This window comes from Rutidosis leptorrhynchoides, chromosome 3, assembly GCF_046630445.1.
Source record: "Rutidosis leptorrhynchoides isolate AG116_Rl617_1_P2 chromosome 3, CSIRO_AGI_Rlap_v1, whole genome shotgun sequence".
NCBI lineage: Eukaryota > Viridiplantae > Streptophyta > Magnoliopsida > Asterales > Asteraceae > Rutidosis > Rutidosis leptorrhynchoides.
This window is the reverse complement of record NC_092335.1, coordinates 633,088,861-633,160,949: the sequence shown is the minus strand read 5'-3', so window position 1 is coordinate 633,160,949 and position 72,089 is coordinate 633,088,861. Positions and strand designations below refer to the sequence as shown.

The following is a 72,089-nucleotide window of genomic DNA, read 5'->3' as shown; positions in this document are numbered from 1 at the left end:
GTTATAGGTTCGTGAATCCAAGGACGACGGCCATATTTTTAATAAGTTAAAAACTTATTATTTTTCTATTTTACTACCGTGAGTTTCATTTGCTCCCTTTTTAATTGCTTTTGCAATATATATTTTTGGGCTGAGAATACATGCGCTGCTTTTATAAATGTTTACGAAATAGACACAAGTACTTAAAAATATATTCTACGTTGAGTTGTACCACTGGCATACTTCCCTGTAGCTTGGTAACTACTATTTACATGTGGTATTGTAAACGCGAATCCTGTTGATAGATCTATCGGGCCTGACAACCCCAACCGGACTGGACGACCAGTATTCAACGGTTGCACAGTACTTCGTTTTGGTGACTACACTTGGTACAGTGTAGTGAGATTTCATAATAAAGGGAATATGCGACGTTGATTAAATGTTAAGTATGGTTACCAAGTACTCAACCACTTAGAATATTTTTATTAAAACGTTTGTATACATGAAATCTTGTGGTCTATTAACATATGGAAATGATTGTTATGATAAACCTATGAACTCACCAACCTTTTGGTTGACACTTTTAAGCATGTTTATTCTCAGGTATTAAAGAAATCTTCCGCTGTGCATTTGCTCATTTTAAAAATAGTACTTGGAGTCGTACATGGCATATTTCAAAAAGACATTGCATTCGAGTCATCTGAGTTCAGAAAGACTGTTATTAAATAAATGGCAGGTTTAGTCATTTATGTTTGGGAAGAACATGTTTATAGCACTGCTATAGTGTGGATGTAATTTGAGATGGTATGCATACCTGTCAACTTTCGTTGAAATAAAAGTTTGTCTTTTAAAAATGAATGCAATGTTTACAAAAACGTATCATATAGAGGTCAAATACCTCGTAATGAAATCAACTATTGTGAATCGTTTATAATCGGTATGAACGGGTCCTTTCAGTTGGTATCAGAGCGTTGGTCTTAGCGAACCAGATTTTGCATTAGTGTGTCTAACCGGTTTTTTTTAGGATGCATTAGTGAGTCTGGACTTTGACCGTATCTGCATATTATAAGTTTTGCTTATCATTCCTTGTCGGAAATTACCTGCTTATCATTTTTAATCTAGACACGTTTTACTGCAATTATTGCATAGATAGTGTATAGACATATTCATATCTTATCATATCTATCACAGTAGACTTTGTCTGACATCTTCCGTAAATTCTTTCATAACTTATGGGATTTTGGTATTAAATATACATATGTAAATTATGTATTAAGAATATCAATCTAAGTCCTAAATCTTTTTCATATCAACAATCATTTCTCTGATCATGTAAGGCGGATCCTTTACAAAGCTCGAGTTCATCGGATTCTAAAAGCTATTCCGATATGGAATTTCATTTAAGCTCCGAGAGCAGTTTAACCGGAATGAACCAACCAATTAGTCATCACCTTTTCTGGATGAATTGAGGGTGGGTTCGTGGACGAATCAATCAATTTAGACAAGAAGAAGGCGATCCCTTTCATGAAGCTAATTCGCCTCTCGGTGGAGAACATGAGGCACTTACCGACGAACCCGTTCGTAACACCATTTTCTCTCTCCTTTCCAGGATATGCCGCCACGAGTATAATATTACTAATATTATTGAGGCTATCCAACTTTTACTCCGTATCTTGCATGATGAATTATTTAGTAAAAAAAAAAAAGTTTTTACTGTCATGGAAAGCAAAACTTCATTAGCAAGTGCATCCTACATCATTTCATTCCCTTTATAAAGCTCTTGACCTCTCTTTTTTATTCAAGAAACTTTAAACATCTTCTTTCACAATACAAAACAAAACAAATTCTCATCATCTATACTCACATCAAATCACCACCAGAACCAGCAGCAGCAGTACCAGCAACATCACAAGCCTCAACATCGCAAGCCGCATTACGAGCATCAACATCATACGCACTATAGACACCAAGGAATACCAATAACAATGAATGATGAAGTATTAATTCATAACTTCATTGGAGAAATATTCTGCGGAGAATATGTAATTTCTAAAGTTTTAGAGATTATTTATTCTAGGTCTAACCATAAATCAGATGAGATTAATATTATATTAATTCATTAAATCCATTATTACATCTGAAGAAGATATATATGTACGTATATCTTCATAATGATTGTAATAAAAATTCTTTTGTACAAACTGTTAATTATGAAAATATTTTAACGGGTAGGTAATACCCGAGAAATATTTAGATTTCACATTAATATGTTACACTGTACATTCTTCAATTCTGATTCAACAGTCATTAACTATACTACTTACATCCACAGATATATGTATCTGTTCACCAAAGAACAACCATTTTCATACAAATTCAATTACATATTCTGATTTTGATAGATCAGAATCCAAGTCAAGATTTAACATGTGACATCACTCTTAGATTCATACACCTTTCAAAATCATACTTTGAATTCAAACTGTACTAGAACATCTCTTTTATTCATAAAACCCAGAAAAATATCCGTATCATTCAAGATTCACGATGATTTCATCTTAAACATCATATGTATATTGACGATTACAATCTGCGTTCAAACCCTTCAAAATTCTTGAAAACACCTCGGATTGATAACCAGTGATTCAGATATGTTAAACGTTGAGAACGCTAATGAAGCAGCAAAAGCTGTAGATGGTCTTAATGGCCAAAAGCTTGATAATAAAGAATGGTGTGTTGGAAAAGCTCAGAAAAAGACAAAATTTGGAACTGAAAAACGGATTGAGCAAACCATGAAGGGGGCTGTGGACAAATCACAAGGACTAAACCTGTACTTAAAGAATCCAGATGATTCAGTATCTGATGAAATCTTTAGCGAATACCTTGCTCCTTACTTATTTTAAATCCTTGCGGAAAAATTTTCTTCATCATCCATTGATTTTAGGTATTTTAAAAAAACAAATTCTAAGATATCATCGTATCTTTCAGTATAAATATCCTCAATATTTCTGAAGATATCTTCATAACTATTCTTGTCCGAAATTATTTATCTCTTCGTGCTATCTGTGTTACATCATAAAGGAAACTATTTTAGTTTCTAAATTTCTATAACCTTCGAGTTTAAATTATGAATGTTTTTGAAGTAGTGTTGGGAATGGAAAGCATGAGTTAGTTTAATATAATGACGCCTGGCCAACGCGGTTATATTACAGTGAGTCATGCTGAATTTCTAATGGAACGTGATGATGGTAATGATTGACAGACCTTATTCTCATCATGTGCCGTGACTCTTTCATTCTACTTAACCTCTGAACATATCAAGAAAATATTTTCTTGATAGTTCTATCTTTTTCATGATTTTCGGTAATTTACAATTTCTTTCTTGCTTAGAACATTAGTTATGTTCATTCAAAACTTCATACCTACAAATTCGAGACATTTTACTTGCTTTACTAAAGGTCGAGAAGAGAAAACAAAAGGATGGAGCTCCGAAATATAAGGGAAAATATAAGCACGACAACAACATAGATATTACAAACCGTGTATATCAATGCGTATAGCAATATAAAGACACATGAGAATTAAAAACACTATAATCCCTAGAGCATAGTAGAAGTAAACAGATTCCTCTGGTGGTAGTTGAAAAAGAAGGATAATTGTGGCAATAGTCAGGATAATGTCAAGAACCAGAGCTGGATTGAGCATCTTCACAATCTTTAGAATAAGAATCGAGGAAGAGAAGAAAGGAGTTGAGAAAAATAAGGAAACAGATGAGGTAAATTTATAGTGAAATATCAAACATAGCAAATCGAGGCAGATTACCGCATTTAATTAAAGAGGATCATAATTTCCTTAATTACCGAAGAATCAAATCTTATACAGATTACGAAGATTTACTTTAAATTCCTTGAATTCCAGAAATCAGCCGTGATTACGTCAAAAGATAAGACGAATCTTTATTTTCCGCATTTCACTATTTTGCGATAGCTTCACTCATACTCTTCAGGTAATCGAACCGTCTTATTCAAATTACTCAATGGTAATAAACTCTATTCCACTCGTATTCTTCATGAGAATATTCTTGTTGTCAACAATGACGACCTCAGCCAAATTTCGGGACGAAATTTCTTTTAACGGGTAGGTACTGTCACGACCCGGAAATTTTTGACCAAATTTAAACTTAATCTTTACATGATAACACTATTCCGACATGATAAGCAATGAATTTTTACAAGTTTTAAAACTTTTGAAAAGGGTTTTTACATAAACATTTGACCACCCAGTTTGTCCGACGATTCACGAACGTCATAACTTGTTTTAATTGATTAATTGTGTATATATATATATATAACTTGAAAATATGATAATTAAGTATCTCATTAACTATATTAACAATAGGTGGGATACATAAATTGAGACTACTGACTTAAGGATTTCGAAACGATATATATATGTAACGTTTAACGACGTAATAACTCCTAAGTTAAAATGAATATATATGTATTGTATTAAGAAGTATTAATACATACTTAAAAGACTAGAATACTTAAGTTAACATACTTATAGTTATTAAAGATAGCAACATTCGTATTCCAATTCGTTTTTATCAAATATTCTACTCGTATTTATGCGGTATTTATACGTGTATTATACGCAGCTTCTAGAAGTATTTACTATTGGTATATACCAATAGAAATATGCATTAATGGAATAATATGTCATCCATGACCTAATCAATTTAATATGTCATGCATGACTTAATACATTTTAACTTATCTTAGATATTTTTCACTAAAAACCAAATTTACAAGCCTATAAATAAGCACCATTTCTAACTCATTTTTACACATTCATTTTCCAAATTTTACTTACAATTTTCACACACACTTGCAAGAACTCTCTCATTCTTTGTTCTACTACTTTATTCCAGCAACTTTACATTCTAAACTTGAGGTAAAAACTCTACTTCAACTCTTGTTCAATACATATGTTTATAGCTATCTATATAAGAGTTTATAAACTAGAACATAGTTTAGTTGATTCTAAACTTGTTTGAAAAACTAATCTAATCTTTCTAACTTAACTCCAATAACACTTATTTACATGTATTATGATGTTATATTAAGTTAATATAAGAACTTATAACTTGTACATATGAAGAACACCTTGAAACTTAACATATATCGTTTAATCACCATTCGGTAAAAAGCGGGCTGTTTTGGGTTGGGAATTAAAAACCTATCTTAGACTTTGAGTTCGAGGCTAAGACTTTGGAAATATGTTAATATATGTAAATAAGACTTCCAGTAATTTTTTCATGATTTTAGACAAAGTGGAAGTATTTTATCAAAAATCATATATCGGGTGGATGCCGAGATTCTTCCAAATCTGACCACCGGCACAAAAAGAGGGTAAAACTCTAAAAATTACTACTTGGGCTGAACTTTTCGAATTGGTTTTGAAAAATTAACTTCTTAAGGAATCCGTAGCAATTTGAATCACTTTAAACGGAGTTGTAATGAATATTTGGCGAGCAAAACAAAATCTGCTAAAATTAACTTTATATGGAAGAAATTTATATTAACCATATCCTTGCTAACTTTTCCTATATCCTATATATATTTGGACATTTTATCATTAGTATAACAAAATATTATAATCTTGGTTAATTCCGAGATTGTATATATATAATAATCTTAGTACGTTCCATGACAATACGTATACAATACGTTCGGATAAATCGAAAGACACCATGTACACAATACGTCTGGGTTAATTCTAAGACAATACGCGTACCATGGGTCATGATTGAGTCTATAACAATACGTATACAATACGCCGTGGGGTAATTCTAAGATTATATATACATACCGATTATTGGACTGTTGGACTATTGGACTATATTTGGACAACTAACAAAGGACTACTAACACGAAAATGTTAAAAATTAATATATAAGTATTCTATGAACTTGCTTTATTTTATTCATATGTCGTATTATTATCTGAATCATTATTATTGTTATAGGTTCGTGAATCCAAGGACGACGGCCATATTTTTAATAAGTTAAAAACTTATTATTTTTCTATTTTACTACCGTGAGTTTCATTTGCTCCCTTTTTAATTGCTTTTGCAATATATATTTTTGGGCTGAGAATACATGCGCTGCTTTTATAAATGTTTACGAAATAGACACAAGTACTTAAAAATATATTCTACGTTGAGTTGTACCACTGGCATACTTCCCTGTAGCTTGGTAACTACTATTTACATGTGGTATTGTAAACGCGAATCCTGTTGATAGATCTATCGGGCCTGACAACCCCAACCGGACTGGACGACCAGTATTCAACGGTTGCACAGTACTTCGTTTTGGTGACTACACTTGGTACAGTGTAGTGAGATTTCATAATAAAGGGAATATGCGACGTTGATTAAATGTTAAGTATGGTTACCAAGTACTCAACCACTTAGAATATTTTTATTAAAACGTTTGTATACATGAAATCTTGTGGTCTATTAACATATGGAAATGATTGTTATGATAAACCTATGAACTCACCAACCTTTTGGTTGACACTTTTAAGCATGTTTATTCTCAGGTATTAAAGAAATCTTCCGCTGTGCATTTGCTCATTTTAAAAATAGTACTTGGAGTCGTACATGGCATATTTCAAAAAGACATTGCATTCGAGTCATTTGAGTTCAGAAAGACTGTTATTAAATAAATGGCAGGTTTAGTCATTTATGTTTGGGAAGAACATGTTTATAGCACTGCTATAGTGTGGATGTAATTTGAGATGGTATGCATACCTGTCAACTTTCGTTGAAATAAAAGTTTGTCTTTTAAAAATGAATGCAATGTTTACAAAAACGTATCATATAGAGGTCAAATACCTCGTAATGAAATCAACTATTGTGAATCGTTTATAATCGGTATGAACGGGTCCTTTCACCTACTATCCAAATTTATAGATATATGATTACATACATATTTCACTGCATTAAACAAACCCACCATCTACATATATAATATACATATGCATATAACCCACCAATACTTAAACTATCTAGACATCTATTTCTATTTCGTTTCAACGGCAACCAAAACCTACCATCTTCATCATATCATTACCATCAACACTAAATTACATGAATACCACCAACTGTTTCGACACAAGAAAAGAATGATCACCACCACCATTAAACACCATCATGATCAACTTTACACCTATACATACATATGCCGAACCAATCCATCTATCTATCCACTAAGCCTATTATATATCATATTCATCTAGCCTATTAGATATTAGATATATTATATATACCATACTTTAAATGAAAGGAACCCACTTATGCCTAAAATGATTCGGTTTCATGTCATGTACCACCTAGCCACTATTTCAAACATCATAACAACTCAACACATCATGATTTTTCTGCTGCAAGATGATCGACCACCATCACCTTCATCTAGACCACACCCACTTACTGTTCCGTTCCTTGATTCAACCAACATCATCTTTGTTTTAATTACTACTCATCATCAAATCATCACCTTGTTATCTCAGGCTGCTGCTACACCTTTTGTTTCAGCTGTGAAGACCACCCTCACCCGTCATTCCATCACCACCTTCCTCCTCCTTCACTTTCCCTCTCTTCTAATTTTTCTGGAATTCACCATGATTATCACCACTTGCGTTTTTCTGTTTAACCGCCATCAACCCTAATCAAGCCATTTGTGATCACCACCGGATGAACCGCCATCACCACCAAGAATCACTATCTCTCTCTCTCATCTATATTCTCTCTCTCTCTAATACGGTGACCACCGTTACTATTATTATTTTATGCTGCTGCAACCACCGTAAAGTTTTACCTAGATTATACTTGACTCGTTTGCTTTATGTATGATCCAAGATGTAAAAGGCTGTGGTGATGAGTTTTAGCATCTTGATAGTTTCAATTAATAATGAAATTATCTGCATATTGGTTGGAGCAGTTTACACGCCTGAGAGTGTAAAGCGTTTTTTTTTTTTTATTTAACGATTCTTGGAAGGAATTGCGTCTGTATCTTGATTGGGCAACTCAACTTATGTTGTGTGCAGCCATGGTATTTCCTGCAACTTAAATGATGATAATACAGTGGTTATTTATTATTAACAATGACCAACCCAAACATCAAACTTTGACAGTTCTATTTTCAAAAACCACTTGTTAAGTGACGATTAACAGTGTAGTTTAAGATGATGGTGACCATGTTAGTTTAAGTTAAGGATGGTGAGGTGAAAACTAACGAATGATGATGATGTGGTGATGTGATAATCAATAACGATGAGGAAAGGAAAACATGTTGATGATAATCATAATACGGAGATAACGTTGTGATCATGATGATGAGGATGGCCATGATTCACGACGAGATGATGTTAGTATTTATGATGGTGATTGTGTGATATTTATGAAGATTAGAATGATGATAGCAAGTAAATGATAACAATGCTGTGATGAAGAACACGAAGATGATATAATGATTTTATTAATTTTAAGGAAAGACGTTAATGATGATGGTTAGATAACGATGGTAAGGGTTAGATGATTAAGTTATGATTATGATTTTATGATGTAAATGTAATGATAATGATTAGGATGATGATGAAATGATCTCTGGACATTTTGATTTTTAAAGAAGAAGAACATGTAAATAAAACGGGTTAAAAGGTTTAGGCTTGGATTCAAAACAGAAAAGCAAAAGGCAGCTAGATGGTTAGGAGGGTTGTTAAGGAACGAGAGGTCGCGGGTTCGAGCCTGGACATGGGCATTATTTTTAGGCCAATTCTTTGAAGTAGTTATTCTATTATTATTATTATTATTATTATTATTATTATTATTATTATTATTATTATTATTATTATTATTATTATTATTATTATTATTATTATTACAAATGATATAACTTTTTATTCATTATTATTATTATTAATATTATTTTACCAAATAAATATTAGTTATATAAAAATATATTTAAATACATATAACGTAACTATATTAATATTTTTATAATACTAATTATGTATCTATAGTATATAGAATAAAAATAGTTAATTAAATTATTAATGAAACATATAACTTACTAAAATAACAATAATATATAGATTTGTTCGATTACAATTATATGTGTTAATATATATACAAATGATATAGGTTCGTGAATCCGAGGTCAACCCTGCATTATTCAGTATCGCCGTATGCATATTTTTACTACAAAATATTGTATTGTGAGTTTCATTTGCTCCCTTTTACTCTTTACATTTTTGGGACTGAGAATACATGCGCTACTTTTACAACTGCTTTATTAAATGCTTTCGAAATACATTTTGAACTGCGAATATATGAAATGCTTTTATAAATGTTTGACGAGATAGACACAAGCAAAACATTCCTCGAATGAATTATGTGGACGTGATAATTGCCACCATTGAATTATGTGGACGTGATAATTGCCACAATTGATATGAATATTTTTCCCCTGATTATTATTGCTTGGTAACCTAAGAATTAGAATCGGGTATGACCCTAATTCACGCGAATCCTAAAGGTAGCTACCGGGTTTGACACCCCCACCCAGAATGTTCACTAGACGGAAGAGCTAGTGGGCGTGGTGTTTAGTACTTCGAGGTTTATATTATACAGACGAGAGGATTCTGTTTTGGGGATATTCTTTATGCGCATTATATGTTAAGGTCGGTTACCATGTTGAGAAATAAAATCGTTATGAATGTTATATATATAGAGAGAATGATTTTTATACACAGGTTATGTGTATGTTTTTGTACTCAAGATATGTGTAAGTTTATTAAAATTCGCGAGGCAACCTACAGGGGAGAAAAGGGTACGTCCCTCCTCTGCCAAGCATTTATGAAAAAATGATTTCGTACACGAAATAGGTGTACTGTATTTAAAAATCTCGTGGTCTATCAAAATCACTGAATTTTATTGTTTACAATAAACCTATGAACTCACCAACCTTTTGGTTGACACTTTTAAGCATGTTTATTCTCAGGTATTAAAGAAATCTTCCGCTGTGCATTTGCTCATTTTAAAGACTTTACTTGGAGTCGTTCGTCAGTACCTCGCACTGGGACCAGATGTTGATGTGTTCGTCCAGGTGGATTTGGACGGGCCACGACACACCGCGGGTTAACAAAGCACAATACTTGAAAATTTCCAAAAGTCTCGACCTGAAAATTGTGCTTTAAGTCGCGCCGCGGGCTAAGCTTGTCCAGCACTTCAATTTTCGATCTCAAGTTTTTTCACACGTATGGCCTTTTCAAGTCTCGTTTCGCATTTCTTAAGTTCCAAATATCATTTCCAAGTCTAAAAGAAACCTCAAACCACCTCACGTTTTACGAACGTGTACTCCACACTCTCCGAATTCGTGTAACGTATCAATGATTCGAAAACACTTTCAACATAGCAATCCAATCCCTAAAATGTATGTTAGATCATGCTAAAATCACCAACAAATCCCCCCCCCCCCCCCAATTTTAGTATGATCCTTGATTACTAAAATACCAACAACCAGAAACTAATGCATAAGTGTAAATGTCACATGGATTGAATTTACACATAGTATATTACACGTGCAAGAATTCGAAAATCAGGGTGCTCTAATAGTTTGAACCCATCAATTCATTTGAAAACCTGTCGATAATATACACACTAGTTTCATAATCTCTAACAATACAAACTTGACACTATTAGGAGCCATGTGTCCCAATCCAATCATGAACATATAGAAAACTAAGTCCAAAGCTTTCTTGAAGCGGCTCAACTTCATGTCCACTTAGGTATCTCTCTTCAATCTTGCTCCTACAATGCAATTTTTCAAGAGAACTATTAAGAAGTTATAAACTTCAACCTCACTTTATCTTGTAGGTCCGAACACATACCTTTGGGATTATATGAAAACATGTGTTCCAATCTTCTCAAAATAGGCTTTCCTCATTGAATTCAGCTCCTAGCGTTGTACTAGAAGGGAATTGGGTATCCCACTTTGAAAGAGTTAGATGGACTTCAATCCTACACCAATAGCCGACTTGTGCACCGAGTCGCTGGCTAGTCCCTTGGTCAAGTGATCCGCTAGATTTTGTTCCGATCTAACAAAATCAATGGAGATCACTCCATTTGTGATTAATTCATGAACCATGGAATGTCTAACACCCAAGTGTCTAGACTTACCATTATACATGTGACTATAAGCCTTAGCCACCGTTGAAGCGCTATCTGAAGCGACCCGTCCAAATCCATATGAACGAATACATCAACATCTGGTCCCAGTGCGAGGTACTGACGAACGACTCCAAGTAAAGTCTCTAAAATGAGCAAATGCACAGCGGAATATTTCTTTAATACCTGAGAATAAACATGCTTTAAAGTGTCAACCAAAAGGTTGGTGAGTTCATAGGTTTGTCATAAATATCATTTCAATCATTTTAATAGGCCACAAGATTTCATTTAATTAAATGCGCAGGATAATCATCTGCAAAATAAAAATCATTCATACGCTGGAGCGACTGGAATTCAATAATAATGATATACATGCAACATAATTTAAGATCTCTTCAGATATCCGGTATACACAATAACACATCAGTCCTAAATACATCAGTCGTAGAATGTCATTTTATGAAATTGTGCCTATTTTGTAAAACAGTTATAAAACAGCGCATGTATTCTCAGTCCCAAAAATATATTGCAAAAACAATTAAAAAGGGAGTAATGAAACTCACAATACAATATTTTGTAGTAAAAATATTCATACGACGATACTGAACAATGCAGGGTTGGCCTCGGATTCACGAACCTATATCATTTGTATATATATTAAAACAAATAATCGTAATCAAACAAGTGTATACATATTATTTTATGTATTAAGATTAATATTCTTATATATAAAATTTTATTAATACTTACTTTACATTATGTTACTTATTTGATATTTAATTAATGTTATTGGTTAAGACGAAATTTTATGTAGTATTAGTATATAATATATATATATCTTTTGTTTTGTAAAATTATCAATTGTAGTAATACTAGTTTAAGGATAATAATACTAATAATAGTAATTTTAAAAAAAAAAAAATTTTACTAATAATGATAAAGTAAAAATAATAGTTTTAGCAAAAATAGTATTTTTAATAGTAATGGTAAGTTTAATAATAATTATCGTTTTAATAGAAATTTTAATGATCATATAATTAATAATACTAAAATTAATGTTTTAAGGGTACTCCTATTATGCTAGTTTAATGATAATGATACTTAATGACATTAGTAACAATAATAACTATACATATGATAATGACGCTAATATTAATGATAATAATAACAATTTTCATAAAAATACTATTAATACATAATGATCATACTTAGTAATAATTATAATGATAATAATAATAATAATGATAATAATGATAATACTGATAATAATAATAATACTTGTAGTAATAATAACAATTATAAATAATACTAGTAACATAACAATAATATTAATCATAATCATAAATAAATAAAAAATGATAATAATAATAATAATAATAATAATAATAGTAATATTAATGGAATTTATACCTCAAACCATAGGTTTTTTTAAAAAAAACAGCCTCCAACGGGGCTCGAACCCGTGACCTCTCGTTAACCAATCTAACACCCAAACCATTCAAGCGTTTCTATTTTTCTGGAATAAATCGATGCCCATTTTCTTTTATTCTATTTTGTTTACGTGTGTATCTTCTTCAAGATCGAATCAACCCAAATCCAAATCCAATCCATCAACGAGTTAACCAATTTGTTTTAGGACTTTCTAAAGAAACAGAATCAATCTATATTGGGTGTTTAAAAATAATTAGCAAACGAAAATAAGAAAAATAAAATAAAAACTGCTGCTGCAGTTCGCTGAGAAAAAAAAAATAAATAAATAAAATATCGTGATTTTGATTTCGAGCTTGTTTTGGACAAAAGTTATAACACGAAATAAGTTTAAAATTACTCCTAGAATCTATACGTATCCTCAATTGAAGCCAAAACATCAACTGGAGATCGAATTTTAACGAAGAACAAACAGTTGACTTTTATTTCAAGAACTTTGACTCTCGAATTCGGATTCGATAGATAAAATTGAAGTTTAAAACTTTACAGATAGTTTATATGAACGATTCCTAGCAACTCTACACTATTACTTTTTGAGAAATAGTTTGAATTCGAGTTTTGCTAAAAAAAAAAAAAAAAAAAAAGACGAACAGGGAGATAACAGCTTTTTTTTTTTTTTATTTCCTAATACTAATTCAATTTGCAGTGGACTATATATGTAATACGTGTTTGAGGGAGTGATGTAGTATCATATATGATCTCAATTATTTGTTGTTGACAATTGAAATTGACCTTCTAACTAATTGCAGACAGGAAATATTCATGAAGACAAAATAAGAATAAATTGATATCACTTCTAACAAACTACAGCAATTGATATCGACTCCTACAGACATAAACAAAAAATAAAGCTGGAGAGGGATTTTAACACGATTTTGATCCCTTTCACTGATTTTTTTTATTGATATATAATATTAATATTAATAAATAAAAGTACCTTAATAATAATAATACTGAATAATAATAATAATAAAAACATTAATGATAATTAGAAGTAATAATAATATTAATGATAGGAATAGTCAAAATCTCAATAAATACTGATATTAGTACTAGTAATAATAATAATAAAGATAAAAGTAAAAATAATAATAATAATAATAATAATAATAATAATAATAATAATAATAATAATAATAATAATAATAATAATAATAATGTTGATTTTTAATAATAACTAATAACCTTTAAGTCATAACTAGATTATAATTTCAATCATTCTTATAAATACATTTATATAAAAAAAATCTTTTATTTTGATAACCCTAAAGTTTTAGAATTTCATCAAGTACCATTATAACAGTAATAATAGTAGTAATAATAATACAGTTATTACTAACATTGACATTAGTATTAATAGATATAATGACAGTAGTATATATACTATTATAACAACTATACATTAACTTGTACTTAAATTTAATACATTGATATTACATATTATTAATCATGTAATTCTTAATGATTATACATTATATATTATATAGTAACATTTATTGAGTATTAATCTTTATACATTTTAATATATATTTTAATGTGCATATAATAATAATTATACATATAAACCATATATATATATATATATATATATATATATATATATATATATATATATATATATATATATATATATATATATATATATATATATATATATATAGATTCATTTTAATAACAATGTTATTATATCGTTTATTATTTTAAAATTTTTTTTAGTTTAAGCAATTTAAAGTGTATATTATTATTTCACATTATTATATATACATGTATTTATATCCATATATTTATTTGTATCTAATTGTTCGTGAATCGTCGGGAATAGTCAAAGGTTATCTGAATGTATAACAACAGTTCAAAATTTTTGTGACTCAACATTACAGACTTTGCTTATCGTGTCGAAATCATATAACGATTAAATTTAAATTTGGTCGGAAATTTCCGGGTCGTGACAGTACCTACCCGTTAAAGAAATTTCGTCCCGAAATTTGAGTGTGGTCGTCATGGCCATCAATAAAATTGTTTTCATGACGAATACGAGTTGATAATTAGAGTTTTATCACCATCGGGTGATGTGGGTAAGACAATTCGATTTCGAAAAGAGTACGAGTGAAGCTATCACAAAAGAGTGAAATGAAGAAGTTAAAGATTTGACTTAACTTTTGACGTAGATGTTGTTGTCGTTTTTATATTTTCCCTTTTATTTTGAAGCTTCATGCTTTTATTTTCTTCCCGACTTAAAGTAAAGTGATCAAAACGTCTCGGTTTGTAGGTATGAAGTTCGAATGAACATAACTAAGATTATAAGCAAAAAGGAAAAGTAACAGCACGATTAAATTTTTAAATCATCAGAATCACGGAAGATAGAACTATCGGAAATATACTTTCTTGATATGTTCGGAGGTTAAGTAGAATGAAAGAGTCGTGTAACATGACACATGATGGGGGTAAGGTCTGTAATCCATCATCATGTTCCATTAGAAATTCAGCATGACTTACTGTAATATAATCACGTTGGCCAGGCATCATTATATTATACTAACTTATGCTTCAATTCCCAACACTTCTCCAGAAACCATTCATAAATTAAACTCGAATTTTATAGAATTTAGAAACTAAAACAGTTTCCTTGATGATGTAATACAGATAGCGCGGAAAGATAAAATAATTTCGGACAAGAATATTTATGAAGATATTCTCAGAAATATCGAGGATATTTATAACGAAAGATATAATGATATCTTGGAATTTCTAACATCGAAGGCTGATGAAGAAAATTCTTCCGCAGGAGTTTAGAATGAGTAAAGAGCAAGGTATTCACTGAAGATTTCAGCAGATACTGAATCATCTGGATTCTGTAAGTTCATATTTAGTCTTTGTGGTTTGTCCACAGTCTCCTTCATGGTTTGCTCAATTTGTTCTTCAATACCAAAATTGAGCTTTTCCAATACGTCATTCCTTATTATCAAGCTTTTGACCATTAAGACCATCTATAGCTTTTGCTGCTTCGTCAGCATTCTAAGGGTTAACGAATCTGAATTATTGGTTATCAATCCGAGGTGTTTCAAGAATTTGAAGGTTTTGAACGAAGATTGTAATCGTCAAGATACAAATGAGGGTTAAGATGAAATCAAGTGGCAAACTTGAAGAATTGTTTGGTTTCATATGTTATAATCAATATTTTAATTCATTTTAATTGTCCAATGTTGATAGTCCACAGTTAGTAGTCCACAGTTAGTAATTCAATAATTCATGTATAATATTCGAATTAATTAATACGTATCATGACCCGTATACATGTCTCAGACTCGATCACAACTCAAAGTATATATATTATTGTAGAATCAACCTCAACCCTGTATAGCTAACTCCAGCATTACTGCATATAGAGTGTCTATGGTTATTCCAAATAATATATATAGATGCGTCAATATGATATGTCAAAACCTTGTATACGTGTCCCGATATTCAAAGTGCGTAAAATAAATAACAGAAATTAAATAACGATAAATAAAATTGCGAGAATATAAATTATGATAAATAAATTGCGATATATAAAATGTAATGAGTTAGCTAGGAACAGTTAGCTAGGAACAGTTAGCGTGGATTCTTAACAAAATTCTTTTCATAGCTAAATTGTTTGTTTCTAACAAATTTTATTTTGTCCAATGTTTTCTTCATTATGCCACTTGTTGAATGCTGATAAATCAAAATCCAATTATGAAATTGAATGAAAATGGTTACTCTGTGGTGAACGGATTCGTATAGCTGTGGGTGTAAGTGGAATAGTAAATGACTGTTGAATCAGATTCGGAGAATGTACAGTGTAACTTACTAATGTGAAAACTAAATATTCCTCGGGTATTACCTACCCGTTAAAATATTTTCACCATTAACAGTTCGTACAAAAGAATTTTTAATCACAATCTTTATGAAAATATACATACATATATATTTTCTTCAGATGTAATCATGGATTTAATGAGTTAGTATGATATTAAACTCATTTGGTTTACCGTTAGAACAAGAATACATAATCTCTAAAACACTAGAGATTACATAATCGCCATGAAGAACGAAGATAAAGATGTAGAACGATACGTAGAACGAAGGTAATCGATGTAAAATGATATGTAGAACGAAGATAAATGATGTAGAACAATATGTAAAACGATGATTATGCTCGAGGAATAGATTGTGAAGTTGAGGCGTGTAATGTTGAGGCTACTGGTGCTGTTGATGCTGGTGGTACGTTTAATGTCGGTGAGGCTGCTGGAGCTTGTAAGTTTTGCACCATATTCTCCAAAGTCACAACTCGAGCGCGAAGCTCGTTGACTTCTTCTATGACTCCAGGATGATTGGCTGTTGGAACGAGTAGATGAATCAGGTTTAGAATTGTGGATAATTCGTAATCGTTACGAGCTATTCTGGAGATGAGAGTGAAAATGGTGTTTCGCACTGGTTCGCCGGTAAGTGCTTCAGGTTCTTCGCCAAGAGGTGAATTTGGTTGGTGGAAGGGATCGCCTTCTTCTCGTCTCCATAGATTAAGTCGACTACGAACCCATCCCCAATTCATCCAGAATTGATGATGGCTAATTGGTTGATCCATTCCGGTTACACTGCTTTCGGAGCTCAGGTGAATATCCATATCGGAATAGCTGTCGGAATCCGATGAACTTGAACTAGCGGCGAGTTCCATTTTGTACGATTGATTAAAGGAATTTTCGATATGAAATGATTTTGGGATATCGGATGATATTCTAATTACATAGAATACCTATATATATAGTACAAAAGATCCCGTAGATTACGGAGACATTTACGGAATATGTCAGGCAAAGTGTTCAGTAATAGATATGCTAAGATATAAATTTGTCTATACACTATCTATGCAATTAAGGCAGTAAGACGTGTCTAGACTTAGGAATAATGAGCATGAAATTTTCCACAAGAAATGATAAGCAAAACTTATAATATGCAACTAAGGTCAAAGTCCAGACTTGCTAATGCATCCTAACGACTATCAGTTAGACATACTAAGGCAAGACCTAGTTCGCTAAGACCACCGCTCTGATACCAACTGAAGCGACCCGTCCAAATCCATATGAACGAATACATCAACATCTGGTCCCAGTGCGAGGTACTGACGAACGACTCCAAGTAAAGTCTCTAAAATGAGCAAATGCACAGCAGAAGATTTCTTTAATACCTGAGAATAAACATGCTTTAAAGTGTCAACCAAAAGGTTGGTGAGTTCATAGGTTTGTCATAAATATCATTTCAATCATTTTAATATGCCACAAGATTTCATTTAATTAAATGCGCAGGATAATCATCTGCAAAATAAAAATCATTCATACGCTGGAGCGACTGGAATTCAATAATAATGATATACATGCAACATAATTTAAGATCTCTTCAGATATCCGGTATACACAATAACACATCAGTCCTAAATACATCAGTCGTAGAATGTCATTTTATGAAATTGTGCCTATTTTGTAAAACAGTTATAAAACAGCGCATGTATTCTCAGTCCCAAAAATATATTGCAAAAACAATTAAAAAGGGAGTAATGAAACTCACAATACAATATTTTGTAGTAAAAATATTCATACGACGATACTGAACAATGCAGGGTTGGCCTCGGATTCACGAACCTATATCATTTGTATATATATTAAAACAAATAATCGTAATCAAACAAGTGTATACATATTATTTTATGTATTAAGATTAATATTCTTATATATAAAATTTTATTAATACTTACTTTACATTATGATACTTATTTGATATTTAATTAATGTTATTGGTTAAGACGAAATTTTATGTAGTATTAGTATATAATATATATATCTTTTGTTTTGTAAAATTATCAATTGTAGTAATACTAGTTTAAGGATAATAATACTGATAATAGTAATTTAAAAAAAAAATAATTTTACTAATAATGATAAAGTAAAAATAATAGTTTTAGCAAAAATAGTATTTTTAATAGTAATGGTAAGTTTAATAATAATTATCGTTTTAATAGAAATTTTAATGATCATATAATTAATAATACTAAAATTAATGTTTTAAGGGTACTCCTATTATGCTAGTTTAATGATAATGATACTTAATGACATTAGTAACAATAATAACTATACATATGATAATAACGCTAATATTAATGATAATAATAACAATTTTCATAATAATACTATTAATACATAATGATCATACTTAGTAATAATTATAATGATAATAATAATAATAATGATAATAATGATAATACTGATAATAATAATAATAATACTTGTAGTAATAATAACAATTATAAATAATACTAGTAACATAACAATAATATTAATCATAATCATAAATAAAAAAAATGATAATAATAATAATAATAATAGTAATATTAATGGAATTTATACCTCAAACCATAGGTTTTTTTAAAAAAAACAGCCTCCAACGGGGCTCGAACCCGTGACCTCTCGTTAACCAATCTAACACCCAAACCATTCAAGCGTTTCTATTTTTCTGGAATAAATCGATGCCCATTTTCTTTTATTCTATTTTGTTTACGTGTGTATCTTCTTCAAGATCGAATCAACCCAAATCCAATCCATCAACGAGTTAACCAATTTGTTTTAGGACTTTCTAAAGAAACAGAATCAATCTATATTGGGTGTTTAAAAATAATTAGCAAACGAAAATAAGAAAAATAAAATAAAAACTGCTGCTGCAGTTCGCTGAGAAAAAAAATAAATAAATAAATAAAATATCGTGATTTTGATTTCGAGCTTGTTTTGGACCAAAGTTATAACACGAAATAAGTTTAAAATTACTCCTAGAATCTATACGTATCCTCAATTGAAGCCAAAACATCAACTGGAGATCGAATTTTAACGAAGAACAAACAGTTGACTTTTATTTCAAGAACTTTGACTCTCGAATTCGGATTCGATAGATAAAATTGAAGTTTAAAACTTTACAGATAGTTTATATGAACGATTCCTAGCAACTCTACACTATTACTTTTTGAGAAATAGTTTGAATTCGAGTTTTGCTAAAAATAAAAAAATAAAAAGACGAACAGGGAGATAACAGCTTTTTTTTTTTTTTTATTTCCTAATACTAATTCAATTTGCAGTGGACTATATATGTAATACGTGTTTGAGGGAGTGATGTAGTATCATATATGATCTCAATTATTTGTTGTTGACAATTGAAATTGACCTTCTAACTAATTGCAGACAGGAAATATTCATGAAGACAAAATAATAATAAATTGATATCACTTCTAACAAACTACAGCAATTGATATCGACTCCTACAGACATAAACAAAAAATAAAGCTGGAGAGGGATTTTAACACGATTTTGATCCCTTTCACTGATTTTTTTTTTATTGATATATAATATTAATAAATAATAAATAAAAGTACCTTAATAATAATAATACTGAATAATAATAATAATAAAAACATTAATGATAATTAGAAGTAATAATAATATTAATGATAGGAATAGTCAAAATCTCAATAAATACTGATATTAGTACTAGTAATAATAATAATAAAGATAAAAGTAAAAATAATAATAATAATAATAATAATAATAATAATAATAATAATAATAATAATAATAAAAATGTTGATTTTTAATAATAACTAATTACCTTTAAGTCATAACTAGATTATAATTTCAATCATTCTTATAAATACATTTATATAAAAAAAATCTTTTATTTTGATAACCCTAAAGTTTTAGAATTTCATCAAGTACCATTATAACAGTAATAATAGTAGTAATAATAATACAGTTATTACTAACATTGACATTAGTATTAATAGATATAATGACAGTAGTATATATACTATTATAACAACTATACATTAACTTGTACTTAAATTTAATACATTGATATTACATATTATTAATCATGTAATTCTTAATGATTATACATTATATATTATATAGTAACATTTATTGAGTATTAATCTTTATACATTTTAATATATATTTTAATGTGCATATAATAATAATTATACATATATATATATATATATATATATATATATATATATATATATATATATATATATATATATATATATATATATATATATATATATATATATATATATATATAGATTCATTTTAATAACAATGTTATTATATCGTTTATTATTTTAAAATTTTTTTTAGTTTAAGCAATTTAAAGTGTATATTATTATTTCACATTATTATATATACATGTATTTATATCCATATATTTATTTGTATCTAATTGTTCGTGAATCGTCGGGAATAGTCAAAGGTTATCTGAATGTATAACAACAGTTCAAAATTTTTGTGACTCAACATTACAGACTTTGCTTATCGTGTCGAAATCATATAACGATTAAATTTAAATTTGGTCGGAAATTTCCGGGTCGTGACACTATCACAATGCATACCAATAGGAGGAATGGGCTTTGGCCACAAATGAATTTCATACACCAAATTCCTTAACCATTCCTCTTCATTACCCGCCGCAGCCAATGCAACAAATTCCGACTCCATTGTCGAATTTGTAATACATGTTTGCTTCTTGGAAGCCCATGAAATTGCCCCTCCACAAAGTAGGAATATCCAACCAATAGTAGAAGAATGATCTTCCATATTGGTTATCCAACTTGCATCCGAATAACCTTCTAGAATAGAAGGAAAGCCGGTATATGTGATACCAAAATCCTTGGTTCGCTTCAAATACTTAAATACTCTATTCACAGCTTGCCAATGGTGAGAACCCGGGTTACTAGTAAATCTACTCAATTTACCCACCGCATAGGCAATATCCGGTCTAGTGCAAGTCATTGCATACATTAGACACCCTATAGCACTCGAGTATTTAAGTTGATACACAGCCGAACCCGTATTGGGTAAGAGTTTAAGAGTAGGATCAATGGGAGTACTTACCGGGGAGGTATCCTCAAGATTGAACTTCTTGAGGATCTTCTCAATATAATGAGATTGAGTTATCGTGATACCATTATCACCACGGATGATCCTTATCCCAAGAATCACATCCGCAACCCCCATATCCTTCATCGAAAACTTAGATGACAAAAATTGTTTGGTCTTATCAACTTGATCTTGGTTAGTACCAAATATCAACATGTCATCCACATACAAGCAAATAATCACACCATTCCCCTTGTGATCAAATTTGCTATACACACACTTATCCGATTGGTTGATCATAAAGCCATGAGACAAATGACATCATCAAAATTTTGATGCCATTGCTTTGGTGCTTGTTTAAGTCCATACAAAGACTTAATCAACTTACACACCTTCGTCTCTTGTCCCGGCATGACAAAACCTTCCGGTTGTTTCATGTATACCTCCTCCTCCAAATCACCGTTAAGAAAAGAGGTTTTTACATCCATTTGGTGAATAACAAGATTGTGAATCAACGCAAGCGAAATCAACAATCTAATGGTGAGCATAGGTATCAAAGTAATCAATACCCTCCTTTTTCCTAAAGCCTTGTATGACCAAACGTGCTTTAAACTTGTCAACCAATCCATCAACTTTCATCTTTCTTTTGAAGATCCACTTGTTGCCCAAAGGTTTACAACCGGGAGGCAAATCAACTAGAACCCATGTATTATTTTCCATGATAGATTCTATCTCGTCATGAATTGCCTCTTTCCAAAAGGCAACGTCACGAGACCTCATAGCCTCATCATATGACCTAGGATCTTCTTCAATATTATAACAATAATGAAGTTGAGATATGACACTATCTCTAGTTCCTTCAACTAAGAATAGTTGAAAATCCTCACCATATGATTTAGGAGTTCTTTTCCTACTCCCTCTTCGTAGCTCATGAGTCTCATTTGGAATTTCTTCCAATTGAGCACCTTGGGAGGTACTTGCAATAGGTGCCATATCCTTTGGTTTAGGTATTGATGAGAACCTAGATTCATCAAATATTGCATCTCTAGATTCAATCACGGTATTAACCGAAATAGCATCATTTGGCTCAATGACAAAGAATCTATACGCCTTGGAATGCTCGGCATATCCAATAAAAATGCAATCAATACCCTTTTCACCCAACGTTTTCCTTTTGGGTTCCGGAAGTCTCACGACCGCCCTACATCCCCAAACTCGCAAGTAATGCAAGTTAGGACGTTTGTTAAACCAAAGTTCATATGGAGTTTTCTTCCCATTCTTATTGGGAACTCTATTCAAGATGTAACAAGCCGTTAACATGGCTTCCCCCCAAAATCCCTCACTCAAACCAGAATAAGACAACATGGAGTTTACCATTTCTTTAAGTGTCATATTCTTCCTTTCGGCTATACCATTTTGTTGTGGCGTATAGGGAGCCGTGGTTTGGTGAATAGCTCCTATCGGTTGAAAATATTTCGGGTCATAATACTCGCCACCTCGATCGGTACGCAATGTTTTAATTGAACAATCAAGTTGCAATTCTACTTCAGTTTTATAGATTTTAAATTTGTCTAAAGCTTCATCTTTAGAATGCAAAAGATACACATAGCAATACCTAGATGAATCATCTATAAAAGTAATCATGTACTTCTTGTTACCCATTGAAGGAGTAGCATGAAGATCACATAGATCACTATGAATTAGTTCTAATAATGATGACTTCCGGTTTATTTCTCTAAAAGGTTGTCTAGTGATCTTTGTAAGCATACAAGTTTTACATTTATCTAAATGTTTATCAAAACTTGGTATTAAGTCATCCTTAGACATTTCATACATTCGTTTGTAATGTACATGACCTAAACGAGCATGCCATAAACCGGAATCACAAGTACTAGAACTAATCATGCAAGTAGAATTAATGGCCCTAGGAACATTTTTGAGATTAAGCATGAACATTCCATTGTTATAATACCCAAAACCAACAAACACACCACACTTAGACAATATATATTTATCACTTTCAAACACTTGTTTATACCCACATTTATTCAACATGGGACTAGATATAAGATTCTTACGCAAGTTAGGTACATACAATACATTATAAAGAGTAATAGATTTTCCGGAGCTAAACTCCAATACAACATTTCCATAACCAACAACACTAGCAATAGATTCGTTGCCCATGTGCAAAACATCCTTATCCGGCACAAAAGTTTTGAACCATTCACTTTCATGACCCGTCCTAATCCATCTGGACGAATACATTACATTTGGTTACATCGCGAGGTACTTGACCTCTATATGATACATTTTACAAACATTGCATTCGTTTTTAAAAGACAAACTTTCATTACATCGAAAGTTGACGGCATGCATACCATTTCATAATATATCCAATTATAATTGACTTAATAATAATCTTGATGAACTCAACGACTCGAATGCAACGTCTTTTGAAATATGTCATGAATGACTCCAAGTAATATCCTTAAAATGAGCTAATGCACAGCGAAAGATTTCTTTCATACCTGAGAATAAACATGCTTTAAAGTGTCAACCAAAAGGTTGGTGAGTTCATTAGTTTATCATAAATAATCATTTCATCATTTTAATAGACCACAAGATTTTCATTTTCAGTTCTCATAAATATACGTCCCATGCATAGAGACAAAATTATCATTCATATGGATTGAACACCTGGTAACCGACATTAACAAGATGCATATAGAATATCCCCATCATTCCGGGACACCCATCGGACATGATAAAATCGAAGTACTAAAGCATTCCAAATTCCAGAATGGGGCTTGTTGGGCCCGATAGATCTATCTTTAGGATTCGCGTCAATTTGGGGGTCTGTTCCCAAATTCTTAGGCTACCAAGCTAAAAAGGGGCATATTCGGCTTCGATCCATTCAACCATATAATGTAGTTTCAATTACTTGTGTCTATTTCGTAAAACATTTATAAAAGCGCATGTATTCTCAGTCCCAAAAATATATATTGCAAAAGCATTTAAAAAGGGAGCAAATGAAACTCACTCTACAATATTTTGTAGTAAAAATATTCATACGACGATACTGAACAATGCAGGATTGGCCTCGGATTCACGAACCTATATCAAGTATATATATATTAACACATATAATTGCACTCAAGTAATTTTACCTATTATATATATATATATATATATATATATATATATATATATATATATATATATATATATATATATATATATATATATATATATATATATATATATATTAGTGTTGTAGTTATAAAATTCATACTAGATTGCAATTATATACATATTTTATTTATTATACTTTAAATTGTATGTTGTCTATATTTATTCTATATATATATATATATATATATATATATATATATATATATATATATATATATATATATATAATAATAATTAATGTTTATAGTTACATCAATATATACATATATAATTAGTACTATATCAATCATTTGTTATATGTATCACTTATAAAAAAAATGTTAATATGTTTAATATATACTTATATGTAATATAAATATATTTTTATATGCATAATATTTAGTTGTCATAAAAATAATGATAATAATATAATTATTAATAAAAAGATAGTTTTAATAAACATGATAATTTTTGTAATAATGATAATACTAATACTAATACTAATAATAACAAGAATGATAATAATAATAATTCCATTAATGATAATTATATTGATAATAATAATAATCATACTAATAACAATAATAATAATAAAAATAATAATAAAAATGATAAATGAGTTATATACATATACTTATACTTTTATCTTTACAACTTATAACTTAATTACTATTTTTAATCATTTTTTTTAATATAAAATTTGTTTTCATAAAATTATATTTTATTATACCTATATTTATTTCGTACAATAAATTTAATCATACCTATGTTATATTTACTTTCATATGGTCAATAATAAATTCTTAACACTTCAATATTTAAATCATAATCCTAATATCATAATACCATAATAATAAATAATAATAAATAATAAATAATAATAATAATAATAATAATAGTAATAATAATAATAATAATAATAATAATAATAATAATAATAATAATAATAATAATAATAATAATAATAATAATAATAATAATAATAATACATAAGGAGTACAACCTTTGAAGAAACAAGCTTTAAAAATAAAACGCCACTGCCCAGGTTCGAACCCATGACCTCTCGCTTAACAAATCACCCTCCAGACCACTGCACCACTTGTTTGTGTTTGTTTAAATTCTACCCGTGTATTTATTTATCATATATGATACTGTTTATCTTCATTATCAATGCTATCACCTCTCGATCAAAACAATCATCATCATCCACATTAAATCGGGTTTTGGCCCAACTAGAACACTAATCCCAGCGGCCCAATAAATAATCAATATAGCAAACTCATTTAAAACATAAAAGATCCAACAGTGGCCCGTTAAATAACTCAACAATTCACAGCCCAATATTAATTTAACCTTCTGTACTTGGTTCATGAATTTAGTAACTGCGAATAGTAAACGACAGATGGGGCCTTCGGTTCATCATCTTCTTCATAAATTTTACACATCGTTATTTACAACTGTCATCATCATCATACATATTCACGATCATCTTCCATTAATTCGTAATCTTCATCATCGTGTTTCTTCCTTATTCATTATCATCGTCGCTGTTATATCAAAGAAGCATCATGTCATCGTCTTCACGAAGCATCACCATCATTGCTCGATATCTTCCTTCTTCTTCATGTCATCATTAAATTTTTATCATCATCGTACACGCTGTTTTAAAAGAAACAGAAACATTACACAGGTTGTAGCAGTCGCCGGTGTTGATATCGAGCAAGAAACAGATAACGTGGCAGCAGCAGTAGTAGCCTACGAAAAACAGAAGGTTGCAGAGGTGGTTCGTAATGGTTGGCTGCAACAGGAACCATAAGTACAGTGATCGAATCAGTGGGGCTGTTTGCGATGGTTTGAAACAGAAAATAGAATAAAATAGCAGCAGCAGGATCATACGAAAAGAAAAAAAAATGCAGCTGCAGCAGTGAGGCTGTTTTGGTGGTTCGTGAGGGTTCTTGGGTGCCTTGTTGGTCGGACATAAACAGGAAACTCAAACAGTAGCAGCCCAGGTGGTGAGGTGTCGATGGTGAACAAATGTCATGGTGGTTTACAACTGTTGTTTAGAATCATGGTGGTTGATGGGTGGCGTATGGGTGGTGATGTGGGTTTCGTAAAAAAATGGTGGTTGTTGATTGTGGTGGTGAGGCTGAAAAATAGGAGAGGAGTCATAAACGATGATGGTGAGAAGTGATGGTGGCTCGGTGATTGCTGGTTCAAACAAGCTAGGGTTGATGGTGGTTTTCTCTTTGCATAGTAACAGAAAAACGAGTGATAGTAAGTGTTAAAAGAGCTCGTAATAGTTGTTAAATGGAAGTTTGATGGAGAGGTGCAGTGATGGTATCCGGTGGTGGTGGCTAACGGTTGTAGTAGGGTGGCGGGTTTGAAGTGGATTGTTAGTCGAATTGAAATGATCACAGATTATAGAGATAAATATCAAGTGTTGTGGTTTCTCTCTATCATTCGTTCAAGTGTAATTGTTTGCATATATATAAAGAGAATTTATTTTAGGTAGATAAGAAAAGTAATAAGAAAAGTAATACAGTGACTATAAGTTATCATTCATCTATTACTGTATGTTTCACTTTTTAAATTAGAGTAGGTAAGTGTGTTACATCCGTTGGCTGCATGTGTAAATTAGTGCTCTTTGAATGAGATTGAAAGAGATTAAAAACAGAATGTACAGTATTCCCAAATATAATAAGATTTAGAATTTAAACGTGTTAAATTGTTAGCCGTCGTCTACTATTGGTTTAAACTTTCAGTCACAGACTAAATTTCGTGCCCCATTGTTGAACACTAGCGGATAAAAGTCTTCGGAAAAATCCCAAATTTTTATAGTAATTATCTTTATTTATTTCAGTCATTATGGTATAAAACTTGATCTTAAATTGGTTAAATGAAAATTACATCAACTGTCCCTCTCATTTATGGGTGAAATATAAAAAGTGTTAAAATTAAATAATTAGATCCTAAATATACTTTTAGTAAGCCTATAACTTATATAACTCATTTTCGGATCACCTTTTATTTTAAAATCATATAAGTTTAAATTTAACTTGCTTAATATCAATCGAAACATCAAACGAGTATCACAATCATTTAATATTTATTTTAATATACTTTATTTATATATAGAGATATATTTTAAATAATAATTATTATAATATCCTATTTTTATTTTATGAACTTTTAATAACAACAACATATAATACTTCAAATTATATTTCGAATTATTATTTATATATACATACACACATATCTATTTACAATTAATTGTTCGTGAATCGTCGAGAGCAGTCGAAGGTCAATTGAATATATGAACATCGTTCCAAAATTTTTGAGACTCAACATAACAAACTTTTCTTATCGTGTCGAAATCATTTTAAGATTAAGTTTAAATTTGGTCAGAAATTTCCGGGTCGTCACATTCACGATCCTTGCAAGCATGGCAAGTTGCACCCGAATCTACCCACCATCCAATTGTATCATCCTGTACATAGAATGCATCAGAAATATGTGAAACATAGTTCTTAATTGGAATAGTCACAAAGTCAGAAATTTGACCTTGATTAGGAGTAGGATCCTTTGATCCTTGGCCCGCACCCGATGTGCTTCCTCCTTCTACCATCTTGACTTTGCAATCCCGCTTATAGTGACCGGGTTTGCCACATCTCCAACAAGACTTCTTGTCCTTCTTATTGGACGCATTCTTGTTGTTTTCAGACTTTCGTTTCTTGTTGTTTGATTTCTTGTTGTATTTATTCCCATGAGATTTATCTTCAATCATGTTGATTAAAGAAGATCCCACTTCTTTACCCTTCCCCTTACCACTATCTAGTATCCGAATTGATTCCTCAATTCTCAAGTGACTACCCAACTCATTCAAATTCATATCTTCCTTGTTGTGTTTGAGTGTGTGTTTGAAATCTTGCCATGAAGATGGCAATTTGTCAATGATGGATGAAACCGTGAAAGTTTCATCCACACTTATGTTGTGTTGGGTAAATTTCCCCAAGATCCTAAGGATCTCATGGAATTGTTCCATGATGGGCCTAATATCAACAATCTTGTAATTGTTGAAATTGCTAACAAGAAATTTCTTACTAGATGCATCCTCGGCCATATACTTGGCCTCCAATTTATCCCAAAGTTCCTTAGCCGATTCAACCGAATTGTAAACATCAAATAAAACATCGGACATACCATTTAGAATGTGGCCACGACACAGCAAGTCGTCATTGTCCCATTTGCTCCTTAACCGGGCATGTTCTATGGTCTCTTCATCCGATTCAGCGGGCCTTGGAGTAGACAACACATACACCAATTTCAATGAAGTCAAAATAAATTCCATCTTCTTTTGCCATCTCCTGAAATCTGCCCCTTCAAACCTTTCCAAATTTGCAAACCTTGAAGTCATTTCCTTCACCGTTTCACCGGACATGGTGATCAAATATTCGATTAGAATGTTATGAACTTGGATTGTAAGTAATCTTCGTGCCAGAAACGGAACCGACTCCGGATTGATCTTTGAATCGTGTGAACACTTTCCTAATCGAATATTTCGACCCAATTAGCCACGGGTTACACGAAGTTTCGATTGGGATAAGACAAAGACTAGATTGTTGTCTTGGCTAAAAGAAAACAATCAAAACAATTGCAGAGAATTATCTTCTAATTGTTTAAGTTGAAAGTGTATGTAAAAGGTTAAAAATCTGGAACCTTTTTCAAATACACAAAGAGTGTATTTATAATGGGTCAAAAGACTTCTTGAAAAGTCACAACCTTTTGATTCACACCCATTAGTGACTTGGAATTTTATATTCATGTATTTAGACTTAAAATAGTCTAAAAACATGCAAAAACGCAGTTTAAATGCTCTGGAACAACCCCAAAACGTTTGGGGTTCGAATGTGCCTTTTGGGTTGAAAAGGCACCTTTTCAGCGTGCCTAGTGTTAAGCCGCGCCGTGGGCCCAAGAGCCGCGCCGCGGGTTAACAAAGCACAATACTTGAAAATTTCCAAAAGTCTCGACCTGAAAATTGTGCTTTAAGCCGCGCCGCGGGCTAAGCTTGTCTAGCACTTCAATTTTCGATCTCAAGGTTTTTCACACGTATGGCCTTTTCAAGTCTCGTTTCGCATTTCTTAAGTTCCAAATATCATTTCCAAGTCCAAAAGAAACCTCAAACCACCTCACGTTTTACGAACGTGTACTCCACACTCTCCGAATTCGTGTAACGTATCAATGATTCGAAAACACTTTCAACATAGCAATCCAATCCCTAAAATGTATGTTGGATCATGCTAAAATCACCAACACTCTCGATATTAAGTTTAATTCTATTAAGCCCATTAAGTCGAAATCAAACATAACACGGCCTGGCAGACGGACTCAGCTTTGGCATGCAGCATTGGGGTCTCAATCTGTGCAATATAAGGAAAATCAAGGTCACGAAATGGGCAAATTTTTGTCCTATTTCAAACCGTGCATCATTCCAGTTGAGGGTGTATATTATTCTAGACAAGTAAATATAAACGGCCCGGGCCCGGTTTATGAAACCAGATTGTTAACATGCAAAGGAGACCGTGTGGTACATGTTAAAGAAGTAAGTGTTTAGTTCACTCGAATAACAAAAATCTCAAACTTGATTCTTGAAAACTGAAATTGAAAGATGACTTGTCTCTATAATGTATGTAATGGTTAGGTGCCGTTTTCTCGACCACCGTGAGGTATTCATAATTGACACAGCGTCGGAAATATTCCACTTCACCGGGTGCAATTCTAGCATACAAGAACGAGCTAAAGCTTTGGAGGTTGTTCAATATATCAAAGAGTATAAACACAAGGGGGGACTGTGAAGTTGTAGCTGTAGGTTTGTCTACTGTTCAGAGTGTCTAGGTTATTTTGAGCAATAGGGGTAGCAAAATGGGCGGGTCAAGCAGAGTAATTGGGTTGGCTGACTTGCAATCACTTTTCACTCCAAAAAAATATTAATGTATTATATTATAGTATGATTACAAAACTATATCTTATTAAATTTCTAATCTAAATCTAAAATCTTCTAATAATGGAATTAGCAGTAATAACGCGTTTGAATACATTTCTGATAACTTACAACCCTTTTTTTTATGCATCCGTTTAGTCATGTCTTTAGCTTAACAGATTTAACATAAACCACCAATTATCACTTTAAAGTTATAATGCAAATTTATTTAGTTTGGGTAGAAGGGTAATATTGTCTTTTGACATTTTTCAATTGTTGTAGAGGATGGAAAGTTTGTTGGTGATGCAGAAGTTGGAGAATTTTGGAACTTTTTTGGTGGTTATGCTCCTATTCCCAAAGATCCACCGTTGGATCTACAACAACCTCAAACTTTAGCAGTTAAATTATTTTGGTGAGTTATTCTCAAGCGGTGCATACTTTGTTGCGTATGCATAAAAGATCAATGCTTTATTTTGAAAGATCGATACTTTACTCAAACAGGATAACACTTCAAGGAAAGTTCACTCAAACGGGAAGTGGTAAGTTGAAAAGATCGATGCTTGAGTCGAACAAATGCTACATGTTGGATGGAGAATCTCAAGTTTTCGTATGGATGGGAAGAACCACTTCTATAACAGAAAGGAAAAAGTCAATCTCGGCAGCAGAGGTATCACTCAAAAATTGGTTGGTTGAATCGCTACTCTACACGGATGTTTGACTTTGACCGAGTTTTGACCAATTTTTCAAGTAATCCCCTATTTTGGCCGATTAGTAACCCTGAGTTTTGACGGAGTACTTCCCGAGTTGCAAAAACTGAGTTCTGCAACCCCGAATAAGGTCAAAATTGGTTTGTTGACCAGCCATCACCTGTTTTTTGTCACTTTGTTAGAATAAGAATAATTGAACATTTTTTATACGTATTACTTAATCTGTTAAAAATAGTGATCCGTTTTTTGGACTATCTTAATCCATCTGACTCATTTATTCTTGTCTAATTTTTTAAATCCAAAGTGACATATTTCCCAAAAATGGGTAGAAATCGCCATCATCGTCTACATCTATTGGTTTGTGTCCCGTTTCCTAAGTCAGTCATGTTACCTAAGTTTGAACTTAAACGTGTGCAAATACAGGATTTTCTCCGAGATCACGAAAAACCCGTAAACATTCATTTAGCATTCTTATATTCAAGTCATATTTTGACGATTGGCCTCGAATAGTGGTGCAAAAGCTTTACGAAGAAGGTCGAGGCAAAGTAGCAGGTAATTTTTCTCTTCTCAACAAGTTCACATAATTAAAGAACTCATAATAAAACGATATTTTTTATTTTATTTTATTTTTTTTTCCATTTTTAGCAATGTTCAAGCAGACGGGTTATGATATGGAGGAGCTTCCCGATGAAGATGACAAGTCACATATCGATTGTAACGGTACACTAAAGGTTACGCTTTACCAAGACTTATAATTTCGTGTACAACATATACGTTGCATTATTCATTTCTTAAATGTTTTGGATTTGTAGGTTTGGAGAGTGAATAACGGTAAATTGTCGCCCGTTCCCGTTGTGGAACAGAGAAAGCTATATAGTGGATACTGTTACACTGTGCTGTGCAGTATATATATATATATATATATATTTTGCTAGTGGACGACAAGAGCGCCATATTTTTCGTTTGGCTTGGAAACAAGAGTTCCCTAGTTAGCAATGCTTACTTTTTCCCATCGCGAAAGCAAAAAAAATAAATATTCAACCTGCTTCTTATATCCAATTCAATATACTCCGTATTGAACTAGAACCCTAATTCAATAAATTGAACCCGAAACCCTAATTTTCTAAATTGAACTCGGACGTTCCCAATTGATGGTATTCCGAGTCAATGAATATTGTATTGTTGGTGTGGTTCAAGGCAAAGAATGAACTTGAAAAAAAAAAAAATTTAAAAAGAAAAAAAATAATGTTGCTAGTAATAAGTTGGATAAATGTAATGTAGTCGTCAGTATGGAATTTTAACTATGATCTACTACATTCAAATTTTGTCATGGGTTAGATTGTCATGTATTGTAAAAATGAACATCAATGATCAATGAATGGTGAGCCTGACACGGTGTTAGTCCAGAGGTAGAAGCTTCCGTTCGTTAAGAGATTAGAAGTTTTAATTAAGGAGAAGAAGAGAAAGACGATTGATGAATGAACCGGCGAGTCGATGTGGTGATTTTGCATCCAATGCAAAGGGTAGTTTGATTAGTAAGAGTGCAAGGTTGAAAGAGAAAGTGAAAGAGACGCCGGGCGGTTTTTTCGTTTTCTCTTAAAGACAATGCGGACGATATTTTGTGGGGCGAGGCAATCCAAAAGACGTTCATGGAGTCTAGTGTCGGGTGCTCTTCGGGGAGTGATAATACGAGTTTTTTTTTTTTTCCCAACAATTCAGAGATGAAGGTATGCCGTCGGGGAAGCTTATCGGCAATTCTTCAAATAAAGTTGTTTCGTATAACTTCAAGTCTCGGGGAGGTAAAAGGGTGCACATTGATACTATCGGTGGGTTCACGAACCGGCCGGATGAAAAGAATGGTAAAAAGGGCTTTACACGTTTTGGTATCTTGTTGTCTTGGTATTTTTGGTTTACATATTGTTAAGTTTATTGTTATTTTAGAGTTATTCGTTAACTTGTTTTGAGCCCGTTTGGATGCATTTTAAAGTATAGGCTTAAGTAACCAACATTTCTCAGTTTTTCCAATAATTAATTAAGTGAGCAAAAACTTATTCCGTAATTTGATTAGTTTATACTATATTCAATAAAAATGTTTTTTTGAAAGGCAAGAGCCTAAAGTTGGTGAGGATTGAACCTCCAAGCACCCAACCACTCAAACCAAACCGGTTTAGTATATCCTTCCTTTTTTCATCACATAAAGCTTGATGTTCCATCCAATGTGTCAGACCCACATTCTTCTCAATTTAAACATTACACGTGTCTACACTAAATTTTATTTAAATATTATTTTTTTTCGTAAATCACATAAACGCGACACGTGTCACCTCCGTACCCTAATATTGCACTTCATCTGCTATCTTCTCTCACAAAACCTCTCTCTTCAAAATTTCTCACAGATCCGATCACAAAAACGTCCGTCGATGAAAACTAACAACGATTATATGTACAACCACCTTTAATTCTGAATTCGCCATTAAATTACCTACACATAGGTAGAAGATGTTCTTCGTCTACCCTAATATCATGGGTATCCAAATCGGTGGTGCCGGATACGGGTTTACAGGTTCTATGAGCCTTCAATTCCGATTATTCATGCCACCATCGATAAATCTGAAATCGTGATTAAATTAGCACCAAATAGGTACACATTCTTCTCATTCTACCCTAATTTAATCGTAGTCCAAAAATCCGAATTCCGGATCCGTCTTCACACCTTCCTATGAAGCTTCAATTGATTGTTCATCATTGTTGTTGTTGAAATCTACACAATTCTTTCTACGGTAATTTAAATATCTATATTGATGTTGTTGCAACGCACGGACAAAACATTTGGAGGTGAACTTATCTCTATTTGCCTCCCTGCATGTATATAGAGTTCCAAGTAAACCAAATTCCCAATTAAAAATTTCACAGGTTATATCGCCCAACTGATTAAATGTTTTTTTTTTTTTTTTTTAAAGTATCTTCTTTTTTTTTTATTCGTTAAGAGTTTATTTCACTCTGTTCTTCATTCATTCATTTTCAACTCTGCTCTGTTTTTTTTATTGAAATTAAATTTTTAATTCAGATTCCAATGGAGTTTGTTAGTATTTTGTTGGGAACTTTTAGTGCTGGAATTGGGTTTGTTCTTGATCTTCTTGGATTTTATTTCATTTACCCAGACTCCAAAATTGAAGCTTTCGAGGTAAATTTTGTAGACCTTTACTTTTTGTGAAATATTCAAGTCTTGATTCACCACATGGATGTCAATTAAGAAAATGTACTTTCTTTTCAAATAAAATTTGGATTTTTTTTATTTATCATCTGGGTTTGTCAATTTTGTATCCTTTGTTGTTACTTTTGACTAAATATAGTAAATTTATAATTGTGACATTTGATTTTGTACTATAATTCTAAAAGATTCAAGCTTTCCTTTTTGTATTGGAATTGTTGGTGTTCGTTTAGTTGCTCTGAAACTTCAGTTGAATAATTTGTATATATAGTATCAATGTGCAAGTGTTTCACATACAACACTTGAATACTTTCAAAGAATTTATTTATTTTTTCTTGTGCACCATTAATTGAATACCACGAAGTGTGGAATTATTATTCTTATATTTGGTTTTGATAAATTATAAAGTCAATTAATAAGTTTTGTGTATCAAGCGTTAAGCTGTAATTGCAGTTAGTGTTTTTGAGTGATTAGGTTCGGCTTCTTCCGTTCGATTCAAAAACTGATGCACGGGCTGCCTTTCGATGCGAAGCGTGTATTTGTTTTCAACCTTAAGGTATATATTTGTTTTTTTTTTTTTTTTTTTTTTTTCACGAATTTACTCTGACATGCTGCTATATATGCATGTGCTTTCTATGTGGTTTAATGTTTTAACTACCTTACCACTTTATACGCTTTTTTTGCCACATTATATTCACTGCGTTGCACAGCATATCAAAAATTCACTTTCTCTTATATACAACATGTTAACCTAATACCTGCACAAGCTGTATATATATTATTGTGGCACAATTGTATGAACAAAACGTATATTATTTGTTCTGTCTTGCATTCAATATATTTGTTCTTTGTTGGATAGACAAATTAAACCGGATCTTGATGAAACCAATTCAAGTTGTATAGGTCGGTTCACAAGGTGAAACAGTTAGAGTAGATACTCATCGATCGGGTTCAATTGTTAGGAATTTCCTATGTTTTTTGTATCTCACTTGTGCATTTTTGCTGATCCAACTTCTATTGTTGTTGACATGGCAAGTTGGGCGGGTTGGATCACCTACACATATTCGAATTGGTTTGAATCGTGCTGTTTACGTTTTTTTTTTTTTGGGTGTTATGTTTATGTGGTGCTGGATGTTATGTTACATAGTTTTTCTGTTTGTTTTGTGTTGCTGTGTTATGATTTCTACTTTGTTGCCTGTGTTGTTGCAAGTTTCTCTTACATTACATTCAAAATGCATACTTAAGTATTACACAATTCTAAAACTACAAACACTTGACAATGTTGATACACTAAGTGTTTATGTTGAGTGCAGTCGTGGGCTCATAATGTAGTATTATTTAAAAGAAAATTTTCATTTATCAAGACCTGCAACAATAGCAACCTACCATGTACGTGTTTGTTTTTCTGCTCATTATGTTTTTGACGTCAATTAGTGGTGACCAGGTGGATTAACTATACCCGCAGTTTTGTAGTTGTAGAAAATATCGTATATGGTTTAGAATCTCGCCTCTTATTTGTTATTGATGTGTCCAAGTACGTGTTTGTGTTGTTGGCATATGCATTAGAATTAGAAAACAATTCAATCCTGTTAGGGTTGAGATTGCCACTTTTTATATTTAGTCTTTGTGAGATTGAACTCTTTGTATGTTTTTTTATTGGTGTTAAGTTATAATGATTGTTACATTATTGGTCTGTCATTATTTGTTATAATGGTTGTTTACATTATTGGTATGGCATAACTTGTATCTCATCTTTACATATATTTATTTCTGTTGTTTTGCTTTTTAGGCGTTCAACTCAAGGTTATTGTAATTTTTTTCCAAACTTGTGCAGGCTTCAAGGTAAGTCTGGAACTGTGCAGGATGAGTTGGTAAGGCTCGGAGAATCAATGTTGAGTAGTTCTGAAGGTAAAATGGCTTTGGCATTGGAACTTTGCCGTGAATTCGAGGACGTATTTCTTCAACATATTATCGGTGGGGAGGTAAGATTTTTCAATGAAGCACTAGGGGTCTTAAAACTTAAGATGTTAACAAAATTGGTTCTTATTTTTCTGTTATGTGGTGTGTGTCAGTATTTATGTGTGTAGTTTTATGCTCTAAAAATTCTTAATGTATTGGAATATGAAGAAGTATATGATATGATAAATGAAGCACACCCACTGATGTATAATATTGATGGGGATACCTTTGTCAGTATGCAAAATTTGTATAGTCAGACATTATGTAACTTGATATTGTATAATTGTATCATAAGAATAATAAAATTTTAAATTTAACTGGAAAACGTTTACAAATAATTTTCAATTAACTGCTCATAATCCCTATAAATTTTTCTCATATTTTGCATACGTCTCTCATCTATCACCTGAACATTTTTTTCCTCTTTTTGCCACAACAGGCAAAAGGCAAATGGCAGGGAATGTAAAAATTTTGCAGGCAGCTACTGAGTCTGAATCTATCAGGAACTTTATCTACAGCCTTGGGGAGATTATCTTATATGCAAATATTGTGAGCCAAGTTACAAAATATCATTTGCATTATTTTGTTAGCTTCTTATCGTTAAATAACCTTTTAATATGATCATTTCATCTTTATCTGAAAGAGATGTCATGTGGAACAATATAACCGGGAGTATACCAAAAGAGATAGGCGAACTCACAAATTTGGAACTCTTGTAAGTTCATTTATTGTTTCTTGATTTTAATTTTACATTTATAGCCATATATATGACAAATATGAGTGGAAAAAAGGCGATGATCGCTATATCTCATGTATGATTTCTCATTATCATGCTTTTTTGCTATCTAATTATGTGCTTGCAGGCTGCTAAATTGAAATGAGCTAACCGGTTCGTTGCCCTCACAGATTGGTTATCTGCCTAATCTTGACCTAATACAAATCGACCAAAACGACATTTCGGGATAAATACCAACGTCTTTTGCGAACTTCAACAAGACAACATTTATAAGGATTTATATACATATATTTTTATATTTACGTTTATCAGATTTTTATATGATCAGAGTATCACTTATGTGGGTTTGTTGTTTTGATGTTTTCTGTGTGCAGCCATATGAACAATAATTCACTTAGTTGCCAAATTCCACCTGAGTTATCCAGATTGCCCCGTGCGTTGCAACAACAATTCATATCTATATTTTGATGTTTAGAACAATCATACAAAAACTTGAATGCATTTGCTGGATTGAAAAACATTGTTTGTTTTATTTTCTACTATGATGTTTTATTTTCAATGTTCATTTGATATTGTGATCATTACCTTATGTTTTAATACTTAGTCTTATTAGAGCCAACCGTGCAACGCACGGGCTCTTAAAGGCTAGTTCAATAATATAGTAAGAGCTACAATATTATTATTTTCATTATTTTATTATCCTATATACTAAAACAAGCGCCGAAATTCTGACTTTGCGTTCACACTATAAATGGCCCGTCAAATTCGGCTCAATTTACACAACGGCTCCTCAACTTAAAACTTTTCCAGGGGTATAAAACGTAAATATATAATTTTATTAAAATAAAAAAACTAATTTCACCCGAATTTTTAAACGGGTCCTATCTTCTCGCTCGGTGCGAGTTAAATTTTTCCGATATCACCGTTCAACTCGAAAAAATGTAATGAACACAACGGGACTAACTACGCGCAAAACAGAGATCGTTAAAAAAACACTAAATATTTAGGACTATATTTCATACATATACATACAACAAACAACTCAACCTATTACATATATTAGGTACCAAACAACGTATATCCAAAATCGACGACGCGCGGTCGAATTTTTTTCTAGTTATAATTATAATGTATACACCAAATATCAAATCCATCGAGAACAATATTGAATAAAGATTCACATTGAACTGAACCTCAAACTATGAGACGCAACAGAATTAAGAAACAACATTGGATTGGATCGGTAAACCATGAACAAATAATCAGCTATAAGTGATGCATAAAACCATATGAACAACAAACATAAACAACTAGTAATCAATTGATAATGAAAACCATTTGAATTTCAATACAATAATAATTTCATTAGAAATAAAACATAATAACAAGAAAGAAACCATAAGTAGAAATAATGTATTCCCTCCTCATCTTCTTCGTACATTGCTTCCTTCCTGCAAAAAAAAAAAACAACTTTATTTTATTCAATAATAAAAACACAAATAACAAAACCAAAACAATAAACCGTGAAAATACTTACTTTAATACGCTTCTCGCCAGCATCAACCCACAATTTCTTAAAAGCCGAAATAACGGACGGAATAACAGCAACAACCGCAATAACAAGATGTTCCGAACTACTAGTCTTAACAGTAATCTGACCACTCATCTTATTATTAATACCCGCCTGTATCGCAACTTTAGAACCACGCCCAACACAAAACTGGGCCAAGCCAATAAACCCCAACGCCAAATCACCACTCCACTTTATCATAGACAACCCCAACGTTGACTGAATTTGACCAATGGGATAATCAACTTCCCTTCGTTGAATCATCTCAACGTTCACCCCATAAGCCGAATCGCTTGGAAATGGAAACATACCCGCACTGCCAATAATCGAATACTGTTTCCCAAACGTAATCTGATCTTCAACTTTAAACCCCGTCACCACGTTTTTACCGAGAAACGTAACCGAAATTCCCGCACCCGTTTTGTTCTTCTTCTTCAAATTCTTGAACTTTGTTTCACCTCTTACGATATAAGATAGCTGTTTACCGATCGGTTGAACATCAAAACCGGCCATTGTTGAAACATTTTCCCCGTGTTTTACCAAAACAGATGAATCCAAATTGATACTATAGTCTTTTTTGTCTTTAGTGATCTGAACCGTAACTGAACCAGGAAACCGATTAGCAATCGCGAATGTTTGTTCAAGGTTGACCCCATCGTACCCGCAATCGTGGTCCCACCCATGCATGTCTAGCACGGGTCGAGCCAAAGACTGCGATGTTGGTTCAAGAAAACGGAACCGGTAAGCCGGATTATCGCTATCGAATGATGGAGGCAACGCCATGTCCGGTAGCGGCACCGGTGCATCTTCATCTTCTTGATAAACTTGTTCATTTACGGAATCTTTACCTTTCTTTTTCATTTCTTTTTCATTTCTTTTAAATTGTTTTTTCTGTAAAAGCTTTACACCATGGTAATCATATTCATCTTCATCTTGTTCATTATCAGAATCCGTCAACTCTGAAAAGTCAACATCTGAATCACCCACATTACCAGAAGAAAGCTTTCGGTGTGGGCGAGACTGTAACATAGAAGATAACATGTAAGTCAACGGTGGGGGCCGCACACGAAAACCAAACAGCAGCCTACGATTGTTTTCATACAGGACATGTGGTTTTATTAACTCGTTTGCTTCAGCTGAAATCTTCATTGAGTAACAAAGCATAAGTAACTGTAGTCTCCACGTTTGACCATTCGGGAGCACTTTTTGACCATCAAGATCCGTACAACACGCACAATGGTTTTCAACTAACGAAACCGGGTTCATTAAACTTGGACTCATCATTCTTAAATCACCAACCGCTTGAACAATTGCTTGTTGAACCAAATGTGACCGTTGAGTCACAAACGTTTCATAACTCAAGGGGAACCCATTTGAACCTGCGGGTGGGTCAGACGACCCGTGGGTCAAAGTAACAATTGCACTTCGCCAAATTGATGAACCAAGTGAAGCAGTAATCGTCTTCAACAATGGAATATCATTATGATCCCGAGTCTGTGAATCTAAACGATCAACATAAAGAACAATATCAGGCGGGTTTTTTTTAGTAAACTTCTTTGCTGATGATAAAACACTCCTGTTAAAACCTTGTTCCATTACAGATGAACGAAGCCCAGGTGTATCAAAAACCCGAAAATTAACACCATTCACCACACCATTAATCTCCTTAACTGAATCAGTTGCGGGTTGAAACGCACTGATTACAGTCTTATCTTCACCAAAAATTGAATTAATGGTGGAACTTTTCCCGGCCCCACATTTACCAATGACTAAGATATTAACCGAGAAATCAAGATCTTCATTTTGGTCAGATTCAAGCTCTGTAGCTTTTCGTTTAGCAGCTTCAAGACTAAAAAGTTGACCCGTTTGTCTTCCGGCAATAACTTCAAGGCTGTAAAGAACCTGTACAGATACGTGGCAAACGGGTCAGTGTTGTGTCGGTTTGGGTAACGGGTGCAAAACGGGTCATGGGTCTAACAGGTCAGATTTTTAAACAGGTCCAAATGGGTTGGGTTGGGTAAAGAATGGGTCATGGGTCAAATGCGTAAAGAATTTATTTTAGTTATTAGTTCTTATGTTTATTTATTATATATATATATATATATATATATATATATATATATATATATATATATATATATATATATATATATATATATATATATATATATATATATATATATATATATATATATAAAATAAAATATTGATTAATGCTTTCATAAATGTTTCATGGATGAAACTTGTTATGATCATTATGGTCGACTGGTTGACCCATTCACAAGAGACCCATGACCTATCTCCATTTATCGAGCTTTATAGGTTGGAGGGAAAACTTATTGGACAAATTTTGAAATAAAAAAAGGTTTGGGGTTTAAATTGCTAGGCTTTTTTTCAAGACCCAATTAACCCATAAGGTTGACCCAAATTTAAGAGTATGGGTCTCAAGTAATAGTAATAGGTATACATGTGCAGCAGCGGAATCTTGTATTGAAAGGCCTAATTTTTGTACAAGTCTCAAAAACTTCACTCTGATAGATTGTAACTTTTCAAGCTTTTTTCTTTCTTCTTCTTCTTCTTCAGTTAAAAAACTAGTTTCAGCTAATGCAGATGAATCAAACAACTCTTTCCCATCTTCTTCGGCTGAATCAGTTGCAATGAAAACATCAATCATCTGTGAACGATCTTGAGAACTTCCAGTTTCCAACTCCTTATCATTTACTCTGTTTTCTACACCATAATCCAATACATCTCTGCCCAAAATTTCTGTTTCCTGAATCTCATCAGCAGGGTTAGATTTCTCACTAGACTCTATTTGTTCCATTTCAACATTTAATGGTGAAAACTTACCATCAGTTACTACACCAACAACCTCCTCCTTATTCACAACTTCTTCCAAAACACTATTCAACTTGTCAGTCTCATCTGTTACCACCGCCACATCACCAGCAGAATCTCCTAACTCCACTGTTTCAACATTAGTTTTTGTCACCACCACCACCGCCACTCCATCCACAATAGAATCCTCCTCCAACACCTTCTCATTATTCACACTACCAGATTCATCAAACTCATGTGTTTTAACAACATCACTATTATCCTCAACACCACCAAACAATAACACATCCTCATCATCATCATCATCATCCACTACATTAACAAGGGTTTCAGTCTCTAAAACTAAATTATCATCTAACACTGTTTCAAAAGCTTCTTCCTGACCACTAGCAAAGCCCTCGGTTTCATCATCATCTTCAGAATTATTAACATTCAAATTCAGATTACTACTAACTCTTATAGTATTACTTTCATCAATAACGGAATTAAAACAATTAGTATCGTTAACAGTTTCGATTTTTTTACCTGCGGGAGATATATCTTCCTTTGAATCCATTGGTTGGTTGTCAACTTCAAATTTCTGAAATAGCATTTAAATTGTATAGTTTGGATAACTAGGGTTTGTTTTACGATAGAGTGTGTGTGTGTTCATTTGGGGATAATAAATAAGGATTCTGCTTCTGATAAAATAAAAGGTTATTATTTTTTACTCGTAATATTTTTGGGATACCGGTGTATATTTTTGGTTGTTTGGTGGATGAGACGGTAGTCACATGAGTGACATGTGAGATCAAGAGATATTTTGTTACGGAGTATAATAATAATAATTAATAATTAATCCGGATATATAACAAATCCAACGTTTCAACGAGGTCTTCGAACTTTGATTATTTCGAATTCGAATTCGAGTCCAGTTCAAACAAAGGATTTTGTTCGATTACTTTCATGAGCCGAATATACAAAATTTAATATTCGACTTGCTTGGAAAGTAGTTTAGTAGTCGAATCATTGTGGTTTACTTAAAATTATACCGGTAGTCCTTTTCTTTTTAAAATTATATGCATAGTCCCTATGGTTTTTTAAATGAACAGCAATGGTCCTAGATCTGTTGCTGGTTAACTGATTAACGGAATAAATTAACTGGCATTGTGTTTAGGACCACCTTTGTGCATCTTAAAAACTATAATGACTACTGTATTATATTTAAAAACAAAAGGACTACACTCAAAGTCAACAATTCTTCATCTTGAACTTACAAACCCCACCATTTCTTCAATCATAATAAACATTTCAATATCGATATATGATACTGTAATACATAATCGTAACTTTATACATTTCTTCCCAATTAATCTAGTCTTCATATCCATCCTCCCCTATGTTCAATCCTTCTTTTCTTCATCATTTAAATATACGAAGTAATTATTTCTACCTAAAACCATCTACTCCATATCGATACCAACGAGAAACAAAAACAATTAACAAATTAATAATAACAAATTATTAAATAATATAACAAATTAGAAATATTAAACCGAATATAATCTACAGACTAACTAAAGTATTGATCTACTTTTCACTCATAATCAAAAACTCAAGAAATACAATAATCAATATTAGGAAAAAATTAAAGATAATAAAAACAATGTAAATCGATTATAAATCTACAGACTAACCTTACGAGAAGCATCAATAAAAATCGAATTTCCACACAGTTTTATTACGTATGGCGAAAGCAGAAATATAACGGAAAATGTTCCGGTCATCGTCTCCAACAAGGTTCCGGTCAGATAAGTCTTCTAGTCATCTTCATAGTCTTGCGGTCTTCCGGTGATCCTCATACCTTTATTCCGGTCAGATGAGCCTTCTGGTCATCCTCTCCATGTTTCCCCTTTTTTTTTTCTTACTCAGGTGAGTCTTCCGAACATCCTCTTCGGCAATATTCCGATCATCCTCTTCTACGAAGGTTCCTAACGAAACAATACCGGTTGGGGGAGATAACACGAACCACCACCGGTTCCATTCATCCTCGTTCGTTACCGGAAAGAACGAACAACCACCACTATATTAGATTAAACCATTGCCGGAAAACGAAGGTGGCTAGAGCGTGACTTAAAAGATACGACAACGTTAATTGGTAAAATTGAAACACAAGCTTTGCTGTCAAGTTCAAAGAACTGTAATTACGCTATAAGGTTTTGGTAATTTATTTTCAATTTTCAATTTGGATGAGAGAAAAGGTGGGGTATGAAATTGAAGAATTGTTGATTTTGATTTTAGGTTTTACAGTTTTTGTAATTATACGCTAGTCCTATTATTTTCTAAAATAAAATAATACGTGTAGTCGTTATGGTTTTTAAAATGCATCATGATAGTCCAAAACCCATTGTCAGTTAATTTGCTCCGTTAGGCAGTTAACTGATGCTATGTTTAGGACCGCCGCCGTTCGTTTTGAAAACCATAGGGACTACCGGTATAACTTTAGAAAGAAAAGGACTACTAATAGAATTATGAGTAAATCACAGGCACTAATAGTATAATTAACTCTTAATATTAATATTACTACTAATGCTCACTCAAATTTTTATAGTTTGAGTGGGCTAAACGACAATGCACTAAAATGAATACTTTGGTACATAATATGACTTTTGGGCCTTTATTTATTTTTGTGGATTTTTTTGGTTTTTCCTTCTACGTCACTTGCATAACATTGCATAATTAATATTTTCATGTTTTTTTTCTCTTACTTTTCGAACATATACTACATTTAATCTATTATACTGTTTAACCTTTAATCTCTTTTTCGTCTCATTAAATAAAGACAGAATATATGTCATGTAAGGCAATACAACGACAATTCGAGATCAATGGACGGATTAAGGTTTCATATCGATGACCTAAGGTTTACTTTAATATGGAATTGGTAATAGTGGTCCAGGTTTATCTTTATTATTGATTTTCACTATATGTGTTTAGGTTTTATAAAAACGAATTGTTGTATTAATTGATTACTTCTTATTATTGTATACAACGAAAGAAATGATCTAAGATACGTTGTGAGATTATGGTTCCATATAGATGGCTAAGGTTAGTTAGGGGTGTTCATTTTCAGATATTCAAAAATTCGGATAGTGAAAAATTCCATCCGAAATTCAAATCCAAAATTTTGGATATTCGATTTTTAGAGGTATTAGAAGAATGGAAAAAAAGAACCAATTACATTTCCTCCAATATTAGATATAAATCCGTTCGATAAAGGCTATTATCCGTAATCTTTCTGATTTTGTTGCATTTTTAGCTATTTCTTGGGCTTTAAGTACACGAAACTAGACCTAGCCAGCGGCTTCAATACTGTTTCTCGAATTCTGGTGTTATTCTCCAATATTCTCGAGGGTTCTGGATTTTATCACGAAGCCGGCAACTTCACCACTTTCCTGCAACTTTTAACTATTTTTGATCGTGTTTAATATATCTCAAACAAAAAACATTAAAATTACCTTTTTCCCATTTTTACCCATCTTTGTGTGTTTAAGTGTTCAATTTGTCTTTAAAATACTAAGATAACTCCTTAAAATGTTATGAAAAAATTGTATAATTTAGGAGTTATCAAATTCTCCACACTTTACCATTTTTACCCATCTTTGCTTGCTTTTAAACTGTTTTACGCTTTAGACACAAGTACTCAAACTTTAACTATGCTACCATGCTATGTTTCATGCTAAATATGTGCCATGATAACGTTAATTGCTATGCATAACGCAAACTTAGTTATTGTGAGTAGGCCTATTGAGAGTGACGTCTCTATCCAGGTGACTGTCGGTCAATGGATACATAATAATGATTTCAACGACACTAAAAGTGTAAGGTGTCATAGGGTAAACTTGTTTAGTTTCGATATCATACACTTCCTCATATGGATATATTAACTCTTTTAACTAAATCTTTTGGTCTAAAAACTTTGGTAGTTTACTAAAATAAACCTATGAATTCACCAACCATTTTGGTTGACACTTGAAGCATGTTTTGTCTCAGATAATGATTGCTAAAGATTACGTGCTACTTGGACTTTGCTGCTATCGAGTCCGCATTTATTATTTATTGCGTTTAAAGCAATTACAATTTACATTTTAGTTTTTCATTTGTAATGACAATTTAATTCTGCTGCTATAATACATTGAATTTTAATAAAAAACGTCTCATTTAGAGTCGTTCTCGCTTTACACTTGTGCTTTTGGTATTGGTAAGTCATAGTTACCCCCGGTCCCATTTAGGGGGTGTGACAATGTATGATATATGAACTCTTAAAAGTATTATCAGAATAATAATAGCTTCTTTGGTTTGTCATGGGTGAAATGCATAAGCATTTTTAATTAATGGATGATGGTTAGTTATTATTATGAATTTATGCACTTTTAATATTAATAAGTAGATCGTGATATCCAAGTTGGAACCTAGGAACCACTTTGGTCAGAACTAAGTAAAAAGTCACAAACACTATCTATAAAAAGCTAAATATAGTTAGGTAAATAATTTAAACTTAATTTATTTTCAAGTAAAAATGAGGTACTTCATTACTTACTCTAAACAAACTAAAGTGAAATTAAAAATCTTCTTATTCTATTTCACATCATTTAATATGATCTTACATTGACTGAAAATTCAATTTTAAATAAAATTACAAGCCTTTTGTATATTTAACTTAGGGAACAATAATACATTCTATTCTTCATGTGATTTTCTAACTTATATTGGACTTTTATCTCTTGAAAAATTTGAAAATTTTCAAAAGTTTTGAATTTAATAGGAAATTTTAAATATATTTGTATTTTCAATTAAGTAATTAATTTTAAAGTGAGTAATCACTTCCCTCCCCACACTTAGATTATGCAATGTCCTCACTTGCATATGATTTGTATTTTAAAGTGTAATAAATGAAAGACATAATTGTAAATAAGGGGAAAAGAGTAATATTACTTGTTTCTAGGATCGTAGAATAATCGCAGTATTGAAGTCTTTGGATTCGAATGCGACAACTTAATAGAAAATTGTTAAATAGCACAATATATAACACAAAACATCAATTTTAATAATCACTTTTCACTTTAACACATATATGAGCTATATTGCTCTTACATTCATGATTAAAATTAAAATTAGACGAAACATAGAATAAAAACAAAATCGTAATAAAATATAAGTGGATAGGTAGTTTTGATTATAGAATCGGTTACGCGACTCGTTCTTCCATAGGGATTACTCCTTATGCTTATTTTCCCCACACTTATGTTTTTTCCTTCTCATTTAGCATTCTTATTTGCTTTATTAAATTCAATGTGGTATTAAGACTCCTACGAAAAGACATTTCAAATTTAACATTTAGATCATAGATTTGCCTCCTCACTTCCTCACTAATCTTATACTCTTCCTTCAAAAATTCCATCAATACTTTCTCAACAATAAACTCATCATCATCCTCCTCTTTCTCAATTCTAACCATCTTCACATTTGATCTCGGAACTCTTTCTCTAGGCACTAATGGAATGAATTCAACAAGCGCACCATAACGAATTACTAGAGTGTTATTTTCATAATTGATGGTGGCACGAGCAATAGCGAGAAATGGAGATCCCATGAGTAAATGAGTGATAGGATCTTCTTCCATGTCCATGACCACAAAATGAACTTTGTAAAAAACATAACCAACTTGAACTTCAACGTCCATAAAGATCCCTAAAGGTTTTTGCAAGCGGTTATCGGCGAAACAAACAATTCCTTTGATGGGTTCTAAATATGGTAATCCTAGACGATTATAAACGGAAATTGGCATGACATTAATACTAGAACCAGTATTAGCTAACCCCACAATAGGAATTGGACCACGAATTAAGCAAGGAACATGAAATTCTCCCGGATCGGAACGAACGACACGAAACTTAGGACTTTCATTTGGACTTTCATCAATTTCAAAAGAATAAAACGGACTAAAATAGTTATCCTCCTTCTCCCTTTCCTTCAAATTCTCCATGATTTGAGGTAGCAACTCCTCTTCTTCTTCATCGGTAAGATACTGACATTTCCCACTTGAATCATCATCATTCTCACGGGCTTTTTCACTAACTTCTTCTTCATCAAACAACTCATGCATAAGGTAACCTCATCTTTATCAAACCCTCTAACCTTAGCATCTTTTGACTTATCCTCCTCATCCGTAGTTAACTTCTTAATTTCTTGAGCAAACTCCTCTTCTACCATGTCAAACTCCCATAAATATTTCAAACCACGTTCATAAACGTTAACCCTATTTACTTCTCTCACTACATTAACCTTCTCAAAACGAACTTCCTATGGTTTATGAGAATCAATGGAATTCTTACCTTCAACAAGTTGAAATAACTTAGTAACATTTCGTTATAAGTTTTGGATAGAAGCTTGATGATTATTTTGAACTTAGGAGAGTTGAGCTTTTATGGTATCATTAGCTTCATTTTGATTCTTGATGAAGTTGAGAATGCTTTCTTCAAGACTCGATTTCTTTTCGGGTTGATTTTTAGATTGATTTGGAATGAAGGGTGCTATAAGAGGATAAAAACCAAGTGGATTCTTATTATTAGGATAAGGTGTTTGATAATTATTACAATAATTAGAATTTCTCCCTTGATATTGATTCACATAAGAGACGTTCTCTATAGTTAGACTAGCAACACAATCTTTAGTAACATGAGTACCATGACGTTTTTCACATCCTACCTTAATTACATGCATCTCCTTAGTAAGCTTTTCTATTTGTCTACCCAAATTACCCAACTAAGGATTCATAGCATTAATAGTATCCTAGAAATCATAACTCACACATTTGACAAAATGAGAAATATCTATGTCTTGGTGCCATTCATGAGAATGGGTAGCTAACTTATTAATCAACAACTTAGCCTCAATAGCAGTTTTACTCATGATATTACCCCTAGCCGAATCTCTCTTCTAGTAGCTATGTCACAACCCTTATAGAATATAGTCACCTTTTAAAAAGTATTTAACCCGTGTTATGGACATCCCCTTAGTAGTTGGCGAAATCTATCCCATGTAGAATAAAGTGTTTCGTTATGCTTTTGACGGAAGTTAGAGATTTCGGTTTGTAGCGTAATAGTTTTCAAGGAAGGAAAGAAACGAGTTAAAAAACTTTCAACCATAGTATCCCAACTATCAATATCTCCTTCGGGTACCGAATTTAACCACTCCTTAGCTTCATATTTCAGCGACCACGAAAATACACTAAGGTAAATGATATTGTTTTCGACATTAGAGATATTAAACATATTGTAGATATCCTTGAAATTTTGAATATGCGCATTACATCTTCCTTATGAGTTCCCCTAAATTGATTATCTTCAATTAAATTAAAGATGAGACCCTTAATATCAAATTTTCACGTAATTGACGGTTGAGTAATACCATGACCTAACCCTTCACGACCCGCTTTCATTAACGCTTCTAAAGAATTTTTATTAGCCATTTCAGTGTCTTAATCAAAAAGAGATCCCAAATAATTAGAATCACGACTAGAAGGTGGACTAGATTGTGGACTATTTTGAGAAGTATTTCCTTCATCAAAGTTTAATTTCCTAACAATGTTCGGCTTTAGAATGTTTAAATAATATATCGGGATCGGGTAACATTTCCTCTAAGACGGAGTTCTTGGATCGAGTATTCATTTGATCTAGAATCATAAAAAGAAAGATTTTAGAAGACGTTACTTGAGACTTTAACTTATGAAGACAATTTAATTTTAATATAATCCCTTAATCTTTTAATAGTTCTAAAATTACGAAGATATTATGGAAGTATTTTAATACTTTATCAAAATTTAAAATGTTAGATATAATAATAAGTATTAATGACATAAATATAAATATTATATACCAACTTTTATCGCATAACGACAAATAATCGAACATAAATTAGACTATTGAATCTTTGAATACTTAAGTGACCATCAACGTCTAGGTTCAAGCATGAGCCTTTAAATCGGAACCCCAGCAACCATCCCTTAAAGGAGGACCGTCATCACTTGTTTTCAAGAAATATCAATAACCAAAATATATCCAATGTTCATATTTACCGCGCTCCCCGGCAGCGGCGCCAAAAAGTTGATGTGCAAAAGTGTGTAGTGCTTAATTTGCCTTTTGAAACTTTTAAATTTATATAACCTTTTTAATTCACTTTTAACACCCTAATGAGCAACAAGACCCGATCAGATGTAGTATTTTAGGTTATCGTCCCAAAAGAGCGTACATGCGGTTTTAAGTTGGTTTATTATGTAGTCTAGCTTTTATTAAAGAACTAGAAGTATAATTTTTAGGTTTTCGGCTGTTGTTAAGATTTGGGATATTATCTTAGGGATGACATCAGGTTGGGTTTGGTCCGGGTTTAGGTAATCCAAAACCCGAACTCGATTAGAAAAACCCGTCCCAAACCCGGACTAGAACCCTTAGGGTCCCCATTTAGTTACTAAGTAGCGGGTAATCGAGTTTCCCCACGGGTATTCAGGTCCCCATTTACTTATGAACTATTGGATAATTGAGTTATCCCATGGTTATTTGAGTCTTTTTCGGGTATACAGGCTCAATAATCGGGTAAACGGGCCGAGTAATCGGGTATACGGGGAGGGTAATCGGATTTGTGTCTAAAACCATCCCCGGACCCTAACCCAATAAAAATTGAAAACTAACCCCATACCCGACCCTAGACGTATTTACCCGGCCCGAACCCGTCCCAAAGTTATATCGGGTTTCGAGTTTTCACATTGGATACGAGTTTTTTTGCCATCCCTATATTATATCTTAGGAAGAGATAATTAAAGGTACGTTCTTAATGAATTGAATAATAAACTATTAAGAAAGAAAGAATAAAGATTAACATAAACATTTATATATAAAAATTTTATGGGAATCATATTAGACAAGTTTCATAACTTATATTAACACAAAGCAAGATAATAATCATAGACGAACTATTATCCCTAAACGCTTAAGCTAAGTGTTGCATATCATTCAATAAGGAGGACTTAAAGCATACATTAGCTAAGTGATGTTCAAAGCTAACATCTTAATTCTTAGTGTTCAATTCAATCACATGATACATATCAATTTAATCTTATGATGAGGATTAATTAACATGTAAATAGATTAACAAACACATATACTATTAAACTAAAGTAGATCAACTCAAGTTACTAGTTCAAAGCGAATCTTTACCAAGTTCTCATGCAATCATTAAGTAAGCACATTCAAACAAAGGATCTTCAACTAAGCCTAACAATATTAAATTCTATTATATAAGCGTGATTCCAATCCAGTAAATTTTATTACTACTAATGTTGTTTAACCTAGTTGCATGCAATCCAATTACCAAGTTTGATTGATTAGATCTAAACAAGTAAAGTGAATCGAATAATAGATCATTGGATTAAGTATTAATTAACCCTAAAATTATGTTATTTAATCATTAAACATGGCAAACAAGTGTATTAAAACATAACACATTCAAAATAGTTTAAATAATCATCACAAAAACTCAATTTATATAGATCTGGAAAACCAGGAACTGCATAGAATGAAGCATGAAGCCGGCAGCTTTGTCTGAGTCAAGCCGACGGCTTCGACTAAGGAAGCCAGCGGCTTCGACTGATTCCGAGACAAAGTTAGTTTTCGTCCACACAACCACTATGAGCGTTTAGTTCATAATGGTAGACGAACATTAGTTAAAAATGGTAATTAAAACGAAAGGATAATAATAAAATAAGATAGACATGTACCTTAAAGGTAAATTGAAGATAAAACTTGATTACAATGTTGGAACTTGAAAAAAAAACCCTAAAAACTAAGAGTTTTCGTACTTGGGTGAAAACCCTAGAAAGTAAACGAAATTGTCCATTGAAAACTATAAAATTCGACATCTATTTATAGTGTACGGGTTCGGTGGCCCAAGCCGGCACCTTCAGGGTAAAGCCGACAACTTCCCTTAGTCGGTGAAACGTCCCGTCAAATTAACCTTGACGACCAACGTTTACTTGGTCCCATAACCTTGATCAAAAACTCTATATGAACATTTTTAAACAACCATTGCATTCATTTATTGAAAGAGATTACCCAAAAAGGAAATCCAACATTTTAAAAGTTTTAAAGTCAAACCAAACTTAACAAATGTTGACCAAAAAGTCGACCTACAAGCATAATAATAAAATGTATGAAAAGTGAATGCAATAGTAATAATTGTTTAAATAAAATCCGCGACACAATATGCAGACTCTTTATCCAGCGGAAACAAATAATCAAATCACTTATGTACCTGAGAATAAAACATGCGAGTAAACTGTCAACATAAAAATGTTGGTGAGATATAGGTTTAATAAAAACAACTTGAATATCATTAGACCACAAGATTTAATGTTGAGAAACGTCTTAAAAATATTGTTACATTTATCCCGTGAGCACCTGGTAACCCAACTTAACTCATTTTATCTACCCTTTTATGGACCATACAGTGTACAAGTGTATCATCTACGAAGGTGATATCGGCCAAAAAGTCACATTTTTATCCCGAATATTAAGCCCTAGAACAATAAAGATTTAAACTTTGTCGGCAAAATTATCACTTTTTCGGTTGATTTTGTAGATTAAGTAATTACGAAGGCGATGCAAAAATAATCAAGTAAAACGGAGCTAAAACGAAGATTCTAGAGCGAAAACGGTGAAAGACAAGAAATCAAGTTACGATCTAATGAAATGAGGCTGACCATGCTAGCAAACGGCCTGCCATACGGCTTGCCAAACGGCCTGCCAGTATGGCAAACGGCCTGCCAAACAGTTAGAGTAAACGGGCTCGATAAACGGCTTGTCTGATCAAACGGCCTCCAAAAACGGCCTGCCAAACGGCCTGCCAAATGGCCTCCCAAACAGCTTGCCAGCCGTTTGCTGGCAAAAATCAAGTCTATTTAAAGGGCTCTCTCCATCCAACACACACTCAATTTGTAATTCATTTCATATTTTCAAGCTTTTAGTTAGTCTTTAGTAGTAGTTAGCTTAGCTTTTATTTTCCGGAGGATATCCCGGCGAGTTCCTGCGATCTCGGGCAAATTTCTTCGGCCTTTTCAGGTTTTTATCCGAAACGCTTGTCTTTTGTATTAAACATGTGTTCTTACTTTTTATGTTTAATAATGCGTTCCGATATTACCATGATAGCTTAATTAATCTATATGTTGCCATGATAGAAGTTTGGGTTAGCGTAATTATGTTAATTTAGTACGATTACTGTTATAATACTAAACTAGGAAGTCCGATAGATTTGTATGCTAGCATCTTAAGGATTGACCAACCTAGGTTGTGATCAAGACTTGTCCACCTATATGAAATTAGCTACTTCATAGGATTAAGACCTGTAACGACCCTACTTTTTCCGTTATCTTTTACCGTTAACTATTTAACGACCGTTAACTATTATTCGTGCCACGTCATTTCTATGACATATATTATTATTTTAATAATAATATATCAATTATTATGTGTTATATGAATATTTATATTCATATTTTAAGTTGTACGTTTCTACGTGTCGTGATTTTTCTATCTGGCGAATCTTTTCGGTTTTCAGACCAACGGTCAAGCTTTTGGGATTTTTAAATCCAAATTATTTTAAATATGATATTTTGATGTCATATGATTATATATAGTGTTTATATATTTTATTAGTCGCGTATTTGTTATCTTTCCGAAAAATCAATCGCGTAGTAGCGTTTTCGCGAATCGGGCTTCGTTCGGGCATTCGAGCCACAAGCTATTATACATTTAATCATTTTGGGCCATGTGCGGCCCATCCCCATATCCAACTCGGCCGAACTAGGCCTTCTTACCCATTCATTTTGTGGAAAATATTGAACTAGGTCCATTTTGCTCTCATTTCACACACTTTCATTTATCAAAACCCTAAATCACTTTCTCCTCTCATCCCCTCTCACCTAGGCCGTGACCTAGGTCCATCCAACACCAAAAATCAGCCACCAATGATTCCTATACAATTATTCATCATTTCTTAAGGTTATTTGCTTAATCGGGTGATTCAATTCATGTTCTTCATCATCCATCTCCTTGTTCTTTGATTAGGGTATACTTATAAACCCTAACTTTTCAATTTTCATTTTTATTTACTGATTTCATGTGTATGTTAATGATATAGTACTTGTATGTTGTTGGATTGTTGATTGTATGCGTAGAAATGCTCGTTAATTCATGTTTTCGGTTTGATTGTTTTGGGACAGCGGTTTGATTATTGTTTTCTGTAAGTATAACTGATATAAAAGTGAAATTAAAATGTTTAGATGAGTTCCTCTCATCAAGACATTAATTTTAGACTCCGGATTCATGTCATTTCGATTCCCGAAGCTCTAGATATGATCAAAATGGTGTTTAATTGAAATTAAAATGGGAGAACGAATTGGTACAGGTATGGTCCGACTTTGTGATCATTTTTGGAGTCTTTAGGGTGTACTAGTGTGTTAGGATTGATGATGGGATGAACTTTCATGTTCGGGTCATCGAAATCCGAGCCACGGATCACCCGGTATGACTAAAACATGTTTTTGAACGGATTAAAGCTACAAGTTGATTTATGGCTGTAAGTCACGACTTGTTTGCTGTTCTTGGGGTGTTCATGAGCACACTAATGTGTCGAGTTGGTTGGTTAGGCGAAGATATATATAAGACTCGCCGAAAATCGATTCCCGGGGCTCAAGTTATGACCCGATGAACTTTTAATTAAAACTTATGGTTATTAATTATGACTTATGATATAAATAATGAATTTCATTATTAATAAATTACTTATGTTATAAAAAGTAATTATTTTAATTTAAGACTTATGATATACATGTTTATTATATCATTTATTAATTAATTATGATTTTATCAAACTTTTAATTAAACTTATGATTAATAATACTTTTATTATTAATGAAAAATTCTTATGGTAAGTATTAAACTTATATTATGAGATTGTTATAATAAGACTTATAATAAGGATTAATTAATTATTTAATTATTATAAGGCTTAGTTATTATTTAATTATAATTTAATTATTAAATACTTATGATTTAATAATTATAATTAGAAACTTATGATATGATTAATAATTCATTATTAATTAATAATACTTATGATATGATTTAAAATTTATTACTAATTAATAATACTTATATTATGACTAATATTTAATTAATTAATTAAATACTTATGTTATATTAATTATATCATTTAAACTTATGTTAACTTTAATAATTCATTTTAATTTAGTTAAACTTATGTTATGACATAATTTTACATATTTAACTTTAATTAACATTATAACTTATATTATTATTACAACTTACACTTTTAAAATTAATGTTGACTATGTTTGACCAAGGTTGACTTTTGAGTTGAATTTCGGTTTACTTTGACTTTCAGTTGACTTTTGTTGACTTTCTAAATAAGGAAACTTTCCTAACTTAAAACTTTCTAAAAATAGAAACTTCTAAATATGGAAACTTTCTAAATTTGGAAACTTTCCAAAAATAGAAACTTTCCTAAAATAGAAACTTTCCTAAAATAGAAACTTTCCAAAAATAGAAACTTTTCTAAAATAGAAACTTTCCTAAAATAGAAACTTTCCAAAAATGGAAACCTGCTAAAAATAGAAACTTTCTAAAAATAGAAAGTGTGTGTCCGTACGCTGTTTCGATCAAACCGATGCATGTTGAGTGTTGTTCTATGTCTACTTGCAACATGTACAATAACTATCATACTAAGACTTGACCTAAGTTAGTTATTTATATCGACCTGCTTTATTTATAGGTCGGCGTTGTGATCATTCCTGATCACTTTACTTCGTTTGCTGTTCGCTTATTTGTGTGGTTACTTCGTTTGCTATTAAGGTGAGTTATAGTCCCATTTTTCTATTTTAAATCTTTTGGGATGAGAATACATGCATTTTATTTTTACGTATTGGACACAAGTGGAAGTTGGTTTAAATTATTCATTGTGAGTCGAACAAAAATATTCCCTAATCTGGTAATTGTAATCACTGGTTTCTACTGGTGAACGCGAATCCTACGGATAGATCTATCGGGTTTGACAACCCCATTTCGAGCTAGTCGCGCTAGCAATTTATAATCGGAATGTTTAGTACTTCGTATTTAGTTGAAGATACACTTGTTCGGTGTATATTATTTATTGTGTTTGGCAAGGGTAAATAAATGGTTAAGTGGTTACCAGGTGGCTCACAAAAAATGGAATAATGTTTTTATATGTTTTCTAGCATATAATTTTGTGGTCAAAAAAGGGAGATTTTATGTTTTCAAACATAAATTTTTATGGTTTAAATTAAATATTGTTTGCAATATTAAACCTATAATTCACTCAATATTTTTGTTGACAGTTACTCGCATGTTTTATTCTCAGGTTCATGATTGATTGCTTTCGCTGTGCTTAGAGAGTCTGCATATTTATGATGGCAGCTTTTGTTAAACATTAACTTGCATTCTATTTTGATACATTTAATAGTGGATGTTGTTGACTTGGTTTTGGTCAACTTTTGGTTAAGTAATAATGTATGGTTTTTCTAAACTTACATATTTTGATAGGTTTCCTTTATAGGAAATCATTTTTAAATAAAGAATGCAAGGTTATTTATTAAATTCATATAGAGATATGATCAAGCTGTGGGACCAAGATAACGATGGTCGTCAAGTGTACTTTGACGGGTCGTTAAAGTTGGTATCAGAGCGTTGGTTGTAGGGAATTAGGCTGCATTGATGTCGTTACCCGAGTCAATAGGGTGCATTAGTGAGTCTAGTCTACAGCCCGGCCTATAATATATTATTATATGTGATTATTTGTATCGTATTGGTATGTATATTGTTATCATACATACATCTCTATTATATTCTCAATCCGGGAGGAACTCCCATTCCGACTTAAACGTATTCTCCGACTCATGCGAACTTATCCTTATAAGAACACCTCGGGTAGTGAAACCGAGGGATGTCATTCTTGACTTCTAAAATTCTAGACATTTGTATGTCATCTATTATGGTTATGTATATAACGTTTGAGTTATATTACGTGAGATGTCATTCTTGACTTCTAAATGCTCGGCATTTTAATGTCAGCTTTTATGTTTAGGTATATAACATTCTTGTTATATTACGTGCCTTTGTGCCGTTGTGCCTATGTGCTTTGGTTTTTAACCAGAAAACGTCATTCTTGACTTTTAGAGATTTTTGGTACTTCGAAGACATTTCTATGTCATCGTTACTCCTATTCGTTACTTATGATGTTTTGTCTCTTGTGCTATCCTTAGCACATTGTTTAAGAAATTGTTTTAGAGAAATTGTGTGGAAATTCGAGGTTGATCGCGTGTCCTGACCTCATGTAGTGCTATTGGAATGGAACTATGAATTAGTGAAATATAATGGCGTCAGGCCAACGTGATTATATTACGTTAATTCATAAAGAAGTCCTAATATTGTGACATGAGGAATAGAAAGCGAGTCAAAGAAAATTTTTACACTACTCATTCAGAAATCCCGATGTATTACATGGGTAGGGAAAATATTCATTATCTTAATTGTTGATATACGAGAAGCTCGTTTTAACCAGATTATCTATCTCATGCTCTATCCCTTCATAACTCGCTTGTTAGCAACAGCTTCGCTCGGGAACAGTTTTGGCCCAAGGACTTATGTCCTGATCATAGTCAAAACAACATTTAACTCATTGGTTTTCATGACCTCGTAACATTTGTTGGTCAAATGTTGCACGATGATTCAAGTCATTTACTTGATCTTTCACGATCTTACTTCAGCTTGTAACCTCTGAAATACAGATACTCTGTTTATCATCGGGAGTTTTACACATTTGTTTAATTTGGCGGTTCTCACGGGATTATGGGCGAATAGAAGTAATGAAATATTTTGTCATGTATACAATTTATAAAATCATATATGTACGTATGGATTCAAATGAATAAATTTACCCTTACCTATTTTGGCTAGTATATACTAAATCATACCTTCAAAATTATTTTTTTTAAAAAAAAACCACTCATTTATTGAGCTGTTTGACTAAGTCAATTTGCTTTATATAAAATGGTACACGTTGTACATGCTTCTAAATTACTAAGAACTTCGTTTCATTTATGTTGTCACGTCAAACGTTTAGAGCTTTTTCAAAACTCCTTTGATCGATTTTATCAAATTTTCGCGTTACTCTACAGAGTGTTTGGATCACAGTTCTTCTCATCCTCCGTTTAAGGATGAAACTTACCATTAAGTTCATTGATAGAAACTCTTACACCACTTTGAATTCCGGTTTTATAAAATTTGTTGGAAAGTCTTTGCGCTCATAAAATTTTCCCTCTTATGGTTGGACATGGCCGAAACGCGGACCGATAAATCAATTTTCTGGGGTACACTCGGTGGTCACCCTATTGTAGAAAAGGCGCTAGGTGGGTTTCTACCCCAACTGTTGTTATAGTGCGTATCATGGATATATATTACACTAGACCATTTGAGGAGTTTCTACTCTCAATATTCGTTGTCAACCGCAACACCCTCGTAAACATCAATCCTAGGATTCATTACTTTGAGGTGCGCGAAGTTATTTTTGGAGATTCATCTCACCTGGAGTCGGCCATTCTTTATAACCCATGATTCGCGTTCTTTTCATCCGCACATAAATTTAAGAATATGAATGAATCCTAGATTTCCTCGCTCATTGTACTAGGAAGTTCACTCTCGTTGAAACATCACACCTTTCGTACGTCTTCCTTTCGGAAATGTAATGAAAATTTACTTTGAAGTTCATGATCCTCGTTATCCCCTTTGAAGGAATTGTCTTAAACATCTTACCACTGATATGGTTACTCTCCATATTTCTTCCTTTGTTGGCTGCAACTTTACCTCATTCGTCCTTGTTCGTCCCCTTGGGGAGCTCCTGTTTTGTTTGTTAAGAAGAAAGATGGTTCGTTCCGATTGTGTATTGATTATCGCGAGTTAAACAAGCTTACTATTAAGAATCGTTACCCTTTTCCGAGAATTAATGATCTGTTCGATCAGCTTCAAGGTTCGTCCATTTATTCTAAGATTGATCTCCATTCTGGTTATCACCAATTGCGCGTTAAAGAAACCGATATTTCAAAAACCGCTTTCCGTACCCGTTATGGTCACTGCGAATTTCTTGTTATGTCGTCCGGATTGACCAACACACCTGCTATGTTCATGGATCTCATGAACCGTGTGTGTAGCCCATATCTGGATAAATTCGTTAACGTTTTCATCGATGATATCCTTACCTATTCCAAGAAGTGATCAAGAGCACGAAGATAAGTGCTTGATTTGTTAAGAAAAGAAGAGCTGTATGCTGAATTTTTTCTAAATGTGCATTCTGGTTGAAAGAAGTGCAATTCCTTGGGCACGTTGTTAATAAACAGGGAATTCAAGTTGATCCTACTAAGATTGAGGCAATTGGGAAGTGGGAAATTTCTGAAAACTCCTACTCAGATTCGTCAGTTCCTAGGTTTGGCAGGCTATTATAGAAGGTTCATTCAAGATTTTTCACGAGTAGCGAAACCTCTGACTGCTTTAATGGGGAAGAAGTACGAGTGGAAGAGTGAACAAGAGTCTGCTTTCCAAACTCTGAAGAAGAAGTTAACTTCTGCACCGATATTATCACTACCTGAGGGTAATGATGATTTTGTTATCTATTGTGATGCTTCGTGTCAAGACTTTGGTTGTGTTTTGATGCAACGAAAGGAAGTCATTGTTTATGCGTCACGTCAGTTGAAGATCCATGAACAGAATTATACAACCCATGATTTAGAGTTGGGAGTTGTTGTGTTTGCACTTAAGATTTGGAGACATTATTTATATGGGGTCAAAAGTACAGTGTACACTGATCACAAGAGTCTTCATCATATTCTTGAACAAAAACAGCTAAATATGAAGCAGCGATGACGGGTTAAGACGTTGAATGATTATGATTTCGAACTTTTATATCATCCTAGAATGGCCAATGTTGTGGCCGATGCTTTGAGTCGAAAAGAGAGAGTTGAACCTCGTAGGTTTAGAGCCTTGAATATGACAATCCGAACTAACCTCGCTAGGCAGATTCTTGAGGCACAACAAGAAGCCTTGCAGGAGGAGAATTTAGTAACGGGAAGGTCAGAGGCTTGAGTAAACAATTGAGGTACAAACCGATGGCACTCGGTATTTTAGCTGGACGTCTTTAGGTTCTGAAATTTGGTAATTTGCGACAACTTGTTTTAGATGAGGCTCATAAGTCTAGGTACTCTATTCATCCTGGTTCAGGAAAGATGTATCACGATCTTAAGGAGCTGTATTGGTGGCCTCATTTGAAGGCTGATGTGGCTACGTATGTGGCTAAGTGTTTGACCTGTGCTAAGGTTAAAGCTGAACATCAGAACCGTCAGGACTTTTGGTGCAACCTGAAATTCCCGAGTGGAAGTGGGAAGGTATTACGATGGACTTTATTACGAAGTTACCGAGAGTTGTGGGTGGTTATGATACCATTTGGGTGATTGTTGACCGACTCACTAAGTCAACTCATTTCTTGCCAATTAAGGAAACAGATTCAATGAAGAAGCTTACTCGTTTGTATTTGAAGGAGATTGTTTCGAGACATGGTGTTCCCGTATCGATTATTTCGGACCGAGACAGTCGATTTACATCGAGGTTTTGGCAGTCCTTACAAGATGCTTTGGGAACTAAATTGGATATGAACACCGCTTATCATCCACAGTCGGATGGTCAGAATGAAAGGACCATCCAAACGTTGGAAGGCATGTTGAGGGCATGCGTAATTGATTTTGGTAATGGTTGGGATAGATACTTGCCGTTGGCTGAATTTTCTTATAACAACAAGTTATCATGCAAGTATTAAAGCCACACCGTTTGAAGCTCTGTATGGTAGAAAGTGTAGGTCTTCTGTCTGTTGGAATGAGGTTGGGGATGCTCAACTCACAGGTCCAGAAATTATTCATGAGACTACCGAGAAGATCGTACAGATTAAGGAAAGATTAAGAACCGCCAGAAGTCGGCAAAAGAGTTATGCTAATAAGAGAAGGAACGATATTGAATTTCAGGCTGGTGATTGTGTTATGTTGAGGGTATCACCTTGGAAGGGCGTGATACGTTTTGGTAAAAGGGGAAGTTGAATCCTCGTTTTGTTGGACCGTTTGAGATTATTGAGAGAGTTGGACCCGTGGCTTATCGTTTGAAATTGCCACAAGAACTCGGTGCTGTTCACGACGTTTTTCACGTGTCGAATTTGAAGAAGTGTTTGGCCGAGGCCGATGAGACTATTCCTCTTGATGAACTTCATGTTGATAAACAACCCCATTTTATTTAGGAACCTGTCGAGATTATGGATCGAGAGGTTAAGACCCTCAAGCAAAGTAGGATTCCTATCGTTCGAGTTAGACGGAATGCCAGACGCGGTCCCGAGTTCACTTGGAAGCGTGAAGATCAGATGAAGCAGAAGTACCCGCATTTGTTCTCAGATGCTGAGTCAACCCCTGCACTTGCTTAAATTTCGGGACGAAATTTCCGTAACGGGAAGGTACTGTAACGACCCTACTTTTTCCGTTATCTTTTACCGTTAACTATTTAACGACCGTTAACTGTTATTCGTGCCACGCCATTTATATGACCTATATTATTATTTTAATAATAATATATCAATTATTATGTGTTATATGAATATTTATATTCATATTTGAAGTTGTACGTTTCTACGTGTCGTGAGTTTCTATCCTGCGAATCTTTTCGGTTTTCAAACCAACGGTCAAGCTTTTGGGATTTTTAAATCCAAATTATTTTAAATATGATATTTTGATGTCATATGATTATATATAGTGTTTATATATTTTATTCGTCGCGTATTTGTTATCTTTCCGAAAAATCAATCGCGTAGTAGCGTTTTCGCGAATCGGGCTTCGTTCGGGCATTCGAGCCACAAGCTATTATACATTTAATCATTTTGGGCAATGTGGGGCCCATCCCCATATCCAACTCGGCCGAACTAGGCCTTCTTACCCATTCATTTTGTGGAAAATATTGAACTAGGTCCATTTTGCTCTCATTTCACACACTTTCATTTATCAAAACCCTAAATCACTTTCTCCTCTCATCCCCTCTCACCTAGGCCGTGACCTAGGTCCATACAACACCAAAAATCAGCCACCAATGATTCGTATACAATTATTCATCATTTCTTAAGGTTATTTGCTTAATCGGGTGATTCAATTCATGTTCTTCATCATCCATCTCCTTGTTCTTTGATTAGGGTATACTTATAAAGCCTAACTTTTCAATTTTCATTTTTATTTACTGATTTCATGTGTATGTTAATGATATAGTACTTGTATGTTGTTGGATTGTTGATTGTATGCGTAGAAATGCTCGTTAATTCATGTTTTCGGTTTGATTGTTTTGGGACAGCGGTTTGATTATTGTTTTCTGTAAGTATAACTGATATAAAAGTGAAATTAAAATGTTTAGATGAGTTCCTCTCATCAAGACATTAATTTTAGACTCCGGATTCATGTCATTTCGATTCCCGAAGCTCTAGATATGATCAAAATGGTGTTTAATTGAAATTAAAATGGGAGAACGAATTGGTACAGGTATGGTCCGACTTTGTGATCATTTTTGGAGTCTTTATGGTGTACTATTGTGTTAGGATTGATGATGGGATGAACTTTCATGTTCGGGTCATCGAAATCCGAGCCACGGATCACCCGGTATGACTAAAACAAGTTTTTGAACGGATTAAAGCTACAAGTTGATTTATGGCTGTAAGTCACGACTTGTTTGCTGTTCTTGGGGTGTTCATGAGCACACTAATGTGTCGAGTGGGTTGGTTAGGCGAAGATATATATAAGACTCGCCGAAAATCGATTCCCGGGGCTCAAGTTATGACCCGATGAACTTTTAATTAAAACTTATGGTTATTAATTATGACTTATGATATAAATAATGAATTTCATTATTAATAAATTACTTATGTTATAAAAAGTAATTATTTTAATTTAAGACTTATGATATACATGTTTATTATATCATTTATTAATTAATTATGATTTTATCAAACTTTTAATTAAACTTATGATTAATAATACTTTTATTATTAATGAAAAATACTTATGGTAAGTATTAAACTTATATTATGAGATTGTTATAATAAGACTTATAATAAGGATTAATTAATTATTTAATTATTATAAGGCTTAGTTATTATTTAATTATAATTTAATTATTAAATACTTATGATTTAATAATTATAATTAGAAACTTATGATATGATTAATAATTCATTATTAATTAATAATACTTATGATATGATTTAAAATTTATTACTAATTAATAATACTTATATTATGACTAATATTTAATTAATTAATTAAATACTTATGTTATATTAATTATATCATTTAAACTTATGTTAACTTTAATAATTCATTTTAATTTAGTTAAACTTATGTTATGACATAATTTTACATATTTAACTTTAATTAACATTATAACTTATATTATTATTACAACTTACACTTTTAAAATTAATGTTGACTATGTTTGACCAAGGTTGACTTTTGAGTTGAATTTCGGTTGACTTTGACTTTCAGTTGACTTTTGTTGACTTTCTAAATTAGGAAACTTTTCTAACTTAAAACTTTCTAAAAATAGAAACTTTCTAAATATGGAAACTTTCCAAAAATAGAAACTTTCCTAAAATAGAAACTTTCCTAAAATAGAAACTTTCCTAAAATAGAAAATTTCCAAAAATAGAAACTTTTCTAAAATAGAAACTTTCCTAAAATAGAAACTTTCCAAAAATGGAAACCTGCTAAAAATAGAAACTTTCTAAAAATAGAAAGTGTGTGTCCGTACGCTGTTTCGATCAAACCGATGCATGTTGAGTGTTGTTCTATGTCTACTTGCAACATGTACAATAACTATCATACTAAGACTTGACCTAAGTTAGTTATTTATATCGACCTGCTTTATTTATAGGTCGGCGTTGTGATCATTCCTGATCACTTTACTTCGTTTGCTATTTGCGTATTTGTGTGGTTACTTCGTTTGCTATTAAGGTGAGTTATAGTCCCATTTTTCTATTTTAAATCTTTTGGGATGAGAATACATGCATTTTATTTTTACGTATTGGACACAAGTGGAAGTTGGTTTAAATTATTCATTGTGAGTCGAACAAAAATATTCCCTAATCTGGTAATTGTAATCACTGGTTTCTACTGGTGAACGCGAATCCTACGGATAGATCTATCGGGTTTGACAACCCCATTTCGAGCTAGTCGCGCTAGCAATTTATAATCAGAATGTTTAGTACTTCGTATTTAGTTGAAGATACACTTGTTCGGTGTATATTATTTATTGTGTTTTGCAAGGGTAAATAAATGGTTAAGTGGTTACCAGGTGGCTCACGAAAAATGGAATAATGTTTTTATATGTTTTCTAGCATATAATTTTGTGGTCCAAAAAGGGAGATTTTATGTTTTCAAACATAAATTTTTATGGTTTAAATTAAATATTGTTTGCAATATTAAACCTATAATTCACTCAACATTTTTGTTGACAGTTACTCGCATGTTTTATTCTCAGGTTCATGATTGATTGCTTCCGCTGTGCTTAGAGAGTCTGCATATTTATGATGGCAGCTTTTGTTAAACATTAACTTGCATTCTATTTTGATACATTTAATAGTGGATGTTGTTGACTTGGTTTTGGTCAACTTTTGGTTAAGTAATAATGTATGGTTTTTCTAAACTTACATATTTTGATAGGTTTCCTTTATAGGAAATCATTTTTAAATAAAGAATGCAAGGTTATTTATTAAATTCATATAGAGATATGATCAAGCTGTGGGACCAAGACGATGGTCGTCAAGTGTACTTTGACGGGTCGTTAAAAGACCCCTGGTTATACTGTATCTGAAGATTCTATGAACTCGGCATGGCCGGAGTTCCCGAGAGGCATTTAATGCGCTTTTAGGACACGGAACTTAGGAATTGAGACATGAATGACCTAGTATGCCTATTGACTGTTCCGAGGAGACCTCTTAGGAGCTGTTAAGATCTAGTTAGTGCCTTCACTGTGTGACCCAAGCCCATTGCATGTTCTTGTCTGATTGTTGCTTTAGGTCTTAGTCATATCAACTGTTTAGGTATTCATTAGGTTTCTATCTACTTTACTATCAGTATATTAAATGTGATGCTGTATAATGTTTGAATTGATATGATCTCATTAGTATGATGGAATGGTTGTTAGTTTTCATTTAAGGTTTTGCCAACTTAAACCGACAGATTCTTTCCGTTTGTGATTAGTGTTCAATCAACACGGCACGTTTGAAACAACCCAACCCGTATTAAAACCGGCCCGTAAAATTCTTTTCCTTTTTAATACACATTAATAACATTTAGGTCCCATTACACAATTTCCAAAACCTATTTTTATCAAAGTAAGTTCAACGAACTTAAAAACGTACAACAATAATTTAATTCCTTAATACAATAATATGTAAGTTAAATCATAAACCGGTTATAATCATTATGACCCGACTAGTTACGTTTACACAAAACCGAGCATGGTGATTTGGGACTACGCTACCCAAATCCTAATTGAGTACAAAAGCAAGATCTTCTAAAGCAACCTAGCCAAGATCTCTAATCCCCATGCTTACCCGAGCCGCCATCACGCGAACCTATAAAAATATCAACAACGAGAGGGTAAGCTAATGCTTAGTGAATGTAAAGATACAATACACATACATATGCATAGAATGGCTACGCATCACCAAGCATCAAAATAAACACATACCGGCTCCGCATGGTAAACAAACTACAAAAGAGCACATACACAAAGTAGCTACACGCTACGTAATCACCAAGCTAATGCCACAAGATTAGCTACAACACAACAATAAGTATATACGCGTATACAATAAATATAATCAACAATATCGATAAGGTTAACCCCTTAACCCAAACCACATGAAGGTTGGCCGAACTACCCGGGCCTTAGTGAATTCACACTACCCGAGATTCACTTCCTTCACCACTTCAACAACCGAGGTTGACCGAACTACCCGAGCCTTAGTGAATTCACACAACCCGAAATTCACCACCTCATCACCAAGATGACCGAACTACCCGAGTCATCATGAATCCGCACTAACCGAGATTCATTTCCTCAACAACAAATGCTAGCAACCCATCGCCAAAAAGGGTTATCCAAAACGCTAGCCCAATCACCACACCAAGGGTATAACCCAAAACGCATAAGCGTATCCCATGGACCCGAAGCACAAGAGGAGTCCATTCACCCACACCAACATAGAGTAAACCCAAGCAAGGGTCACTCTACACACACGCACCCATTTTACACATACACATGTGCATAGTAAATTTACACTCACCTTAAACGCCTCGATGAAGTGCAATCCAAATCCCGCAATTCGCCAATGGAACGTACCTATTCCATTTATCACATAAACAAACAACACAATTAGGGTGGATTTACAAATCAACTCAAATTGTCAACTAGTGCAATTTCGACCCAATTGCACTTCCAAGCTCAAACCGCGCCCAAACTAACCAATAATCACTAACACAAGTGAGAATGGTCCTAATACACCAATTAAACCCAAGCATAAAGTCGTCAAGAAAGAAGTAATCAAACTTCTAGACGCCGGTCTGATCTATCCTATCTCTGATTCGCCATGGGTTAGTCCTGTTCAAGTGGTACCCAAAAAGGGAGGGACAACCGTAACTCAAAATGAGAATAATGAACTTATTCCAACTCGGGAAGTCACCGATTGGAGGGTCTGCATAGATTATCGTAAACTAAACGATGCAACCCGGAAGGATCATTTTCCATTACTTTTCATCGATCAAATGTTGGAACGTCTATCAGGAAATGAATACTACTATTTCATTGACGATTTTTCCGGCTATTTTCAAATTCCCCTCGATCCAAATGACCAAGAGAAAACAACCTTTACATGTCCTTATGGAACATTTGCTTATCGACGTATGCCCTTTGGGTTATGCAATGCACCATCTACATTCCAGCGATGCATGGTAGCAATATTCCACGACATGATTGAACGTTGTATGGAAGTCTTCATGGATGACTTCTCAGTCTTTGGTAGTACCTTTGATTCATTCCTTTCAAACCTTGACAAGATGCTCACCCGGTGTGAAGAGTCGAATTTAGTTCTGAATTGGGAAAAATGTCACTTCATGGTAAAAGAAGGGATAGTTTTAGGACATAAGATTTCAAAAGCAGGAATAAAAGTTGATAAGGCTAAGATTGAGACCATTACTAAGCTTCCAGAACCTACCACAGTAAGAGCGGTAAGGAGTTTCCTAGGACACGCCGGTTTCTACCGACGCTTCATTAAGGATTTTTCAAAGGTCACACGACCTCTCACTCATCTCCTAGGAAAGGAAGTCCCGTTTGTCTTCGATGAAGAATGTCGAAAAGCATTCAACTATCTAAAAGAACAGCTAACACATGCACCCATCATGATAGCTCCTGATTGGAGTCTACCCTTTGAAATCATGTGTGATGCAAGTGATTTTGCAGTTGGATCTGTGCTTGGACAATGGGTAGATAAACACTTTCATCCAATCTATTACGCAAGCAAAACCTTAACCGGAGCTCAAGAGAATTACACTACCACAGAAAAGGAGCTGCTAGCTGTAGTGTTCGCCTTCGACAAATTTCATTCCTATCTCATCCTTTCCAAAACTATAGTCTATACATATCATTCAGCCCCCAAATATATATTCACTAAGCAAGACGCGAAACCAAGACTCCTACGATGGATCTTACTCCTTCAGGAATTCGATATTGAGATTAATGATAAGAAAGGAGCAGAGAACGTCGCAGCTGATCATCTTAGTCGTTTGGAGAACCCAGCGATGGAAAAACTTGCAGAACAAGATATCAGAGATAAATTTCCGGAAGAACAGCTTATGAGTTTAGGACAAACTCACATAGGATCACAATTTACTGACACTCCTTGGTATGCCGACATGGCCAACTACCTAGTTTCCGGAGTAGTACAAAAGGGAATGAGCACCTCCCGAAGAAGGAAGGTCTTCAGGGATGCCAAGTACTACTATCGGGAAGATCCTTACCTGTTTAGAATTTGCCCTGATCAGATAATCAGGAGGTGCGTAGATGAAAAGCAAGCAGCAGGGATTCTTCACCAATGTCACCATGGACCAACTGGAGGTCATCATGGAGCAAATTTAACCGCGAGAAAAGTCTACGAATCAGGATTATATTGGCCGTCTATATTCCGAGATGCGCAAGAGCTTGTAAAGCGTTGCGACGCATGCCAAAAGCAAGGTATTATCTCTATGAAGAATGAGATGCCTCGGACTAATATTCAAGCTTGCGAGATCTTCGATATATGGGGATTAGACTTCATGGGCCCATTCCCAAATTCTAATGGGAAAGAATATGTCCTCGTAGCAGTAAATTACGTCTCTAAATGGGTCGAAGCCCAAGCATTTCCAACTAATGATGCCAAAGTCGTCACCAACTTCCTGAAGAGACTCTTCTGCAGATTTGGAGCTCCCCGTGCTATAATAAGTGATAGAGGCACACACTTCTGTAATACTCAATTTATGAAGGTGATGCAACAATACGGAGTTACCCACAAAATGTCCACTGCCTATCATCTACAGACCAACGTACAAGCAAAGGTCACGAACAGAGAACTCAAAAGAATCTTAGAACGAACTGTCGGCCATCATAGAAATAAATGGGCCGAAAAGCTAGATAATGCTCTGTGGGCATTCCGGACTGCTTACAAGAATCCTCTAGGAACTACACCCTACCGCATGATCTATGGAAAAGCTTGTCACCTTCCGCTTGAACTTGAATATAAAGCTCTCTGGGTGCTGAAGGCCTGCAACCTCGATCCCTTAGTTACCGGAAAACATAGGAAAATGCAAATGAACGAACTCGCCGAATTGAGAGACCAAGCATATGAAACGTCATACATCTAAAAGGAACGAACGAAGCTTACGCATGACGCAAAATTGATTCCTACAAAGTTTGCCCCTGGAGATAAAGTTCTTCTCTTCAATTCTCGGTTCATGAAGTTTGCAGGAAAATTTAGATCATGATGGAGTGGCCCATACAAAGTTGTACATGCTTTTCCACACGGAGCCGTGGAATTGGAAGGACCTACTGGTAACTTCAAAGTCAACGGTCACCGGTTGAAAGCTTATCTAGAAGACCACGATAAGGAGGAGCACCTCTTCTCCTTTGATCCATTCTGAAGATCTGACATGGAAAAGTCGAGCTCTAACGACTTGATAAACAAAGCGCTCTTGGGAGGCACCCCTTGCTTATCCTTTTTACTTTTATTTACTTTTATTTTAATTATTTTCAGTCTTAAGATATTATCTCTGTGTACTAACAACTAAGCGCCATACTTGCGCTTAGTACTTACAAGTTTGTTGAATGTGTTCAGGCAAAATGCCAAGTTCAGGAGCTTTAGCTTACATACCAGTTCGCAGGAGGAGGACTCCTAAAGTTTACTCATCCGGAAGCAGTGCTGATCAGAACAGGCCATCAACAGGGCAACTAGGCCCAAGGCGATTGATATTTGGAGAGCGTTGAGGAGGATATCGGCACAGTACCGCCAGCTCCTCCTGTTCGAAGATCTATACGTTTAGCCAGGAGACCAGCCGAGCACACACAGTTGCCACAGACGCATGAGCCACAGACAGTGATACATTACGGAGCCACCTTAAGTGACCCTGATGTTGCATGGGCACTACTCAGAGATCAGCAGAGACTCTATAGAGCTCTGAGAGCATACCTCCAGCGCGAGGGGATGCCGTGCAGTACTCTGAGCCCGTCTTCATTTAGGCTAGCGCGCCGTGTTCATCCGACACGACAAGCTACGCCCAGGCGTTCCACACCGGCCTCAGTTCACTCAGCTGCCATGCCTGCACATGCTACTCCTATTCCTATCACGCCGCCTGCTCCAGTCACCGAGCCAGTTCCAGTCACTGAGTTACCTGAGGGTTGTCACCTAGTCACTATTCCCATTTCAGTTGAGCCGCCAACGGCCCAGGCATTTGAGATCACTAGGAGCATACCTGACGAGGAGCCTTTCCCGAGCTTATCCCACCTGGAGTTGCCGTCAGACTTATGTCTGGATTCACTACTAGGCCCTGAGTTGTATATAGGGCAACCTCTCGAGTACTTGCCGACACTAGAGGATGATGATGAGATCTTTGGATACTTCGCAGAGCCGACTCAGCACATTGACCAGGATAGTATCTGATGTGTGTTTAGAGGGGTAGAAAAATATATATAGAAATGCTATTAATTACGCTACAATATACACAAGTTATTTAATTATTTATAGAATGGATATACCTAAACCTTGCTACACACTTATAGGCAGTGTACCTAATCGTAGAGTAGTGTAGTTTTTAGTAAGTCCGGTTCGTTCCACAGGGATACCTATTTTAAAGCGTCCTATATTTTATAAAACTATAAATATATATATGTAATTATTATTATTATAAAAGGGGGGGTTTTTACCGTTTAACTACCGGTTTGTCAAATTTTAGTTTTAGCGATAAAGATAAATTGCGAGTAAATAAAAATAGCGATAAAATATGAAATAAAAGTATTATGCTTATTTAAACTTCCGTAATCATGATGTTTGACATTTTAATTATATATTATTACCCCGGGTTAATTGTTATTTGGCCTGGTTTATTTGATACGGCTATCTGGCTTTTGCCCATAATAGTCCATCGGTCATAAATATAAAGTGCGAGTGTCCTCGTCAAATTACCCTTATACCCGAAGTCAAATAGTCCAACTAATTAAGGATTTAAACTGTGACGCAGTTATCACTTCTGTCAACAATTACACCAGTTATCACTGTATGTAATCCACCCCTGTTTTAATTAGATATGAACATTAATTTACCCACTTGATCAGTTTGAATACTCAATTGCCCAACCCGAATAATTAATTAAATGATTATAATAGACTCCGTATGAACGTCACTAAATAGGACAACCATAATCATTATTTAATTATTAGGCTAACTAATTTGAAGATAGGTTCGACAGACTCCAATGAGTTGTCACTCGATTAGACAATACCCCCCATCTATTAATAGTCCATAGTCCAATGTCCACAAGTGTCGGTCTTTGTCCAAACATTAATTATGGTCCAAAGTTCAATAACCCGGTCTTTAATATTTAGTCTAACATCATGATTACTTCGGCTCAAATAAGCATAATAATAACTTAGTTACGAGACATTAAAGTAAAAAGGTTGAACATAACTTACAATGAGTATTAATCGCGTAGTGTTACACGGACAGAGTTTTGACTTACAAAACCTTAAAACATTTGTAACAATAACCTTATTATTGAAATTAACTTAAATTAAAATTATAACATGAATATAAATTAGAGATAGAGAAAGAAGAAGATTGAATTTAATCAATCTGGTGTGTTTGGATTAAGCAGAACTCGGCTGCTTTTATAGGCATTTCTGAATCCTGGCTGCTCCGCGATCGCAATGGTTTTGTGCCTTGGGGCTCCGCGATCGCGGAGGTCCCATTTCCAGCTGGTTGTTAATTTGGATCCTAGTTTGTCGACATAATATATATAATATAATATTTAAGTAATTATTTAAATATTATATTATATTCTCGTGCATAGTTGACTTGTACTTTCAGCTCCGTTGAGTCGTACGTTGATAGTTGGTTCATGTGTCGTTTCCGGATTTTCGAACGTCTTTTTGTACGTTGAGATATCTTGTACTTTGCGTTTCGCGACTTGTACTTTTGTCATTTTTAGACGTTAATCATCAATAAATTGAACCACTTGGATTGTATCTTGTACATTTGAGCTTTTTGGTCATTTGCGTCTTCAAATCGTCAATTATGCCTTTTGTCTTCACCTTTTATTATTTAAACGAATATCACTTGTTAATAGAACAATTGCAACTAAAAGCTTTTCTTTCTGGAGGGATAATGCTATGAAATATATGTTCGTTTGTAGCATTATCAAATATTCCCACACTTGAGCGTTGCTTGTCCTCAAGCAATATAGAACTTGAATCACATTAATCACTTCTTTATTCTTCACACTTTATACAT

General features: G+C 33.3%; 1 protein-coding gene, 1 long non-coding RNA gene and 1 pseudogene across 5 annotated transcripts; 2 read left to right on the top strand and 1 right to left on the bottom strand.

Annotated features, from left to right (window-relative positions):
* Window positions 1–29,274: 29,274 nt before the first annotated feature.
* LOC139902364 (villin-1-like) lies at window positions 29,275–32,688 on the top strand (annotated as a pseudogene).
* Window positions 32,689–33,877: 1,189 nt separating this feature from the next.
* Window positions 33,878–37,980, top strand: LOC139899054 (uncharacterized). 3 transcript variants are annotated; one of them, XR_011777298.1, is made up of 7 exons: window positions 33,878–34,406; window positions 34,561–34,677; window positions 35,179–35,260; window positions 36,539–36,686; window positions 37,103–37,212; window positions 37,307–37,378; window positions 37,527–37,980. It is a non-coding gene; the product is annotated as an uncharacterized lncRNA (long non-coding RNA). The 3 variants fall into 3 exon arrangements; XR_011777297.1 differs by having other exon boundaries at window positions 35,158–35,260; XR_011777296.1 differs by lacking the exons at window positions 33,878–34,406; window positions 34,561–34,677 and having other exon boundaries at window positions 34,738–35,260.
* A 722-nt stretch (window positions 37,981–38,702) lies between these two features.
* Window positions 38,703–42,496, bottom strand: LOC139902968 (translocase of chloroplast 159, chloroplastic-like). Of its 2 annotated transcripts, XM_071885697.1 has the most exons (4): window positions 42,333–42,496; window positions 41,437–42,221; window positions 38,937–40,871; window positions 38,703–38,850 (listed from the first exon to the last, which is right to left on the bottom strand). In XM_071885697.1, exons 1-4 carry the CDS (start codon window positions 42,397–42,399, stop codon window positions 38,824–38,826), a joined length of 2,814 nt encoding a protein of 937 aa, XP_071741798.1. In that variant the 5' UTR covers window positions 42,400–42,496; the 3' UTR covers window positions 38,703–38,823. The 2 variants fall into 2 exon arrangements, with proteins under 2 accessions (XP_071741798.1, XP_071741797.1); XM_071885696.1 differs by having other exon boundaries at window positions 41,437–42,496.
* Between the last annotated feature and the right edge of the window lie 29,593 nt (window positions 42,497–72,089).

Coding starts and splice junctions, on each gene's coding strand:
- LOC139902968 (XM_071885696.1), bottom strand. CDS start 42,399: ATGCTATTTCAGAAATTTGAAGTTGACAACCAACCAATGGATTCAAAG. Junction 40,872..41,436: donor AAGATTCCGCTGCTGCACAT/GTATACCTATTA, acceptor GTATCTGTACAG/GTTCTTTACAGCCTTGAAGT. Junction 38,851..38,936: donor CTGGCGAGAAGCGTATTAAA/GTAAGTATTTTC, acceptor TTTTTTTTGCAG/GAAGGAAGCAATGTACGAAG.